This window comes from Triticum aestivum, chromosome 2D, assembly GCF_018294505.1.
Source record: "Triticum aestivum cultivar Chinese Spring chromosome 2D, IWGSC CS RefSeq v2.1, whole genome shotgun sequence".
NCBI lineage: Eukaryota > Viridiplantae > Streptophyta > Magnoliopsida > Poales > Poaceae > Triticum > Triticum aestivum.
Window position 1 is genome coordinate 92,089,814 of NC_057799.1, and position 72,089 is coordinate 92,161,902.

At 43.8% G+C, this 72,089-nt stretch overlaps 1 protein-coding gene and 1 long non-coding RNA gene across 3 annotated transcripts; both read right to left on the reverse strand.

Annotated features, from left to right (window-relative positions):
- Window positions 1-29,262: 29,262 nt before the first annotated feature.
- LOC123051879 (uncharacterized) lies at window positions 29,263-34,384 on the reverse strand. Of its 2 annotated transcripts, XR_006424334.1 has the most exons (4): window positions 33,965-34,384; window positions 31,372-33,845; window positions 30,334-30,959; window positions 29,263-30,035 (listed from the first exon to the last, which is right to left on the reverse strand). It is a non-coding gene; the product is annotated as an uncharacterized lncRNA (long non-coding RNA). The 2 variants fall into 2 exon arrangements; XR_006424333.1 differs by having other exon boundaries at window positions 29,729-30,959; window positions 33,965-34,382.
- Window positions 34,385-40,115: 5,731 nt separating this feature from the next.
- Window positions 40,116-41,795, reverse strand: LOC123048888 (uncharacterized). The gene is made up of 2 exons (XM_044471913.1): window positions 41,646-41,795; window positions 40,116-41,482 (listed from the first exon to the last, which is right to left on the reverse strand). The coding sequence occupies exon 2, from the start codon at window positions 41,409-41,411 to the stop codon at window positions 40,305-40,307; it is 1,107 nt and encodes a 368-aa protein (XP_044327848.1). The 5' UTR covers window positions 41,412-41,482; window positions 41,646-41,795; the 3' UTR covers window positions 40,116-40,304.
- Between the last annotated feature and the right edge of the window lie 30,294 nt (window positions 41,796-72,089).

The following is a 72,089-nucleotide window of genomic DNA, read 5'->3' on the forward strand; positions in this document are numbered from 1 at the left end:
ATACATTGTGCAATGTGGTGCTCAGTTAAAGTTTGATTCATTTGTTGTGGTGTTTAGTTAACTGTTTGGTTCAGTTCTGCAATGCGATGTTCAATTGTTGTGGGTGCATTCTGTTATTGTATACCATGTGATAAATAAATCAAATTCAGCTGTACTAAATACATGTGAAACAAATACAATTGTTATATTTCCAAGTTGTTAAGCATGCTTGGTTAGGTTAACTGTTTGATCTTCTATTAGGAGTATGTTATATTGTGCAATGTGGTGCTCACTTAATGTTTTGTTCATTTGTTGTGGTGTTTAGTTAACTGCTTGGTTCAATTCTGCAATGTGATGTCCAATTGTCGTGGGTCGAATTTTGTATTGTTGTGCATGTGAGGAATAGATCGAATTTGGCTGCACTTAATACATGAGAAACATATACAATTGCTATATTTCCTAGTTCTTATTCATGCTTGGTTTGGATAAATGGGTTTCCATGTGGCTTGAATTTATCTGATGAATCTTGAATGTTCCTATTTTTCATCAACATATTTTACTAATAGCATGTGAACCCTCACTTAACCTGATCACTAACTACCTTATATGTGTTGCAGGGAAACAATGGGAAGCACAGAGGTTTACGATCGAGGTTTGCACATGCATGGTCCTTTGTCTATAGCATATTATTGTGCAATTGTAGGAACCATTCTAATATTTAGGTTTTTAACAATTTGGTCTTGCACATGTAGGTCCTGCTGTCAGAGGTTTTGACCAACTGTTCGACCCTTTTTGCATATGGGGAAATGAGTTGTCCATGAATATCAGTCAAGTCAAGAAACTCGGAAAGATTGTTAGGATAAAGAAATTAGCGACAAAAAACAACAAGATCTTTGTCTGCACAATGAAGAATACATCAGTTCACTACAGGATGGTACTAACTATTATACCTTGCCTTTTTTATTCCTTTGCCCCATTTTCAATATAGAGAAGATATTTATGCACATTCTTGTTTTCAGGCCTTTCCAAAGCAGTTCATTGATGATTACCTCTCAAACCACCTGTATGGTCAGGAGGCGAGGAAGGTATTCATATAACACCCACGGTTCAATATTGAAGTGTTCCTGAAGAGGACGGAGGATGGATGGTCAATCATCCACAGGCACTGGCCTAAAGTTGCAAAGACCCTCAACATCAATGAAGGCTCAATATTCGCCTTCCGCTTCAGCAGTTTTCCAGATGAGATACATCTGTCTATGTATCGTCTAGGATGCTAATTTGAAAGGTTATAGATGTTGCATGTGAAACTTGGTGCTGGTGCAGTTGTGTAATGGGGTAGCTGAGTGCTGAAGCTATATGATGTTGTACTCTGATGTATTTCAATTATGAAATCATGCTTCCTTAATATGAAAATGAAATATATTGTGTGCTTAATATGAAATGTCAATTAGATTAATAAATTGATTATTAATAATAGGCCAATTAGCCTGCTAATTGGGTTTTTCTATTCCAAACAGTTATTGAGTAAACACCGTGCGCGATGACCTCAGGCAACGCACACAGTTTCTAGGAATAAATAGAGTTGGATTAATGAACAATCACACACGACATCCTCTTGAAAACTGTTTGCGTTAGGCCACCTGGCGCAAACGTTTACCACATAAAAATTGTGTGTGATGGACAGCCTTTGCCACACAGTTTCTTCTATGAGCCATGTGTGATGCATTCAATAACGCAAATGATAAAATTGTTAATACCGTGTGGAATGGAAATGCTATCACAAACGATTTAACGGGGGAAATTGTGAGTGATGTACCTGCGAACAGAAACATTTTCCTTGGAGCAACTATGTGGGATGTATATACGAACAAACACGTTTAGCGGGGACTGACTATGTAGGATGTACTTACGCCCGGAAACGATTTCGCCTGTATAATTGTATTTTTAGCACTATTGTACGTATAACCGTATTTGATCGCTCGTCGGTCGCACACGACCTCATTTTGCCAAGCGTGTGTGCCAGGAGGGCATATCCCCGATGGTTTCTGGGTCGTGTGGGAAGGACCCCCCCTATCACAGTTACTCACTAGGCGACGGTTCCAAATCCCGTCGCGGAAAGGGGTTAAAAATCGTTTGTATAGCACCTTGTTGTACTAGTGTAGCTTTGACACTGATCCGGAAGACTCTAAGTCACAAAATGGATACGTATTTATATTCAATGGTGGAGCTGTCAGTTGGTGCAATTCCAAGCAAAGCGTCATGGCAGGATCTACATGTGTAGCAGAGTACATAGCTGCTTCGAAAGCAGCAAATGAAGGAGTCCGGATGAAGGAGTTCATATCCGATCTGGGTGTAATACCTAGTGCATCGGGTCCAATGAAAATCTTTTGTGACAACACTGGAGCAATTGCCTTGGCGAAAGAATCCATGTTTCACAAGAGAACCAAACACATCAAGGGACGCTTCAACTCCATTCATGAACAAGTCAAAGATGGAGACATGGAAGTTTGTAAAATACATACGGATCTGAATGTAGCAGGCCCATTGACTAAGCCTCTTCCACAAGCAAAACATGATCAGCACCAAGACTCCATGGGTGTTGGATTCATTACAATGTAATCTAGATCATTGACTCTAGTGCAAGTGGGAGACTCAAGGAAATGTGCCCTAGAGGCAATAATAAAGTTGTTATTTTATATTTCCTTATTCATGATAAAGATTTCTTATTCATGTAGAACTGTATTGACCGGAAACTTAAATACATGTGTGAATACATAAACAAATACAGTGTCCCTTGTATGCCTCTACTAGACTAGCTCGTTGATCAAAGATGGTTAAGGTTTCCTAACCATAGACATGAGTTGTCATTTGATAACGGGATCACATCATTAGGAGGATGGTGTGATGGACAAGACCCATCTGTTAGCTTAGCATATTGATCGTTAAGTTTATCGCTATTGCTTTCTTCTTGTCAAATACATATTCCTTCGACTATGAGAATATGCAACTCCCGAATATCGGAGGAATGCCTTGTGTGCTATCGAACGTCACAACGTAACTGGGTGATATAAAGATGCTCTACAGGTATCTCCAAAGATGTTTGTTGAGTTGGCCTAGGTCAAGATTAGGATTTGTCACTCCGAGTATCAGAGAGGTATCTTTGGGCCCTCTCGGTAATACACATCATAAGAAGCCTTGCAAGCAAAGTGACTAATGAGTTAGTTGCAAGATGATGTATTACGGAACGAGTAAAGAGACTTGCCCGTTGATACGTCCATTTTGCATCATGTTTTCTTATTGTTATTTATGATGTTTTAATGAATAATAATCCTTTTTGGAGTAATTCTAATGCCTTTTCTCTCATAATTTGCAAGGTGCACACTAAGAGGGAGAATTCCAACAGCTGGAAATATGGACCTGAAAAAGCTACGTCAGGCTACCTATTCTGCACAACTCCAAACAAGCTGAAACTTCACGAAGATATTTTATGGAATATTTCAAGAATATTGGAGCAAATAAGTACCAGAGGGGGCCCACCAGGTGGTCACAACCCACCTGGGCGCGCCAGGGAGCCCAGGCGCGCCCTGGTGGGTTGTGCTCACCCAGGCCCACCTCCGGTGCCCATATTCTGGTATATAAGTCATTTTGACCTAGAAAAAATAAGGAGAGGACTTTTAGGACAGAGCACCGCCGTCTCGAGGCGGAACTTGGGCAGGAGCACTTTTGCCCTCCGGCGGAGGGATTCCGCCGGAGGAACTTCCCTCCCGGAGGGGGAAATCATCGTCATCATCATCACCAACAACTCTCCCATCTTGGGGAGGGCAATCTCCATCAACATCTTCAACAGCACCAACTCCTCTCAAACCCTAGTTCATCTCTTGTGTTCAATCTTGTTACCGGGACTATAGATTGGTGCTTGTGGGTGACTAGTAGTGTTGATTACATCTTGTAGTTGATTACTATATGGTTTATTTGGTGGAAGATTATATGTTTAGATCCATTATGCTATTTAATACCCCTCTGATCTTGAGCATGTTTATCACTTGTGAGTAGTTACTTTTGTTCTTGAGGTCACGGGAGAAATCATGTTGCAAGTAATCATGTGAACTTGATATGTGTTCGATATTTTGATAGTATGTATGTTGTGATTCCCTTAGTGGTGTCATGTGAACGTCGACTACATGACACTTCACCATATTTGGGCCTAAGGGAATGCATTGTGGAGTAGCAATTAGATGATGGGTTGCGAGAGTGACAGAAGCTTAAACCCCAGTTTATGCGCTATTCCGTAAGGGACCGATTGGATCCAAAAGTTTAATGCTATGGTTAGAATTTATTCTTAATAATTTTCTCGTAGTTGCGGATGCTTGCGGGAGGGTTAATCATAAGTAGGAGGTTTGTTCAAGTAAGAACAACACCTAAGCACCGGTCCACCCACATATCAAATTATCAAAGTAGCGAACACAAATCGAACCAACATGATGAAAGTGACTAGATGAAAATCCCGTGTACCCTCAAGAACGCTTTGCTTACTATAAGAGACCATTTTGGCCTGTCCTTTTCCTCAAAAGGATTGGGCTACCTTCTGCACTTTTGTTACTACTATCATTACTCGCTCGTTACAAATTATCTTGCTATCAAACTACTTAGTTACTTACAATTTCAGCACTTGCAGACATTACCTTACTGAAAACTACTTGTCATTTCCTTCTGCTCCTCGTTGGGTTCAACACTTTACTTATCGAAAAGAGTTACAATTGATCCCCTATACTTGTGGGTCATCAAGGCTATTTTCTGGCGCCGTTGCCGGGAGTGAAGCGCCTTTGGTAAGTGGAATTTGGTAAGGAAACATTTATATAGTGTGCTGAAATTTATTGTCACTTGTTACTATGGAAAACAATCCTTTGAGGGGTTTGTTCGGGGTATCTTGACCTCGACCGGAACCACAATTAGCTACCCCTCAACCTACTGCACCTACTGAAAATATTGAATATGAAATTCCTTCGGGTATGATAGAACAACTGCTAGCTAATCCTTATGCAGGAGATGGAACCAAACATCCTCATATGCACTTGATATATGTAGAACAAATTTGTGAATTGTTCAAGCTTGCAGGTTTACCCGGGAATGAAGTTATGAAAAAGGTTTTCCCTTTATCTTTGAAGGGAAAAGCATTGGCATGTTATAGTCTATGCGATGATATTGGATCTTGGAATTGGAATCGTTTGAAATTGGAGTTCCACCGAAAAAATATCCGATGCATCTAGTTCATCGTGATCGGAATTATATATATATAATTTTTGGCCTCGTGAAGGAGAAAGTATCGCTCTAGCTTGGGGGAGGCTTAAGACAATGTTATATTCATGCCCCAATCATGAGCTCTCAAAAGAAATTATTATCCAGAACTTTTATGCTCGGCTTTCTCGTAATGATCAAACCATGCTCTTGTATGAAGAAGACTATTGAATTCCGATGGGATCTTTTGGAAAGAATTAAACGCAACTCTGAAGATTGGGAACTCGATGAAGGTAAAGAGTCAGGTATTAAGCTTAAGTATGATTGTCTTAAATCTTTTATGAATACCGATGCTTTTCAAAAGTTTAGCACTAAATATGGACTTGACTCTGAGATAGTAGCTTCCTTCTGTGAATCATTTGCTACTCATGTTGATCTCCCTAAAGAGAAGTGGTTTAAATATCACCAACCTATTAGAGAAGAAATCAAAGAACCGGTACCAGTTAAAGAAGAAACTATAATTTATAATGTTGATCCAGTTGTTCCTTCTGCTTATATTGAGAAACCACCTTTCCCTGTGAGGATAAAGGAACATGCTAAAGTTTCAACTGTGGTTAACAAAAGCTATATTAGAACACCTAAACCTGATGAACAAATCAAAGTAGAACCTAGTATTGTTATGGTTAAAGATCTCTTGGAAGAAGATATGGATGGGCATGTTATTTACTTCTGCGAAGAAGCTGCTAGAATTGCCAAACCTGATAAAAAGATAAACATAGACCTGTTGTTGGCATGCCCGTTGTCTCACTTAAAATAGGAGATCACTGTTATCATGGTTTATGTGAAATAGGTGCTAGTGTGAGTGTTATTCCTTACACGTTATGTCAAGAAATTATGAATGACATAGCACCTACAGAGATAGAAGACATAGATGTTACTATTAAACTTGCTAATAGAGACACTATATCACCAATTGGGATTGTTAGAGATGTTGAAGTCTTGTGTGGGAAAATAAAATACCATACTGATTTTCTTGTTCTTGGTTCCCCACAAGATGACTTTTGTCCCATTATCTTTGGTAGACCTTTCTTGAACACCGTTAATGCTAGAATAGACTGTGAGAAACAAATGTCGGTGTTAGTTTTGGTGATGAGTCTCATGAGTTTAATTTTTCCAAGTTTAGTAGAAAGCTTCATGAAAAAGAATTGCCTAGTAAAGATGAATTAATTGGTCTTGCTTCTATTGATGTGCCTCCTACTGATCCACTAGAACAATATTTGTTAGACCATGAAAATGATTTACATATGCATGAAAGAAATGAAATAGATAAAATTTTCTTTGAATAACGTCCTCTACTTAAACACAACTTGCCTATTGAAACTCTAGGAGGTCCTCCTCCACCTAAAGGTGATCCTGTGTTTGAATTAAAAAATTGCCAGACACTTTGAAATATGCTTATCTTGATGAAAAGAAGATATATCATGTTATTATTAGTGCTAACCTTTCAGAACATGAAGAAGAAAGATTATTGAAAGTTCTGAGGAAGCACCGAGCTGCTATTGGATATACTTTTGATGATTTAAAGGGCATTAGTCCCACTCTATGTCAGCACATAATTAATATGGAACCTGATGCTAAACCCGTTATTGATCACCAACGTCGGCTAAATCCAAAGATGAAAGAAGTGGTAAGAACGGAAATATTAAAACTTCTGGAAGCAGGTATAATCTATCCTATAGCTGATAGTAGATGGGTAAGTCCTGTTCATTGTGTCCCTAAGAAAGGAGGTATAACTGTTGTTCCTAATGATAAGAATGAACTTATTCCACAAAGAATTGTTACAGGATATAGAATGGTAATTGATTTTAGAAAATTACACAAAGCAACTAGAAAAGATCATTACCCTCTGCCTTTTATTGATCAAATGCTTGAAAGATTATCTAAGCACACACATTTTTTCTTCCTTGATGGATATTCTGGTTTCTCACAAATACTTGTTTCTCAACCTAATCAAGAAAAGACCACATTTACTTGTCCCTTTGGAACCTATGCTTATAGATGTATGCCTTTCGGTTTATGCAATGCACCTGCTACCTTTCAAAGATGTATGACTGTTATATTCTCTGACTTTTGTGAAAAGATTGTTGAGGTTTTCATGGATGACTTCTCTGTTTATGGTAAGTCTTTTGATGATTGTTTAAGCAATCTTGATCGAGTTTTGCAGAGATGTGAACAAACAAATCTTGTCTTGAATTGGGAGAAGTGTCACTTTATGGTTAATGAAGGTATTGTCTTGGGTCATAAAATTTCTGAAAAGGGCATTGAAGTGGACAAAGCTAAGGTTGATGCAATTGAGAAAATTTCATGTCCTCAAGACATCAAAGGTATTTGTAGTTTCTTAGGTCATGCTGGTTTCTATAGGAGATTTATCGAAGACTTTTCTAAAATTTCTAGGCCTCTCAGAATCTTTTGCAAAAGGATATTCCTTTTGTTTTTTATGATGATTGTTTAGAATCCTTTGGAACACCCAAGAAACCTTAATTTCTGCACCTATTGTTCAACCACCTGATTGGAACTTGCCTTTTGAAATTATGTGTGATGCTAGTGATTATGTTGTTGGTGTTGTTCTAGGACAAAGAGTTGATAAGAAATTGAATGTTATTCATTATGCTAGTAAAACTCTAGACAGTGCTCAACGAAACTATGCTACTACTGAAAAAGAATTCTTAGTAGTAGTGTTTGCATGTGATAAATTTAGACCTTACATTGTTGATTCCAAAGTAATTGTTCAGACTGATCATGCTGCTATTAAATATCTAATGGAAAAGAAAGATGCTAAACCTAGGCTTATCGATGGGTTCTCTTGTTACAAGAATTTGATTTACATATCATTGATAGAAAAGGAGCTGAGAACCCCGTATCTGATAATTTATCTAGGCTTGAAAATGTGCCTGATGACCCACTACCTATTGATGATAGCTTTCTGATGAGCAGTTAGCTGCAATAAATGTTGCTCATAGTACTCCTTGGTATGCTGATTATGCTAATTACATTGTTGCTAAATGTTTACCACCTATCTTTACATACCAACAAAAGAGAAAAATTCTTCTATGATTTAAGACATTACTTTTGGGATGACCCACATATTTACAAAGAAGGAGTAGATGGCATTGTTAGACGTTGTGTACCTAAGCATGAACAGGGACAAATCCTACGGAAATGTCACTCTGAAGCCTATTGAGGGCATCATGCTGGAGATAGAACTGCTCATAAGGTATTGCAACAACAAGCGCCGCAAAAAAGCTTCAAACGAAGCACAGACGACCCCTCCGGCAGCTTGAGTGTAGCTCCGGCGGTGCTCCATTGCAGCCCCAGACGGCGCTCCATTGCAACTCCGTCGGCGGCGAGCAGCGCTTCATGCAGCTCCGTGTGCTGCACTGCATCACCGGCAACGAGTGGCGCTCCATTGCAACTCCGTCTGCGGCGAGCGGCGCTTCAGTGCAGCTCCGCGTGTTGCACGGCATCACCGGCGACGAGCGGCACTCAACTGCACTCCGGCCTCCTTGCTGCCTTGCAACACCGGCGGTGAGCAGCCCAACCTCTCATGCGTGCTGCATTGCAGCACCGGCGCCGATGAGCGCCGCGTTGCAACAACGGCAGCACCATCAAGTCGTCGGGTCACAGCACCTGCAGCATCCGAGTCAACGATGAGGGCTGCGCTACTGCGTCACAACGTCGGTGTTTGGATCTTGAGGAGCAGCAGGTAAAGATTGGGAAGCAGGCCATGGCGGTCGCGACTTGGACGGGAGGCCATGGGAAAGGGGATCGAGCTCGTTAGATTTTGACGGGTTCGTGTTCCAGCTAAAGAGATAAGGCCGGACAGGTGGTGCGCGGGCCCCCACCAGGACGTGTGGCGTCTGTAGCGCGCGGCTTAAGGGAGAGAAAAATCATCCGGTAGAAAATAAATGGTTCCCTATTTTGTATCATATGTGAATCCAGTTGAGGGACCGGATTTGGGGTACATTAAAATTAGGGAAACTGTTTAAATTGCCCGACTGATTTCTCGCACCCTTAAACCGCATGGCTTGTGTGACGCGTGTCCCCTATGGGGACCACCCACCGCTTCCCCTCCTTGCATTATCTTCACGCGACGGCCCTCGTCCACACGTTTACTCCAGGATGCCTTCTTCTTCCTCGACCGCATGTATGTTTCTCAGTCGTTGCTAGTCCCAGCGCGGTGTGCTACCTCTCCCGACCCACCGGCGCCACCAGACACAATTGCTGACCACCACCGCCGTTGCTGCACAGCCCCGCCCCAACATTGGCGGTGCTGCTTTGCGGGAGCGGCGGCGTTTGCTGTAAAGCAACATCCATGGAGATCCAACGGCTAATTGAGCGTGGGGTAGCTTTGTCCTGCGATGGAGCCTCGACGCGTGCCTGTCGGCGCTGCAGTAGAGCATCGCATGCGGCAGCCAGTGCTGCGATGAAGCTTCGCCGGCTCTGGACAACATCATGCTCCGATGACGACTAGGACGGCGGACATGGCATTGCAACTCCGGTGATGTTGAATGACCACCGGCGCTGCAGGGCAGCGAGGGGTGCTGGCCGCAGTGCTACAACGCCGTGCTAAACTCAATGGCACAGTTGCTGCCACGCCACTAATATGCGAGGGGCGACGGCCGCGCGATGGTGCGGTGCTTCAGGCAAGTCGCGGATGCTGCAGACGGGCGCTCGCCGATGTTGTGATGAAGCATCGTCGGGGCCGCTGGAGCTGCAATGAGCGCAGCGGTGTCGTTGAAGCACCGCCAGAGCTGCAATGAAGCTCCGTTGGGGGTGCAATGGCGCCGCCGGCACTGCAGCAGATTGCCGCTAGACACCGTCAGTGCTGCACGGCGCTGCCATGGGACTAGGAGCTGCAAGCGGTAAACGGGTGTGGCACTGAAGAGATGACGGGTCAATTCCCAATTTTCTGTTTGCTTGTGCAGGTGGTCCAGCTGGCACAACGGACGGCTGCACGAGGACTTTTCACTGTTCTGGCCCATGTCTTGAAGTTTAGCACGATTTGACCTATGTTTGAAACTTTTTCGGATCTGACCCAAACCGAGACGCCAACATCCCTGGCGTCCTGCTTGCACTAAAGACGCCGTGAACCGTGGCGTTTAGGCCTGGCCCACCTCCCTGGTCAGCGATTTGGCCGTCCGACGTGGCAATTGTTGACCCCGACCCTAGACGTCGGGAACCTTGGCGTCTACCCCCCTGGTAGATAAGTGGGCACAGGGAAAGTCTGTGGGGCCCACCCCACACACTCTCCCCAATCCTAATCTTCCATCCCGCGAAAGAAGAACAAAGGAGAGCTACCCCTCTCTCTCCCACCTCAAGGCTCACTCAAATCCCGCTCCAAATTTGATTTTCCTCCGTGGATCTTTCTCTCCCTTGTTGTTTGAGGTAATCTCCCCCGGATCCCTAAATTTTGTTGGTAATTTCTTGTTATTTTAGTGGCATTATGTAACCCTATGTGGCACCTTAGTTTCTAGATTTATTGAAATTCTTTGGTATTGGATGGCTTTTAATTAATATGTTGTGGTGATAGTAGTAATGGGATATGCATTTTGTGGGTACAAATGATGGATTTGATAAATATGATGGTTAGGGTTAGGTTATGTGTTAAGCAAATGACATGATTTATTTAGTACATAAATTTTAATTTGTTTTTTATACAACTCATTAGGAATACATAGTTGTCATTGATTCATTAGAGTTGCATAGTTTTTGCAACTATGCATTATAATTATCATTTATTCATCTTGTTTGTTGTCCCTTTTAGATGGATGGTAAAGTTGCGGCCTCGGAAGACATGTCACTTGAATTGTTTGCCACGAAGGGGCAAGGTCCGCGGCTTGATATTGACTTGAACCGCCAAGTGTCCTCCCCGTGTCATGATATGAGCCCTAGTAGAAGTGTGACTCGTGTTGTGGATAGTGCCGAGGTCTATGGCTCCAATACTTCTAGCCAACCGCCACCTAGCCAAGAAAATGAAGTTGTTGGGCATGCTCTTGAAAAAGTTAATGAACAATATGTTGATGGTAATGGTGATGTCCAATGTGGTCATGGTGATGATGATGATGATGACAGGCACAAGGATGAGACTCATGCAAATGAGAAGGAGAAGAGGGAATGACGAAAGCGTGAGGCGGACATGGCATGCAAAAACAAGAAGATGGCTGAAGAGGAGGAGAGAGTTAGGAAGCTTGAAAGGGCTCGCCTTGCACTAGAGGATGATGCAATGTTGATGATGAGCAAGAGGATGAGATTCATGGCAATGACATCGGTGACTTGGAAGCGTTTGTCAGGCAGCAAGACATGGACCGTGAGATCCCCTATGGTCGTGCATATGCGTATGACTCAGATGATGAGGTCTGGAGGAAGAACTGGACGTGGATGGATTCACGGAGAGAGAGAACCGTATACACAAAGAGGTGACCAGTTTGGAAATAAGAACTCCATTGTTTCGTGATCTCAGGCTAGCCCACAAGGCGGTAGTTGATGGTGGCATGAGTAAGGTGATAGAGCCGAGACCTTGCCCGGAACCGGGTGAACCAAGGGACGAGGATGAAGACGAGAATGCTTACTTGAAGAAAGGGTTGAAGTTTGTGAGTTTGCAGGCCTTCAAAGTATGGCTAAGTGACTATGCTATTAGGAACCATAGACCATATCTTGTTGGGCACTCGGACCAAAAAGTGCATTACTCCATCCATTGTGACAAAGAAGGATGCCCATGGGCGGTCCATGGAATAAGAATTAAAACTAGGCCATGGTTGTTAACAAGTTGTGTGTGTACTCACACGTGCAGGCCACCGTCAAAAAAGAAGCCTAAGACACACCGTCAACTCACGTCTGAGTTTCTCGGGTTTAAATTAATGAAAGAAGTATCAAGTGATCCAACCGTGAAGGTGAAGCTCCTCATGACGACGGTGAAAAAAATGTTTGGATACAAAGTCAACTATGGGAAGACATGGAAGGCCAAGTCAAATGCTTTAAGGATGTTGTATGGTAGTTGGGAAGAAGCATACAATCGCCTCCCGCAGTTGTTGGGAGCGATTGCCCATAGGAACCCCGGCATGTATCATGTGGTCGAGGATGATGGTCATGGGGTGTTTCACCGTGCCTTCTGAGTTTTGGACAATGCATCACGGCCTTTAAGCATTGCCATCTGGTTTTGTCTATTGATGGCACATTCTTGACCGGTCGATACAAGGGCACAATCATGGTAGCAATGGCACACTCCTCCAATGATAGTGTGTTGCCGGTGGCATTTGGTTTGGTGCCCTTCGAGCACCAGGACAACTGGGAGTGGTTCATGCGTCATGTTAAGGAAAATGTCATTGGTGATAGAGAAGTGTGCATTATACCAGACCGGCACCAGGGCATACTGAAAGCCATGGACATTATTATTCCAGGACTTCCAAAGCTTCACCATCGATGGTGCATGAGGCATTTCGTGGAAAACTTTTATAGGGCATGTAAGAGCGAGGAGTTGAGCAAGGATCTAACCCATGTTTGTGTGGCCTTCGGCACCGGTGCGTTCACCATTCGCTTTGACAAGCTCTACGAAGTTGCGAACAAAGGAGGGAAAGATTTCTTAACACGAAATTTTCCAGAGAAACACAAGTGGGCACGCGCTCATGACGAAGGAGGTTGGAGATATGGCGACATGACCAGTAACATGGTCGAATGTTTTAACAATGTGCTCAGAGGTTCCCGCCCATTGCCGGTGACTGCAATAGTGGAATATACATTCTTCAAGATTAATGAGTATTTTCTGATGCATTCAGCGGAAACCGTGACGTGGATTGGTGAAAAAATGGAATATCCACCAAAGGTTGAAGAGTAGATGATGTTATAGCAAAGCAAGTCCTCGGCATAGAAAGTTAGGCTATTCAACACCTATGATATGACCTATCAAATCGACGAGCCTCGTGGGACAACAAGAGATGGTATGTCATATGGTGGTCGTGCATTCGAGGTGCACCTTAAGAGACAGTGGTGTCAGTGCGAGAGGCCTAGTAAGTATCATTGGTCGTGCTCTCATCTTTTGATGGTGGCGTCATCAAGAAATATACATGTGTCTGATGGGACAATCATGAGGATGCATGAGTTCAATCTTGAAGCTACTAGGTTGACATGGGCGCCTCGATTCCATCCGTTCCTGGACCCATCACAGTGGCCTGACTATAATGGCCTGGAGCTTAGGCCCGATCCTTTGCTCAAGGTTGAGCCCAAGGGTAGAATCAGATAGAAACGGTTGAGATGCGATATGGACAACCTAGCTGGATACACTGGCATGAACCAATTTGGTAGCGGGCACTTTATGGAGCCTCCGGACACTATCAACTGTGGTAAATGTGATAATTCGGGACACAATGTGAGAACATGCTCTAAGAAAAGGAAAACATAAAAGAAGGGCAATCCAACCACGAGTCAGTCAGGTGGTGGCAGAGGGGGTTCAGGTGGTCATAGAGGGGGTACCGATGGTCGTAGAGGTGGTTCGTGTGCTGGTAGAGGCCCTAGAGGAGGTGCTAGGAGTGGACAACGTGGTAGAGGTGGCGCTAATGGAGTCCCTAGAGGGGGTAGTAGTGGTGGTCGTAGAGGTGGTTCCGGTGGTGGTAGAAGAGGACGGAGGACTGATAACGGGTCGGTGTTTGATTACTTGCATAATCCAAATGGTTGACAAATTATGAATGGTAAATATTTGTTCATTCTGTTTTTTGTTTTATTATATTGTGTTTTTTGCATTTCGTGTGTTTTTTGCATTCGTGCATTTTTGCAATCTAACAATTCATCTTCTCGTAGGCATGCCTTCATCAAGTTCCACGACAAGGCCGCGGTGCGCTGACCAAGAGGACATGCCGAACAAGTGGCAAGAGGCAAGGTTGGACAAGACGAAGGAGAAGGAAGTGAAAACCCCATCATGTTGGTGTGGATATGAGTGCAAGGTGAAGGTCTCCACTGACCGGAAGAAGTCATGGACGGAAAGAACAAGATATTTTGTGTGTCCCAACTATGCACATGATCGCGCACGTCCCACTAACGCCTATGACAACCCACCGGTATGTTAGAAAAGTAGGCTATTCTCCATTATGATTCACTTTATATTACAAACAAAAACTTGTTTTGTGTGTAGTCACCTCCTCCTCTTTGCAAGTACTTCACATGGATAGATCATGAAGTGCCAAAAGATGTCCAAAAAGACCAACTTCAAGATTGTCTTAGGAGACAGCGACTGTTTGAAGAATCCTTACAAAGAGCCGAGGATGAAGAACGTCGTGAGAGGGAGAGGAAGGAGCGGAAGAAGTGTGAGGAGGAGAGGGCGCGAAAAGAGAAGGCAACTCATGAAGAGGAGAGGGCAAGAAAGCTTGCGAGGGCTTGCGATGCACAAGAGGAGGATGAGGCACGCGATAAGAAGGGGAAATGGCCGCATGTCACCCAATAGAGATTTGAATGTGCTACTATTTGAGGATTGTATCAAGAATTTGTGATGAACTATGTCATGGACCTATTGTGCTATTTGATGGGAACTATGTAATGAACCTAAGTTATGCTATTTGATGGGAACTATGTAATGAACCTAAGTTATGCTATTTGATGGGAAGTATGTAATGAACCTAACTTTCTCATTAGTTGTCCATTGTGGTGAATTGTGCTACAAAATTGTCATATCCAGAGAGGTAAACTTCCCCCCGATGAAACCAAGACGCCAGGAACCGCGGCGTCTAGCCCTCTGCTCTTCATCCCAGGCGCCAGGGACTGAGGCGTCTAGGTCTCTGCTCCAGAGACCAGGAATGAGGTAAAGCTTCTGTAAACCCGAGACGCTGGGAGTCACGGCGTCTGCTCCTCTGCACACCTAGACGCCAAGGTTGCTGGCGTTTTGGCCCTATGCAGATTATAAGTTGTTGTGGGCCTAGTCCATAACTCATTCTTCAACCTCACACCCCCGAGCTTCTGCCCCCCCCCCCACTCTCTCTTCCCCAACCAAACTCCCCTCAAATCTCTCACAAATCGGTCCCATTCGACCGTTGGATCAGAGTCATTTACAACCACTGAGGTAATTCTAGTACACCCCCATGATTTGTTTGGTTGAATCCATCACAGTTAGTGGATTATTTGAAACCCTTGCTTTTCCTTTTTTTCAAATCCTTTGCAAACAAAGGGAAGAATATAGTGTGTTATATGGTGTTGTTACCTTTAGCCTAATGAATTTAGTTGGTGTAGTATGCATGCTCCTAGTGTTATGCTTACGATTAGGGTTAGGATTAGGATTAGGATTACCCTAGTTGTTATGCTTATGATTAGCGATAGAGTTACATACTTCTTTATAATGTTGCATTTAATAATGGTAGGTCACTCTTGTAGGAATGGCACTTAATAATGACGCAAAGATGGTTTTCATTGAGAAATATATGGATGTGGCGGATGAAAAGAACCTCGAACTCATTAAAGAAAAGATGACTCTATGGGTGAACAGTGCGATGCAAGGAATGAAGCTGCGAGGAACTCTGCACGGTTATATTTTTCTGATTACTCAGATAATGTCATCGTTGAAACGGAAAAGAATCTTACCGAGATGAAAAGGCCTGAACTTGATTGTAGAAGTGATCTAGGTAGGCAAATCGCATTTTATGCAACTATGCGAGAATATCGTCAGATGGACTTAAATAGGCCTCAACAGATCATTAACTGGGCAATCAATGAAGGTACGTCCCCAATACCAACCCAGACTGCTCATTGGGATTGGGTTCTCAAAGTACCGGGTGTCATCTATTGCAACCCTGGACCAAACAAAGACATTTGATTGAAACCTATCCCACTAGATTACGAGCCAGACTTGCCGCTGCTATATACCGACCCAAGCTCCTCGGTGCTAGATCGGGACAATGGAAGCAAGAAAAAAATGATTCACACAAGAAACAAAAGAAAGAGAATTCACGCAAGAAAAATTCGAGGGGTTGAACTATGTGATGTTGTATGTCATTTGGACTATGTCGGTTGAAGTTTGTACTGCGTATGTCAGTTGAGCTCATTTGAACTATGTGATGTTGTATGTCATTTGAACTATGTAATGCTATGTTTATGAACTTGAGACCATCTATTTGAACTATGTGATGGGGACAATGCAAGCAAGATTCTACTAATTTGTCATTTGTTTGTTGCTGTCCCTGCTATGTAGAAACCTTGGCGTATAGGCCTCTCTCTAGGCCAAAATGCCAGGGACCGTGGCGTCTGCACCTTTTAAAGAACACCCAAAATCAGTCTCCAGGCCAAAACGCCAGGGATCGTGGTGTCTACCACTTTTACAGAACACCTGAAATCAGTGTCTCGGGCCAAAACGCCAGGGACTGTGGCGTCTACCCCTTTTATAGAAGACCTAAAATCAGTGTCTCAGGCCAAAACGTCAGGGACCGTGCCGTCTACCCCTTTTACAGAACACCCAAAATCATTAGTTACATGCAACATCAAGGGGTTCCAGGTCTCAAGTAGCAAATTTAACACAAGTCTCAGTTAGCAAATTTAACATAGAGTTCACGCCACTTCTAAAGTTCGCGAGAATCTAATATAAACTAATTCACTTCTTCATCCTTCCTATTTTGCTGCGCGGTGTGCATTGTGTGGGCTGCGATGGCTGCGGCGCATCATCCATTTCAGACATCCCAAGCACCTCCTCCTCTTCACATTGATTGTACTCCTCTTCCTCTTCCTCTTGCTCATCTTGCACTTCCTCTTGCTCCTCTTACACTTCCTCTTGCTCTTCCTGATGCAACACAAGACGACGACGCCGTCTATTGTCTCGGCTACTAGAAGCTCCATCCGTGAGGACGGCTTTACCTCCGTAGCAAGAGAGCATAGCTGCCATCTTGTGGAACCGACTCACGAAACTCTGCAACATAACGAAGATGCAATACTAGACTAAGTAAATAGTGTGCAAAGATGGAGGTTTTTGAATAGAGATAACATATACCTTCATTGTTTTCCTAAGAGATTTCTTCGTTAATTCACTTCCATCATCTTCACCAAGTGCTACACCAGCCTCGTTAACACAATGCAATAACTCCATGCCCTGCAAAATGAAGAACACGAAAATTATCTTTGAAGTACATGTAAATGCACTCGAAATAGGTTCTAATTGTGTGGAGCATACCACTCGGTCGTGTAATTGTGCGTAGTCAAGTTGTGTCCCTTCGTTGTATCTCGTTTGTACATTGAAGTCTATGTACCCGCCCTCACGATTCAACTCTTCCAATTACGAACGCTTCCAACCGGGCTTTAGCTTCAACCGGTAATGTCCCGCAAGCCACTTCAGATGCTCTTCATATAATGAATCAGTATGGAGTCTTCTTTCCTTCTCCACTAGGTCCGCTCTTTGATTCCACAAAGCTATCCACTCGGAGTGCTTGATGGCCCAAGTCGAAGTTTCCGGGTTATTCTTTCAACTAATGCTGCAAATTATGTACAAGATGAAAGCATTAGCAAGATATGTCTTTGATAATGCTCTACTATATATCCAAAGCTACAACTATCTCACCGATGCAGATATTGGTTTGTCTCATAACTCTCATCCCTTGGTGTCCCTTGCCTTCTCCCAAATTGTCTTGCGACACGGTCTGGGTAGTGCCACTCGACAACATAGAAGCATATCAGTGGGCATCTCGCCCGCCAAATATTCCTGTCACGCGTGCACATCTTGTTCATCCTGAAATCACACTCGCCATCATATGGCATCCAATCGACCTACAACACAAGATGATACTAGTTAAGTACACGGTTCCATCACAATTGATGTGCTCTTACGTAAGTTATCATTACCTGCTTATGAGTCAACATATCCAGATCGTTCATGTAGCATTTGTATCGCGCAACCGAGCTGCCTGTGTACACATTCGTGAACTCCCAACAGTAGGCGATGGTCGGAAACCGCCAAGGATCAACTCCATGCCTCCCGTCATGTGGGAGCCATCCTTCAGGTGGTATCTTGTTTCTGTCGGGACGTCCAACGGGCATCCGCTTCCACATCCAAAGCTAAAGGCACCAAACAAAGCCACCCATACCAGATGTCGCCTTCTTCCTACGACATGCCTCGTCGAGCTGCAAATTCAGAAATTATTGATAAGGTCGGTGAAATTACAAATGCAAACAAATTAACAATTTGGTTACTAATTACCTAACGATATAAGTATGCTAGTGCTCCTGAACCCCAACTGTACTTACGGTCCCAGTCACTTAGTAGGTCCAAGAATATCCACTGGGCTTTATTACCGGTAGAATATGGGAACACTACCCTCGTTAACAGATACCATAGATAAGCTCAGGTGTGCTGCTGCACAACAACCTCATTGGCGTCCGAAGGGCATACTACTCCTCTCTCCTCTCGGAGCCAATGATGCAACACTTTCTCACTGTCACGCTCGCCTTCTTCAGGAGGCACGGGGAAAACACCTGTCAATTGGCCAACACGATCTCGCCAATCCGCAGTTATGGTGGTGCCGGTCAAAGCTTCTCCATTGATTGGAAGGCCACTAATCATCACCATGTCCTCCAAAGTCACGGTCATCTCTTCACATGACAAGTGGAACGTGCGTGTCTCTGGCCTCCAACGGTCAATAAGTGCGGTCATCGCCCCGTGGTTGATCGACGGAGCGTGTCGCTTGAACTGGAGCACAAACGGGAGAAGGCCCAATCTCTCGAAGTATGGCTCATACCGCTCGTCGCACGGCCAGTCGTGGGCACTATGACCCCTCATGCGCATAGGTTTTAGTTCCTGCAAAATAGCATTGCATTATGGTTAGTGACTATCAAAAATGAGAAGTAATAACCAAGTATTCAAATAGATTGAGTCTTACCCGGCGATTCTCAATGTCCCGCGCACGATGCTCTTTGTCATACCCTTTATGAAGATCGTCGTACCAACGTTCATCCACCATCCTACAAATCAAGCATGAACAAATGAAACATACATAACACTATATAACATCCTACATATCATATATTTGGCATAACAACATCAACATTAATGCATATCTCAATGGCAACATAACAAAACATGCTTATCTATATATGACAAAATGTCAATGCACGGGGCAACATATCTCAATGTCAAGATAACAAGATCAATTATCTATATATGACAAAATATCAATGGCAACATATTTCAATGGCAACACAACATAACAAAATCTCAATATAACATCCTAATTATATGACCATATCTCAATGAGAATGAAGCATACAAAATACACAAAAATGTTACAATTCTATTTCAAGCAATCATCTATCTAAATCCATATACATAGCAACTAAAATTAAAATGGCCAACCCTACCACAAATGCCTTCTCTTCCCAATCCTACCATATAAACACATGCCTTCTCTTCTAAAGTATACAACATACCTACATGACCAAGACATGGGCTCCCCTTTCTCAAAAAAGTGCAAAGAAAACGAATCCTAGGGTTCCAACAAGTATGAATTAATGCTGCCAAAATACAAGTTTTGAACCCAAAATAATCGGAGGATCCGGTGGAGAATACCTCAAGAAAGATGTGGGGGCTCAGATCCACACTTTTGATGAAGAGAATAAGCGATTTGGGGTTGATTTGGGTGAGGGGAGGAGAGAAGCGGAGCTTCTGTAGCGCGCCACGCCTCCTGCGTCTTGGGTGGGTTGGGCTGCACCCGAGCCGGCTCTGGCCGGTTTTCTACTCTCCGGGGTTAAACGCCAAGGGTCATGGCGTTTACCCCTTTGCCACGTCGGACGGTCAAACTGGCTGACTAGGGAGGTGGGCCAGGCCTAAACGACATGGTTCGTGGCATCTTCAGTGCAAGCAGAACGCCGCGGATGTTGACGTCTCGGTTTGGGTCAGATCCGGAAAATGTTTCAAACATGGGTCAAATCGTGTTAAACTTAGAGAGATGGGTCAGAACAGTGAAGAAAACCCCGCACGACACCTCATCTAACGGCTCTTGAGGCGGTTTAAAATGAACTTGCGTCAGCCGGATGATTTGTAGCAAGCGCAGCACCGGCTCACCGTGAGTGAATTTTTCTCGTGAGGTAATCAGGCTCCGCGCTTGATTGAAACTTGGTTGAAACTTTTGAAGCGACTAGCTTCTGGGCTGAGACCACGCGCGGTGCCGGAGGCTCCCGTCGATGCTCTTCTCACCGTCACGCACGGTCTCAAACCGAGGCCACGGTTCCCTCCTCCTCCTTTGCCAGCTAAGGCTCCCGCTTCCCCTTCCGTCGCACATCGTCGCGGCTCTCATGTAGACGCCTTGCCCATTTCACACGCGTCGCTACTCCTCCGGCTGCGGTCGGGCCCCGCCCTCGCCGAGGCCCGGCGGCTGCACGCCGCTGTGCTCGTCGGCGACCACCGCCACGGCGCGGTCCTCTCCGCTCAGCTGGTGCACGTGTATGCTAGGCTCGGTGTCACGCCCCCACCTTGACTGCGTCTGTGGTGGTGACGGACAGCGTGGAGCTAAGGGTGGGGTCCTTGGTCAGTCAGTTGTTGGCTGGCTATGGGCGGTGTAGTGTGCGCGTGTGCTGAGCTGTATGGGGACGATATAACCCCAGCGTGTGAGTCATGTACAGGTATCGGAAATGAAAGGAAACGTCCGAATCTCTCTCTCCGTTCTCTGAACTCTCTCTTGTTCTCTGAACTCTCTTGTTCTCTCTTCCTCAGCCCCTCTTCTCCTACCAATCCACCATGAATCCTGTGAGATCCATCTCAGAGGCCTCACAAATGGTATTCAGAGCCTAGATCGCGACCGTCTGCGCTCATAATCTCTCGATCGGGCTGTAAAATTCCACCGCGAAGGGTGTGGAAATTTGTTTCACAAATTTTCGCCCAAAATCCCAAGCGGGGTTAGCCTGATTTGGAGCGAGCCGCAACGGCGCCGTCGAAGCCACCGCTGCCGTCGGCGCAGACCAAGCGGAATTGGTGCTGTGTTGTCCCAAAACAATCATCCTATTGCGTTCTTGAGTAGAGCTCTGGGTATAGCTAATCAAAAGATGTCGGTCTATGAAAAGGAGTTCTTTGCAGTCATCATGGCAATTGATAAGTGGCGAATCTATCTACAGCGTGGTCCCTTCACCATTGTTACGGATCATCGCAGCTTGTGCCATTTACAAGAACAACAACTGATTACAGATTTGCAACGCAAAGCTATGGCTAAAATGGTGGGACTTCAGTTTCAGTTCAAATATCGCAAGGGCAGTGAAAAGAGACGTGCTTTTTAGGTCCCGGGGGTAGGGACTCCCGGTTATCCTGTACGTCCAGGCAGAACACATTACCTAGAGATTTGTGCCATTTCCTGTGATGGTGTTTTGTTTAGCAGGCCTACTGGACAGTAATACGGCGGGGCACGTGGAGTACTGCGGCTGATTCATGCTCTCTTTCCGGTCCCCACAAAGAAGAGGTAGATGGCAGAACTTGATACTGGTCAATTTCTCTGACACATCCACTTCGTACACACACAGAACGATTACCCATGACCCATATTCCTTGAACCATTTTAAATTTCTCTTGACTCATCCACTTCTTGAACAATTTTAAATTGAAGAGATAGACTCTCTTTTCCAGAGAAGTGGGAGAGAGAAAGCTTTTTCAAATGAAGTGAGAGAGAACCGTGTGCTAGTGTGCATGCAGGTGAGACGAAAGTGTGTGAGAGAGACAGCTAAGAGAAAGTAGAGAGACAGCTAGAAGAGAGAGAGATTGTGCATGCATGTCAAACAGAGAGAAAGCGACAGTTTTTAAACAGTGACATGATCACATGAGTGTCGGCCTCTGCTGCCTACAACCAGGTCCTACAGCCTACATCTGTGAATCATTGCATGCCTCGTGTGACAGGCCAATGGGTTGGATAAGTATGATGCTGCTACTGTAAATGGTCTGTGACCGGACACGCTAAAGTGCGAATCTTAGCGGGGGCTCAACGGTGCGATAAGCGGGGGTCGGGACTCCCGGGTGCTATTGCACCTTTCCGCAGTGAAAATCATGACGCAGATGCTCTTTCACGAGTGGGCCGGTTATACACCATCACTGCTATGTCTGTCTGTCAACCAGCTTGGGTCCAGGAGGTTGTGAATTCTTACCAGACTGATACTCAAGCCCTGGAACTGATGGCTCAGTTGGCCGTGCATAGTCCTGATAAAAAGGCTATTCACTTGACAACGGCCTGATTCGTCACAATGGAAGGCTTTGGATTGGAAAAAATTCGGCAATTCAAACTAAGCTCATTCATGCTTTGCACTCTAGTTCTGTAGGAGGGCATTCTGGTGTTCGAGCCACCTATCATCGACTCTCCAAGTTGTTTTACTGGCAGGGTATGAAATGCCACATTGATGAATTTATCAAGCAATGTCAGGTGTGCCAACAAGCTAAACACGAACGCACCTTGCCCGCGGGTCTGCTACAGCCACTGCCTGTACCTTCTCGTCCGTGGAAAGATATCACTATGGATTTTATTGATGGGCTTCCTAAGTCAGAAGGATTTGAGGTAATTCTGGTAGTGGTCGATCGCCTGACGAAATATGCTCATTTCTTCCCTCTGAAACATCCATACACAGCACACTCTGTTGCTACTGTTTTCGTTGACAACATCGTCAGATTACATGGAGTGCCAGCGTCCATTGTTTCGGACAGAGATCGAGTGTTCACCAGGCACTTCTGGCGCAGGCTCTTCAAGGAAATTGGTACCAAACTGTGTTATTCAACGGCGTATCATCCGCAAACGGACGGCCAATCCGAGAGGGTCAATCAGTGTTTGGAATAGTATCTTCGTTGTACTGTTCATGACAGTCCCACCAAATGGAAGCGTTGGTTGTCTATGGCAGAATTTTGGTACAACTCATCATATCATACCTCACTTGGTTGCACACCCTTTAAAGCCTTGTATGGAATCGAGCCAAATTTCGGCACCAATGCCTATGGATACAGGCGAACTTCCCACTTCCCTGGCAGATTTGGCGGCGGACCGGGAGGATTTCTTCACCATGCTCAGAGAACACTTAAGGCGAGCTCAAGAGCGGATCAAGGCTCAAGCAGACAAGCGCCGACAGGATCGACATTTTGTTGTGGGTGAAGCAGTGTTGTTGAAGTTGCAACCCTATGCACAGACTTCTCTGGTCAACCGTCCTTGTGCCAAATTGGCCCTGAAATTCTATGGACCCTTCAAGGTGACAGAGAAGATTGGCGCAGCAGCTTATCGCCTAGATCTTCCTCTAGACTGCTTAATTCATCCGGTGTTCCACGTTTCACAGTTGAAGCCCTTCACTGCTGACTATTCCCCAGTATTTGCTGAACTACCAGCACCACCTGACCTATCTACAATTTCTCTTCATCCTGAGGCGATCCTGGAGCGTCGTTTGGTTAAGAAAGGAAATGAAGCGACTCCACAGATCAGGTTCAAGTGGCAAGGACTGGCAGAGGATCACGCTACCTGGGAAGATTACAACGTTTTTCGAGCATGTTTTCCACTTAGTTCTCTTTGGGATGGGGCTTCGTCTTCAGGTGGGGATAGTGTCACGCCCCCACCTTGACTGCGTCTGTGGTGGTGACGGACAGCGTGGAGCTAAGGGTGGGGTCCTTGGTCAGTCAGTTGTTGGCTGGCTATGGGCGGTGTAGTGTGTGCGTGTGCTGAGCTGTATGGGGACGATATAACCCCAGCGTGTGAGTCATGTACAGGTATCGGAAATGAAAGGAAACGTCTGAATCTCTCTCTCCGTTCTTTGAACTCTCTCTTGTTCTCTGAACTCTCTTGTTCTCTCTTCCTCAGCCCCTCTTCTCCTACCAATCCACCATGAATCCTGTGAGATCTATCTCAGGGGCCTCACACTCGGGCAGATCGAGCACACGCAGGCATGCTCGATGGAATGCCCAGGAGGAACTCCTTCGCGTGGAACGCCGTGATCAAGGGCCTCGTCTACCCAGGCCGGTTCTCCGAGGCGCTGGAGACGTGCCGGGCGATGGTCGAAGATGATTCGGCTGCGGCGGATTGTTTCACGTCCCCACCCGGCGGGCATCAAGGCGCTCAGAGCGGTTGAGCAGGGCCGGATGATAAGAGAGCATGTGGAGGCAGGCCGGCGTTGCCCGTGGCTATGCGACGCCCAATCTGTTTGTGCAGTGCACGCTCGTGGACATGTTTGCCAAGTGTGGGTGCTTGGGCGAGGCGAGGAGTGTGTTCGAGAGCATGCAGGAAAGGGATGTGGCAGCGTGGACCGCCATGATCGGAGGAACCGTGCATGCAAGAGATTGGCTCGATGCGATGAGTTTGTTCGACAGGATGTGATCGGTAGGATTCTTGGCTGATTCCGTGATCATTGCCACTATCGCATTTGGCAGGGTGAAAGAGTTACGAGCTGGAACGGCGTTGCATGGATGCGCAGTAAGATGTGGAGTTGCTGATGATCAATGTGTTTCCAATGCCGAAATTGTTGTGCATACGATGAACAGTGCGTACAATTTTCGTACGACATGATCTCGCTCGTCCATCCAACTGATCGACCGGCTGCTGACCATTGTCGTACGTACATCTAGAAAGAACTCAAAAAGAGTTCTCACCACGGCCAACTAGCTTGCGTCATGTGGCATAGCTGATTGGCTGCCCTTCCCGCGTAGCTTAACTTCATCTAAAAAGAACTCAAAAAGAGTTCTCACCGCGGCCAACTAGCTTGCGCCATGTGGCATAGCTGATTGGCCGCCCTTCCCGCGTAGCTTAATGGGTTTAATTGATTGCTTCAAGGTTACTGAAATGTATCATGTGAGTGTCAGTTTGTTTACTGAAATGGTTGCTTCAAGGTTAAAACCAAATTCTAATACCATGACAAGTATACTTTCGAGTCTTTCTGGCCTGAAATTATCCGGGCATGCAAAAGAGGTTCATGGCTTCTCCTAAGACATGGACTTGACAAGAGCAAGTTTCTGGGGAGCGCATTTATTGACTTCTACAGTAGACACGGATTCATAAGAGAGGCATGAACTGTATTTGATGAGCAGATAATGTTGAGCTTGGGGGAGAGTATGTCAGATAAACATCTACTGTCTTCAGCAAGCTCTTAGAAGATTTTCTTCATAGGAAACAATTCCATATCTGTGCATACAGGCGAGTAAAAGGTGAACTGGATAATAGTTTTTTTAAGTTAAAACGAAACTTTATTCATTAGAAATAAATAGTACATCGTTTGTCAGGATCATTACAATTTCATTTGGAGGCTCCTCAAACCAATCCGAAGTTGAAGAAAATCTAGCTAATCTAGCAAGTTGATGTGCTACTTTATTTGGTTCTCTATTACAGTGTTCGAATCTAGTCATGATAAAATCACATCCATAGTGAAAGCAGTCATCAAAAATTGCCGCCGCCGCACCCGTTGATTGTCATCCATCGTGCATGGTCTCAATCACATCCAGATTATCTGAGTTGATGATTAATCGGTTGCACGCCGCCCTTTGCGCTAATGTTAGTCCAAATTTGAGACCTAATGCTTCTGCAATCAGAACATCCGCGCAATGGTCGATCTTTCCATTTCCTCCTACAATAAACCTACCTTTGTCGTCTCGCAGGACTGCCCCCGTCGTACCCTTCAGCATGTCATGATCAAAAGAGGCGTCAACATTGAGTTTCACGAAACCCCTAGGAGGACAAAGTCAACCCCCCTTTTTATGGACGCCTTTAAAGATGATGCATTTACAAAATTGTATGTAAGGGCTATGATCCCCATTGATATCTGAGTTGCATTCTGAGTTACTTCCATGTGCACTAATTTCCGTCTCTCCCACCATAGATACCAAGCTGAAATATCCATCATTTCTCGTACTTTTGGTACCCCATAATATGCAAATCTTGCTCTGGAAGAAGTAAAAGGTATTCAATATCGCCTCTCTAGCACGATCAACCTCACAAGCTCTATCAATAATGTCATCCATCCCTAGTCTCTTTCAGACCTCCTTTGCTTTAGTACATAGAAAAAGCATGTGTTTCGTGTCTTCTACACCCTGAGAGCAAGTAGGGCACAAGGGCCAAACCTTCATGTGTCTGTTAGCTAGTGTTGCCCGACATGGGAGAGTGCCATGTAACGTACGCCATATAAAAAATTTGACTTTTCCCGGACATGATAACTTCCATATTTGACACCATATAGGGTTAGGTGTGGTTCGCCCCATCCCATTAGAGTGTTTTAGTTGACTCCCATACTGATAGTTCCACTCCACGGATTAAGCAGACCGTACCGAGAACGTACCATTTTTTGTATAACTCCGGGCAATGAAATATGTCATATTATGTTGCGAAATTGGGATTGAAAGAATCCGTTGTGCATCAATGGGCCACATAGCTTGTCTATTCAGGTCCTCATCCCAATTATTCGAGATGGGGTCAATCAAATCCACCACTTTTGATAACAATTGTCCCCCCTTAGGAGTCACAATCTTCCTAGTGGCACAATTTGGGATCCAGGCATCTTCCCAGATATTGATATTATGTTCATTCCCCACTCGCCAAATATAGCCACGTTTCAGAGTAGTTATGCCTGCCATGATGCTTTGCCAGGTGAAGGAAGCACCATGCTTTGGCTTGGAATTCAGCAAGTCGCCATCAGGATAGTACTTGGCCCTTAGAATGGTGGCACAGAAGGAACAGGATTATCAAGGAGACGCCATGCCTGTTTGGCAAGCAGAGCCAGGTTGAAACAATGGATATCACGGAAACCCATTCGTCCTTGGACTTTTGGTACACACATTTTTCACCAGGCCATCCAGTGCATCCTCCTCTGGTTCTCCTCGTCTCCCCACCAAAAATGCGCAATCGCGTCGATGATTCCTTTACAAAAATTTTTAGGAATTTTAAAGACTGACATTGCATAGGTAGGTATGGCTTGGATCACAGCCTTGAGCAGGATCTCCTTCCCTCCGGCAGATAGTAATTTTTCCTTCCAACCACTAATTTTCTTAACAATACGTTCAATCAAAAATTTAAAGCAATATGTTTTATCAACACCCACGTTTGCTGGCAAGCCCAAGTATTTGTCATTCAGGGCCTCGGTCATTATATTTAGCATTGTACACATTTGTTCTCTGATCTCAACCTTTGTATTAGGGCTAAAGAAAATACTGGACTTTTCCACGCTTACCAGTTGTACCGACGCCGCACAATATAAATCTAGTACTGATTTCAGGGCCGACGCATTCTGTTGGTTGGCTTTCATCAAAATCAATGAATCATCCGCAAAGAGAAGATTTGTAACTGGTGGGGCGTCTCTACAAACTTTAACTCCTGATATTTTCCCGTTCTCCTCAGCATGCAAGAGCAAAGCATTCAACCCTTCCGTGCATAGTAGAAAGAGGTATGGTGATAGCGGGTCCCCCTGCCTCAGCCCTCTAGTAAGCTGAAAACTCTCACTTTCCTCTGCGTTAATCCTTACTTTGTATTCTACAGTTGTGAGTCATTGCATAACCAAATTAACCCACTCTCGACGAAAACCCAACTTCAACATAATCTCCTTTGAAAAAACCCACTCGACTCTATCGTAAGCTTTGTGCATGTCAAGTTTTATAGCACACAAACCCTCTCTACCCTCTCTTTTATTCTTGATTGTGTGAAAACATTCGTAGGCCACTAAAATATTGTTCGTTATCAATCTACCCGGTACGAATGCACTTTGTGTTGGGCTAATGATTTCTGTAGAAAAGTCTTCAGTCGAGAAGCCACCAATTTTGCAATTATTTTGTATACCACATTACATAAGCTGATCGGCCTAAATTGAGTTACCTTTTCTGGTGTATTAATCTTAGGAATCATCACAATTGCCGTATCATTCCATCCATTCGGGATAGTACATGTATTGATTGCTTTCAAAACCTCCTCGATTAGGTCTTCCCCCATCATGGGCCAGAACCTTTTGTAGAAAATGGCATGGAGTCCATCTGGCCCTGGAGCTTTCAGGTCCCCAATATCAAATAAAGCCTTGCGAGCATCTTCCGCGGTATAAGGAGCAAGTAGAGCATTATTCATTTCGTTTGACACTCTCCTACGGACTAGTGATAAGACTTCTTGATTCGGATGGTGAACTTCCGATGTAAAGAGCTTTGTGAAATATTCAGTGATGTGATTCGTCAACTCCTTTCATGTTATCCAATTTCCAGACTCGTTTAATAGTTTCTTTATATTTTTTTTTCCTGGCCGTGGCTGCGTTATGAAAGAAAGAGGTATTACGATGCACGTGCATCAACCAGTTTGCCCGTCCTCTCTGTAACCAAAAAATTTCCTCTTGATCCAAGATATTTTCAATTAGCACAATAATTTTCTTCTGAAGACATCGAGACTCCATATTCAATGGGCCACGCCTTATTCTCTCCAATTCTTCTTTTTTATTTCCTAATTCTGACCTTTGGTCCCTTCAGAGTTTCCCGGTCCCAGTTATGCAGATCGGCATGCACTGCTCTTGTACAATCAACAAGTGAGGGTCCAATACCTGCAAGTTTTGCTTTCTCCCACGGTGCCTTAACAATTTCAGTGACCGTTTCTTCCTTCAACCACCTCGCCTCAAACTGTTTAACACGCCCCTCTGGTTGTTTAAAGATTTTTCATCTAAGTAATCTGTATCCAGTACAATTGGGCGATGATCAGAATGAACATGTTCTTCATTGATCACTGCCGCTCGTGGGAATTTTTTTGCCCACGCTATATTACAGACCGCTCGATCAAGACGTTCACGTATTTCGCCTCTCCTCCAAGTGAACAGGTCACCCTTATAGCCTAGGTCCTCTAGCCCGCAATCCATTAGACATTCACGGAATTCTCTCATCATACCAAGTGGTCTAGCCATACCACCCTCTTTTTCCGATGGGTATAAAATTTCATTAAAATCCCCCAAAACCACCAAGGGGTGGTTACCCTTACTATGGCGCCTCTTGAGAGGAAGTTTGTGCGGTGCCAAATTGATAAGCGACCCGCTCACCCCTTTTTTCTCTAATTGCTGACGAACATGTGAACTTGCAATAGAATTTCTAACTGATAACAGAACAAACAACCTTTGAACAAACAATAATATTTCGGAGATCTTGATCCCCTTAGGTAGTGGATTATTCCCAACCAGGTTAAACACATTCAACAATTAAATATGATTGCCCAATAAGTTTTATAGTAACACTAAGAGGAAGTCGCCCGCACTTGCTGCGTTTTTTTCTCCACGGTAAAAATCTGACTCGCCCGCACAGTGCAGGCTACCGACGTGGACACGGAGGCACACCCCTGATGCGTCGCCTGAGCGGAAGCTTTGCGGTGCCAGGTAGGTGGCGTCCCTTCCACTGTCCTTTTTATGCTAATGACCGTGATTAGTGAAGAAAGTGACATTTGTAATAGAACAAAACAGGAGAGATGGAGCACATGTAGCTAGATAATCATGTTATAGACATGAAAGCTGATCAGTGGCAATCTTTGAGGCGAAAGTAGTAGTTACAGGACCAACAGAAATGCATTGGTGGAAGTGTACATTATTAAAATAAATCAGAGATATTATCACTAGACTTATATGAACAGCTCATGGACGGTACGTCGACGATGGACAGTGAGACAAAAATTTCTAAACTCAAGCATACACAAAATGAAATCATCTGTTGATGATGATGAATGAGATTTTACTACAGAGACCCCACAAGAAGCCAAGATTCTTGCACTAAAATTTTGAATCGCAAAAGAGAGTCATAGCAAGCCTATGATCTGAACTACAACCGAGTGCCTTGCTCCTTATTCTAAATTAGAAACTTTAGCAGTCAGAAGCGCTTGCATCTGCAAATTACCAAACAAAGACAATGTTCTAATTTATAATGTCAACAGCTGCAACAATACCAGTACCACCTTTTGGCAACCTGGCATATAATTTTGCTGCATAGGACTTGAGTATTCTATGAAATACCTAAAATGTATTTGATCAGTAATTAATCTATTTAAATTTATCTTATGGGATAACTTATCGAATCGGAAAACATAACTTAGTTACTGAATTAATAAACATGTGTTCAGTTGAACCATATGGTTGATTATTCAAGATTATTTCATGGTACATTCAGTTCTGTAGGTATGATACCTGTCCTATACTCTTTTGAACTGAACGATGCATAGAATCAATAGTAGACACTGCAAGCACACTTATATGGCTCTCCATTGCATGCAACATTTTCAGCAATTGAATTGCCAAATCACCTAATCTTCTTCAGCTATCTGTTGAAAAATAACCAAATTCATCAAGTAATTATACTGACAAACTCCACACAATAAAGAATTGCTTACAGCAGGACAAAAAACGAAGCCATTATACTCAGGATCAATGAACATAAAGTTATCTAACTGAAACTAAGACCAGCTAGATAGACACATTTCACAATATATGCATCGCTTTGATACCTTCTACTATGCAAATTCTACATCTGATTACGGAAAACAAAACCAATTGCTTTCCCAAATTAGTTGAAAACCACTCAATAATACCAAAGGTTACCTCTATAAAAAGTCCCACCCAAATTATGAGAAGCACAGTATATAAGAACTATCATGAACATGAAAAAACATGACTCAAACAAAAATGCAGTACAGTTTGAATACAAGCGAATAAGTCAAACTGATAATTATTTAATAAATATGATTCCACATCAACAGTTAGTTCTTGGCACCAGCTCTCCGCAGCGCTGAACGACCTCTCCCCATCGCCAAGTCCTGCACCAATCCAGCAGAAATGAAACACATAATTCAGTGCAATGAAAAGTAACCGGCACTGTAAAAATTCTGAGAGATTGGTTTCGAAACGACAGCAATGTTACAAGCATCTAAGCTCTCGAAGTGCCACATGTACATTGAAATTACAGAGACTATAATTCTGTTCTACTCGGTGTTGAACCACCTCTCCCCAACGGAAACTAAACACACAATTATGTAGTGTAAAATTATAGCTTGGTGTGCTCAAAGTGGCATTGTTACAAGCATATGGATGCTCAAAGTGCCACACATACATTGAAATAAAAAGGCCACCTTTCATGCATTTTAATTTTTTATTGATGTGAGATGGAACCAGTGGCATGAGAGAGAGAGAGAGAGAGAGAGAGCAGAGCAGAGGAGAGGAGAGGAATACCTATGCCGGAGTCACTAGTGAGGAGGATCGATCCAGTCGTCGACAGCATGGTGTGCCACTCATGATCACCACCAGGGGCGGCGTGCCGGCCCTGTCGGGCGCAATCAAGGAGATCCCCCGGGAGTAACAAATGGTGTCTGTTAGGATGAACCTGGACAACCAGCCGTCAAGGGCTTCGATGCATGCCTTCTGAGCGCTGACGTAGCTCACGAAGGAGAACCTCTGGTGAAGGAATTCATCTCAGACTTGAGAGTGGTGTGCCGCTGGGCATCATTGCAGAATTTCCCATAAGCAGGGCAGGTGAAGGAATTCACCTCAAACATTATCTGTCTCTCTTCTTCATGAGATTCCACCAATACTTTCCTAGCTCTCGCAAAGCTGTCAAGGAGAAGGGAAAAGGCATCAGTATTTTGATTCAGTGAAACTACATCAATCATCAATTCTACACACGAAAAAGGAGAAGGGAAGGTTGTGCCGTTTATAAGTAAAATTAAATTAACAGATTGGAAGCATAGAAGATGCTGAAATATCATAGATGAAAATCTGTATGTAGGTTCCCAGGTCGAATACAATGGTGACCTGTAACAAGCGAGAAAAAATTGGACAAAGATCAGGTGACTGAAAAACTGTTGTGCTGCTGTTTGTTAACTGATTGAAAAACTGCTGCTTATCTCTGTAGCTTATCTAAAAAAGCTTCTGAAGTGTTGCTATTTGTTCACTAACTGAAAAACTGTTTGTTAACCGACTGAAAAAATGCCAATGACTCGCATTCAGTAAGTAATAGGCTGAAAAATGCTACCATATTTGTATTGTTAGCTGACTGTTCATACTGTTAACTGATTGAAAAAAATGCTATTTGTATTTTCTGATGACAGAAAACGGGCTGAAAAACAAGTTTTAAGTATTAGGAATTTCCGAAATGTACATTAGAGAAAAACTTTGGTCAGCAATTCCACTATGTAAACTTGCAGCTACATATTTTACTAACCAATCGTTTCTCTCTCTCTTCTCTTAATTTCTAATCTGGAACACGACATATGTATATTGACTTATCCCCTGCTTCAGTTTACACAGAAAACTGAAACCAACCTGTGCATGTATGTTCAACGCCCAACCCTAAATTCTGAGAAGAATAAGAATGAGAGGAACAAGGCAACCCATATCAAGTTCTATGAGGTAGAGAGGCCTAGCAGGATCCTCTAATCGAGTGTTCGTACTGCCTTTTCAACACGAAGATCACAACAACAAGGGAGCCGACAAAACAATATTAAATATTACAATATTAATCAATATAGCATGAAGAAACCAACAAATTTAGAAAGAGCAAGCAAATTACCTCCTTCCATTCAGCAACACTGCCATGTTACACATCATATAACTCAGCAGATTTAGACACAAAATATGTCCTCATAAAGTTATCACATTGCCTTGATCTTTCTGCTAATGGTGGAATCCCCACAGAGGGAGAATTGATTTTAACCCCCCCAGTTCCCTCGCCTTTGATGATAGAACCCTTTCTTGGTTTGCCTCCCTCTGAAGCCCCTCAGTACCATCTCCTTCTTGCTGATTGCCCCCCTTGGCGTTGTTATCTGTTCAATTAGCTAATAATGAACGAAATCTGGACTAATACGTCCTCGTGCAGTTTCCTCAACACGCGAGACAGAGGAGGGTTGGCCCGTTCGTTTCACTTCTCGCCTCTCTCCCTCTCTCGTCTTGTTCGATCTAGCAAGGCGACCAGCCGCCATAGCCGCTGTGCCCCGCCGTCCGTCGCCCCTGCTCCGCCGCGTCGCCCCCGCCGCCTCTCCCAATCCGCCGTCCATCTCCCCTGCTGCTCCGCCGCGTCCCGCCACCCCCACCCCCACCCCCAATCCGCCGCCCTCCATTGCTGCCCCAAGGTAAGGCAAGCTTTCCCCCTTCCGTTTTCCGTGGACTTTGTGTGGTCCTGTGGTACGATTGTCTAAATTGTAGAAACCCTAGGTGCTGAGGGAGATTGATATACTGACAAATTTGTTAAACATGCCAAAGGGGGCAATCAGCAAGAAGTAGACAGAACTGAGGGGGTTCAGAGGCAAGCAAGCAAAGAAAGGGGTATATGATCAAAGGCGAGCGAACAGGGGGGGTTAAAATCAATTCTCCCGAATCCCATAGAGCGACCAATTCTAATAGGGAACAAAATAGCAACATCAACCCTCTCTCTTTGTATATGCATTAGCAGCAAAATTTTCTCTTCTACCCTCTGACTTTTCAGTCGCATACACATTAGCAGCAGGAACATCACCTAAATCTTTGCTGACTTATCTCCTCTAATCTTTTGAATTAATCCCCATCGCAACAGCTAGTCCAGCACTTCCTTTCTCACCTCTCTTTTCACAAACAGTGTAAAAAAAACGGAATCTCGGAGGAATGGTCAGAGAAAAACCTCAACCGGTTGCAAGAAAATTTTCAGGAACTGCCGGCTCGTAGCACTCGTCCACCTGTAGAGGAAAAGAGGAGCAATCAATCAGTATAGGCATACCGTCGAACAGATGGTATGCACCTCCCTCGTGCTCCTGCCAGATCTCGCCACTGCCGAAGAGGACATAACACCACTGACCTGCGGAGGAGGTGGTTGCAGCATAGTGAGGAAGCCAACATCCAGAAGGTCGACTGGATCGCTACCCCGGCCATCACCAGGTGCATCAGGAGTCGCCGGCTCCGCCTCCGGGAAGATGCTCCCGGATCTGGAGCTGTTGGCCCTTGATGGCGCAGACGAAGAGGCCGTGTCGATGGCGACTTGCCTCCGCGTGACGGTGGTTCTTGTCGAGCTGCTTCTGGCGCCATCGGCAGCGCCCTCCTCCACGTCCTCGTCCTCCCTGCCGGCCACCTCCATGGAGCCGGATTGAGAAGAGAAAGGGTTAGGAGTGGCATAGAGGCGGCAGGGGTGAGGGAAGGATGCGATGTGCCTGGGTCGAGAGGAGGCGTGGGCGATTGGATGTGGAGTCTGCTTGGCCGGTGCCGGAGGACGAAGCAAATATTTTCATAATGCCTCCATATGGACAGCCTCTGCTAATTCTCCTAAGTCGGCCTTTTGGGCTTCTATTCTTAAAATTCTACCAAAACTCAAAGCCCATTCTTTTTATCAATTATCTCAAGGCAATATCTCAATTTAGAGCACTCCTTGGTGCTCTCTTTGGAGATCAGTTCATGATTGTCTTATTCATCAACGACATGGTTTTCAATATCCATTTTAGTTAAAGATCTTTGGTTTCCGGACCAAAAACTTGGAATCAGGACTTGGTTTGCTCTCTTTTTCAAGAACCTTTGGCCTCTCTTATTGTGCAAACAGATATTATTGATGATGATAGTCCGGATACGCTTTGTTGGGATCTCACTCATAATGATATTTGTTCTTCAAAATCTGCCTATAAACTTTGTTTGCAGGAAATTCAGGCCATTCCCCGAAATGCACCTTCTATTGTTCCTTTGGATCTCTCAAATCTTCTTAAACTCATTTGGAAACAAAAGGATATGCTCCCAAAAGTTAAAACTTTTGCGTGGAGACTGCTTAGGAGGGCTCTTCCTACGGGGTTGAGGGCTGGTAGATTTTCCATTCATATTTCAAAAAATTGTTGCCGATGTGGTCAACAAGAGGATGAGGTCCATCTGTTTTTCATGTGCTCTTTTTCTCGTGCAGCTTGGTTTTCCTCTCCTTGGTTTGTTCGTTCGGATGCTTTAGTCCAGGGGCATTCCACCTTGCATTCTGTTATTGATGTTCTTTGCATGAGGCATCCATATGGTTCTCTTTCTAACATTTTTCCGCTTCTTTGGTGTCTCTGGAAAGCAAGGAATGATTTTCTATTTGATAGGGCAAAATCTCTTCCTCATCAAGTTCACATTGCTGCTCTTGCGTTAACCTCTAATGTGTATGACAATGCCCTTCTCTTGAATCAGGCTCCAACTCCAACTCAGTTGTCTTCTAATCAAATTCCTTTGCCTGGCAAAACCCTTAGGTCTGATTTGTTGGCTGATGGGGCTAAAATCTATTCGGATGCAGCTTTTAGGACCAAGAAAATTCCAGGTTTGTTGCAAGGACAGGTTGGCACAGGTGTGGGAATCTTTATTTCCTTACCCTCTAACCGAGGAGAGATCAATGTGCAAGTGCAAGCTTCAGCTCCTCCAACTTCTACTCCTCTGCAAGCGGAGGCTCTTGCACTAAATTTTGCTGCTTATCTTGCATCTCAACTCAACATTGCTCAGCCTACTTTTCTGACGGACTGCTTGGTTTTAGCGGGGGCTGCTGCTCTAGGTAATGTCTCCACTTCTGAAACTCCATGGAGTATCAGGAAATCTTTGGCTAGTTTTTTTAAGACTACTTATCAGCTTCAGCCAAAGGTGTTTCACATTTCTAGGGAGATCAATGGTATTGCTCATAATCTTGCTCAACAAGTTTTCCATGCTATTGGCAACACTCGGCTTTCTGGTTTTGCTGCAAGACACAATCATGGTCTTTGCCCAATACTGCCTCTTCTTGAAAGTTTTCAGATTCAGGGCTTTAGAATTCATACAGTTCACTGTTATTAATTTTCTCCCTGTAGGTTTTGGTGTGGCAAGTTTTTATCTCAGTTATAGATGGTAGTCTGGGCTTGTTCTTTGTTTCTTCTTGAGCTCTGCCTTCTCTCTGTACTTTGTGCTGTGCTTGGTTTTTATTCATTTGCAGATCTCTGGTGTTTGATGCTATATCGCGAAGCTGGAGTACATCAGTTTCTTATTTTGCAGGGTTTTCATCTTGGTTGCAGATGTATTTTGCTGTTTCTACAGGACCTTGACATGCTTGCTTCAAGAAAGATGGCAGTGAAGCAAAAGACAACAGCAATTCATAGTTTCATATTCAGAGTGTTCATGTGCTAGTTCTGACCATGTTGATCATGGTGTAGTGGCATTCCCACTTTGCCTCATTTAGGGTCTTTCTTCAGCTCTCTTTTCTAAATACTGCCGCTACTCCTCTCTACATCTTCGGTAGATCTATATAATTCTCTTTGTACTTTCTCTACGAGCTGAATGAATTTGGCACTTCGGTGCCTTTGCTTGTTCAAAAAAAAAACGGGCCGATGGGGCGAGGCGGTGGCGGCGGCAACGAGACAGATATTTTGAGAGAGGCCGCGTGAGTCGAGGCAAAAGGGCTGGAGCGATTTCCTGTTTCTCTCCCTCTTTCTTTTCTTCTAGACGAAGCAAACGACGGCGTGGGGCAGCGAAGGACAAACTGCTACTCCATTTTGTCTTTACCTAATCCGACGTGGCATGTGCGAGCGACCGCCCTTGATGCGCAGCTGAATGTTTTGGATTGCGAATATCGTTCCAAGAGATATAGTGTTCATTCCATTTCGGGTGACCATAAAAACCCGTGAACCGCCACTGAACCACATCCTCGTACATAAAAACAATATCAATAAAATGGGATGACACATAGTTCAACTCGGCTTTATTCGACTTATGATAAAACAAAGCGAGGCCACGGGCCTTACCATCACTTTCCACTACAAACATAGAATCAAAACCTAAAGTACGACGAAGCTCATCGGCTTTACAATTATTCAAATGGGATTCAAAAAGGAAAATTAAGTCTGCCCTTGTACGCTCCTGTAGGTCCAGAAGCTCACGAACTGTCGTGTTGGAGAGCATACCACGGCAGTTCCATCCTAGGATTTTCATTTTGCCCGGCGGTCCTCCTCCTCGGAGGCCGCCGATGTGCCAATCTCGTCTTTCTCTTCACCAACCGATTCCACACCTTGCAGAACATACTCTTCCTCCTTCTCGTCTATCTCCTTTGCAATGTGAGTAGCCCCGCCCTCTCGTCCTAGACAACTACAACTCTACCCGTGCACACCCGTTTGGATGAGACGGTTACATCACCATACAACATGCGCTTATAGCTATCCATCTCTTTCTCAAAAGGAACTCTAAGTCACTACCCGTCGGGCAAACCCCAAATGAATGTCCCCTTTTTTTCCTTAGTACTTGCTTGCGGGCAAACTCAACTCTGTTCGCCCCCCTTTCTTTTAATCTTTCTTTTTTGAGTTGCCCTGCATAGGATTTTTGGCTGCATTGAATTTAAATCGCAAGGCGTTATTCTCTGTATCACCACCTGCTGTTGCGATCCTTGCGGCCACAGCGCTGGACAGCGCCTCCAGCACTCCCGGCCGGAAGAGTAGGCTGCCATCATTTGCCCCATGCGCTAGGACCTGACTGGCCATCCCCTGCGTTTCTGTACATATGGCCATATGCTCCGCCAGGGGTGCTTGGACCGGTCATTAGTGCATTACTGCATTTTGCCTACAGTCTTATGCACCTTTTTGCTAGTTATTATGTAGTTATAACTGAATAAACAGAGACTGTGCTAATTTATTTAATGTTAGGACTTCACATATCATTTTCTTTGACTGCAATCAGGCTTTATATGACATGCTGAATGTCTTCATTATGCAGTCCTGTTTTGGTACGGGACATATTTTTTCTGGATTGCTGAGTACCCTTGAATCCTTATTCCTCCGTTAGCAACCTAATCTGTTCTAATGCAGATTTTCTTTGGTAATTACCAGGATTGTTTTCATGACTTCACCAAGTACTCTATTACTGTAATGTACAGCTGTTGGCATGATAAATCATTTATCAAGAAACAAAATGATACTTTTCAACTCAGGTGATTTCCAGAATTCCAGCGCAGACAGACTTCTTACTTCTGTGCTTGTGCCGCGGGCAATTGCAACTCCCAATCTACTAGTCTAAAGTTATTTTATGTGACACCCAAAGTGCTATTTTTTCTTATAGTATTCGGAAGAAACAGCAACACTCCAATCCAAGTTTGACGTCCAGAACTCCAGATGTTGATGTTTGCAAAGAAAATATGGAGCTATGCATATTGGATTTTGAGGGAAAAGTCAGCAGCCCTTCCGGTAACTATCTGAAGTAACAAATGATCCTTTAAAATATCAGTTTTATCATGATTCTGAAGCTTGTTCACCACAGACGCGGCAAGTAGATCAGGTGACACATAGGCCAGGCATCTAAATGTAGTAGTCTCTCGGGGTTTAGCATACTACTCCCTTCGTCCGGAAATACTTGTCATCAAAACGAATAAAAGGAGATGTATCTGGTCGTATTTTAGTTCTAGATACATCCCTTTTTATCCATTTTGATGACAAGTATTTTCGGACGGAGGGAGTACAAAGCATGCTCATGCTTAAATCTCTTCACCGGTTGCTATCATACAGTAGCGACAATGTTTCCATCAAATAGTTCCAAAAGCAGAAAGAATAAAGTGGATTACGTAAAGCATTCAGATTTCTCTTCTGATTCAAGGTCCGAGTACATGCACAAGGATAATCAACCAGTGGAATTGTTGAGCCTAGGCAAAAGAGTGTGTCACTGCATGTCTACATCAGTTAGTGGATGCCTATCTGATTGTTGCTGCTGTCTGAAGTATGTGCAGAGGACAAGTTGGTCTGCTATTACAGCTTTTGTTATATCCATTCTGTTTCCAGAAATCGGTGGGAGAAGAGGCTGCTAACTTACCGACTTTTATGCCCATGGCATACGTACTTCCCATCGTTACTTTCTTCTCAAAGCAAGAAATGTTGCTGTTTGATCATATTACTTTCTGGAGAGCTGTATCTTGTATGACGCCACTGTCGAAGAAGAGCTGCTGTGACTTTTCATCTCTTGAAAACCTTTCATGGATCAACTAGTGATGTCTCCCAGGACTAAGTAGACTAAAGCACTATGTTTTTCCACTGTTGTTGTTTTTATTGCCCTTTCCTAATGAGTAGTTCCTTATGGTGTATCGAAGAGAGAAATGAAAGCGAATGGGCATCGTTATCCTATCCAGGTCACATCTGCACACCAACTCCGAAAGTTCCAATGGCCGTTATTGATTTGGGCCGCCTGCCCTTCCTGCAACGGTAAACATCTCCCACCACAGAATCTGGTATTCTCAGTTTTATATACATAGCCGAAATTAATTATGATCAACCCTAGACTAGCACCTGCCAAAAAACACACTAGACTAGAGGTCTACAACTACAATTTTTATCCTCTGAGGTTGATCATATATTGCTCTTTGTAATAGGGAAGCCAATATGGTTGCGCACGATGTTAGGTTGCCTATATTTTCTTCTTCTGCTGATTGGTTTGAGGAGCCTATGATTGAAATTGTACTATTCCTCACGAACGATGTATCCATTATTTCGATTGAATAAAGTCCATATGTTATTTCAAAAATAAAATAAAAAAGAGGACGACCAAATTGACCTCGTGCGTCCGCCTCAGCCATGATCGCGTTGGGCATGTACCTGTCCACGGTTGCGTCCCAGTCAAGTCCATCCATGGCACGGGAGCAAGAGGGGACTATCGGGGGCGAGTGGCGACAGCGAGGCAGAAGCGGTGGCTGTGCCGTGACCACCGGCAAGCCGCCAACGAGGCTGGGCGAGTTCTACATCGAGCGGCAGCACAACTACGACCGCGCTCTGTGAGTATAAAACACATCACTGTGCAGTATTGTCACGACGTTCGTGAAACGCGTGTGCTGATCAGATAGCAAAATGACGGTGCAACAAACAGATTAAATGCATTTCTATGCCAGGGTCAGGTGACAGGCTGAATGACGGTGCAACAAAAACAGATTAAATGCATATCTATGCCAGGGTCAGGTGACAGGCTGAAAGACGGTGCAACAAAAACAGATTAAATGTTTGCAACTGAAGCTACTTACAGGAAAAAAAGTGTCATTTCATAATCTTATTTCTTGTTGCAAACTCACAGATGAAAACAAAAGGGAATACATTTACCAAATCAGACATGCACACATTATTAAAACATAGTAATACAAGGCAATAGAGTTATAGTAATTCAGTGAAAATATAAACATAGGAGGTGACTCATGACAGACACAATTTAGCATTTTACATCCAAAATGCCACCGGATCTTGAAGGAACGGCTTAGTGGCTTCTTTAGGCACTTTGTAGTACTGCAGCCGACGGTTATTGCCCGTTGTCAGTTCTTTATCCTTGTTGAAGCTGAGAGAGGATGTGGTCAGACAATAGAAGCGACGACCGGGTAGCTGCACACCATGAGCAACGTCCTCCTCATCCATTCGGTCCTGATCAGGGCTGACACACTGTACGAGGCAGAATTCGCTCTTGCCTCCCATGTAGACAAGGGTAGCACCAACATGCATATCAATTGGGCACTCACTTAACAGATTCTCCTTGCAGAGCTTCACTACAGGGCAAGGGCACAGACCATCATCAGTGTCATAGATGGGCACTTCGCAGCTGTAAAGTTGGCCAAGGGTGTCCGGTTCTTTGGAGAGCCCGACAAAGCAGTTGAGGCCCAGGTCAAAGTGACCGCAGCCAGCAAAGGGCAGCTTCCAATAGCCAAGGAGTTTCCATGAACGTTTCTCGGTGTCAAAGGTGTAGGTGGCCTCAGTGGCGCCAGTCTTGGTGCTGAAGAGGAAGGTCCGTTCTTGAGGATGCAAAGAGTAGGAGGTGACGTTATCAACATAGAATGGCGGTTTCTCAGAGAGCTGTTTCCATGACCAACCCATGCCGCAAGACTGATCCTGCAACCGGGGGGAGAGCTCCTCCGAGCAGAGCATCTCGAAGGAGCAGAAGCTCAGACTGAATAACTCGTTGCCGACAGGTAGGTAGTAGATGGGAGGAATAGGACATCCCTGCCCAGGGGCAAAGGTGACGCACCGCGAGCGAACGTCCAACATTGGGAAGTAGCTCTCAGAGTCAGCTTCGGGATCTCTGGAAAACACCGCCAAAATCTTAGAGCCAAAGGCTGACGTGAAGTACGACACGAGAGGCGCCATTATGCGGCAGAAAGGCTCGGAAAAATGCACCGGGGCTGGATGGCCTGAGCCAGCAGTATGCTGCAACAAGTTTACCATGCGGATGCTGTATCCATGGCACCAGTCATCAAAGACAAGGTAAAGTCGCTCACGGCCACGCTTTGGCATCCTTTTTCCCCTTTGCTCGTCGCATTCTTGTAACCGGGCGGACATGGTCTGACTTTTTCCTGGATTAATCGTAGATCTGATTCCTTAGATTCGGCGTTGCCGTTGGCCCTTGATCCCTGTAATATGAATTCGAACCCGAATCGACTGTCAGATGCAAATCAATCAAGCACAACCAACATCATACAGCAAATCAACCCGACAAATCCAAGTATCCAGATCTGAATCGAGGGCGACAAAGGGCAGCATATATATAGGAAAAAAGAAATCGCAGGTACGCACCTACAAGTCGATGATGGTGCAGCGTCAAAACTTGGCGACTCACCAACGGAGCGGTTTCGGCAATTGATTGTGTTGGGAGACAATGGTAGGACGCGGGCGGCGGCGGTGGGACACAAAGTAGCGAAGGGATCGTTGGCTTATAAATGGACGAAACCCTAGCAAGTTCCCGGTCACCGGTGGTCCTCGTGGGCTGTCCACTAAGATTTTTTTCTCGGCCCCAGCCCATTAACGAACGAAACGAAACCAGTCCAGCCGAGGAAGCGCAGAACGAGAACGGGGGAGCCCCTAGTCGGCGCCTTCAGCGCCGATTAGGAAACTTTTTAAGAATTATAGCCACGCTATTTACAGCATATATAAATTAGAAAAACGTGATTTCTGAAAACAAATGTGCAGAAAATTTGAAAGTTCGTGGATTTCAAAACAAACCACTAATTCAAAGAATTTCCATGAATTTGGAAAAGGTTCATCAATTTTGAAAAATAGTTCATTGATTTTGAAAAAAATTCGTCGTTTTTGAAAAATATATATTCGATGTTGAAAAAAGTTCATCAGTTTTGAAAAAAGTTCATCAATTTTATAGATTTTTTTTTAAAGTTCATTGATTTAGAAAAAAATTCATCAATGTTGGAAAAATGTTCATCGAATTGAAAAAAAGTTCATCAATTTCAAAAAAAGTTCATCGTATTTGAAAAAAGTTCACTGATTTTCTAAGAAAGTTCATGGGTTTTCAAAAAAGTTCATAGATTTTGGAAAAAGTTCATCGATATAAAAAAGTTCATCGAAAAATGAAAAGAAGTTCATAATTTTATTTAGAAAATCATCAATTTGAAAAATCAAGTTCACAAAAAATATTCATCAATTTGAAAAATAAGTTCAGAACATTTAATTGTTTTCATCGATTTGAAAAATAAGGAAGAAGAAAAAATGAAAAAAGGAACGGAAATGTAGAAAGTAATAAAAGAATGCGGAAGCTGATAAATATTAGATTGGTTTGTGTGGTCGGGTGGTTAGTGTGTAGTGCGTTAGTACAGGAGGTCACGGGATCGATTCATCTTGCACGCAATAATTTTTGAAAAATCCTACTTGCCGCTCGTTGCGGCAAGCTGTCGATGCTTCGCACAGGGGAGGTGCGAGCGAGCGAACAGAGTGGGAAGGCCCGTTTTAGCGCAGACACCGGTTTTGGGAACCTTCTATGATGTTTCCAGCCGCTTTTTTTTCCAGTTTGAGAACCTTCTAGAAGGTTTTTGAACCGCCTTTTTCTGTTTCAGTTTCTTTTTCGTTTTTCTTTTTTCTATTTCTATTTTCTGTTTCTTTATTTCTGTTTCTTCGCTTTTTTCTTTTTTCTGTTTCTTCGCTTTTTTCTTTTTTCTGTTTCTTTTTTTTCTTTTCCTTTGTTTCTTTTCAAGTTTATTTTCAAAAAATATTCCGAATTTCAAAAAAGTTCATGTTTTTCAGATTTTGTTCACAAATTCAAGAAATGTTTCCATTTTACAAAATTTGTTCATAAATTCAAAGAATGTTTCTGGTTTCAAAATTTTTGTTTCAGATTTTCAGAAAATGTTCCTGTTTTTTCAAAAACTGTTCAAATTACTTTTGTTCATTTGTTGAGAAATTTGAAAATAATGACATGGATTTCAAAAAATGCCTGTTTTTAAAAAATTCACAAATTTCAAAAATGTTCTTATTTTTCAAAATTTTTTTCACGTATTAAAAATTGTTCACATTTCAAATTTGTTTGGGATTTTCAAAATTGTTGTCCATTTTACAATTTGTTCTAAAAATTCAGAATTTGTTTGTTATTTTAAAAATAGTTCCCATTTCAAAATTTTGTTCGCAAATTCTAAAAATGTTCATGTTTACAAAAAATATTCATGTTTACAGATTTTGTTTGTTCACAATTCAAAATTTGTTCTCCTTTAAAAAATATTCATGTTTTTCAAAAAATCACTATCAAAATACTTGTTCAGATTTCGAAAATCTTTTTTGTGTTTATTGAAAATTAATCATAATTAGAAAAAGGTTCCTGTTTTTCAATATTCATCCACAACTTCATAATTGTTCCTGTTTTTCAAATGTGCTTGCAAATTCGAAAAATTTAGATCTGTCACCGCTCACGTTCTTATAAGCCACGCTGCAGTTTTTAGACACTAAGATAATGTATTCCACTTGTTATGTACCACTGCGTACTACCAAGAGGTGCGTAGCTTGAATCATCGTGTATCCATCTTTTTTAGGAATTTTATGCGACTTTGACTACTTAAACAATTGCGCTGTACATCTTTCAGAAAAGGTGTCTAGGTCAAGTGGCTCTTTAGACGAAATTAGAGTCACCCGGGTCGAGTTCGAACACAACGTAGCGCGCATCCTTTTTTCCTGATTTTTTTCCCGCATTGCGGGGTTCGCTACCTGGGCCGGCCCGATTAGTTCGGCGCCTGTGCGAAGCGCCGCCAGTCTACCGCATAAAGCGGCAGATAGGAGCTCCCTACTTGTCTGGCGGCTCGGTTAAAGCGATAAATAGCGGAATTCACTATTCGCCGCTCTCTGCGGCAAACAGACGCTGTTTCCCACAGGCGATCAGGCGATCGTTCGGTTTTGGGCCGGCCCGTCTGCGCGTTTTCAGCGTTCCAGGTTTTGGGAACCTTCTGAAGGTTCTCAGCTGGTTTATTACGGTTTTGGGAACCTTTTAGAAGGCTGAACCGGATTTCTTTCATTTCTGTTTTTTTCTATTTCTTTTTTCCGTTTCTCTCCTTATTTCCTTTTTTCTCTGAAGCTTCTAGTTCTTTACTTATTTCTTTTTTGATTCTTTTTTCTCCGATTTTTTTTCTTTTCATTTTTATTTTTGTTTCTCAGATTTATTTTTCTTTTTCAAAAAATGTTCGCATTTTACAAATTTTGTTCAGTTTTACGAAAAATGTTCCTGTTTCCAATTTTGTTCATAACTTGCAAACTCTGTTCGCTTTGTTTCAAAAAATGTTCATAATTTCATGAAATGTTCCGTTTTCAAATATTTGTTCAAAAATTCAAAAAATATTCATGGTTTATTTTTTTTCAGAATTTCATAATTTTTTTGCAACTTCAAAAAAGTTTCATGTTTTTCAAAAACATTTTCGGCAGTTTCAAATTTTTTGTCCGCATAGGCAAAAAAATGTTCTTGTCTATGAAAGTGTTCAGAAAATTCAAAATATGTACGCACTTTTTCGAAATATAGACAATTTTTCTGAATTTTTGAACAAATTTCAGATTCGAGAATATTTTTTTTGAATGTTTCAATAAAAATTCATGTTTCAAAAATTGTTTGCAATTTTGAAGAAATGATCGTTTTTCAAATTTTGTTTGGTACGTTTTTCTTTAAAAAAATCACATCTTTAAAATATTGTTCATCATTCTAAAAAAGTGTTCCCGTTTTAGAAAAAATAACAAATTAAAAAATGTTCCCGTTCTCCAAATTTGTTCACAAATTAAAAATGCTCCTCTTTTTAAAAAGTGTTCAGAAATTCAAAAAATGTTCACATTTTGTCAAAACTTGTTCATGATTGTGAAATTTTGTTTAGAATTTAACAAAATGTTCATTTTTTTCAGGATTTGTTCACAAATTCAAAATATGTTCCTGTTTTTAGTTTTTTTTCAACAATTCAGAATATTGTTCACATTTTTAAAAAACTTGTTTGTTTTTATCAAAACTGATCGTAATATTAAAAAATGTTCCTGTTTTTCAATATTTGTCGACAACTTCAAAATTGTTCCTTTTCTAAAATTTGATTAGATATCGTAAAAAATGCTAAAAAAAATTGAAACTCGTGTGTGTTCATAAAAAACGTTCTTACAGTTAAAAAAATTCAGAAATTACAAGAAAAGATCGAAAAAAGAAAAAATAACCGGATTTGGTGATGTGACTAGTTCTATAGTATTCGCATTGCCATATCACCACAAGCGTCAGTCAGGCGTAGTGGTTAGTTACTTCGCTCTACAAGTGCGTTGTCGTGAGATCGATTCCTCACTGAAGCTTTGTGTTTTCTTTCATTTTTACACCGCTTGCTGCCTGTGTGGGCCGGCCCAGTCGGGGGGCGCCCTGTGCGAAGCCCCGACTGGTTGCCGCAGTAAGCGGCACATAGGTGCTCCCATCCTTTTTTGTGTTTTGGGAAACAGAAGGAAAAAAAAACTACAGGTACATGGGCCAGCCCAGTTAACACGGCTGCAGGCGCCAGTTAGGAAAATTGCCCTTTAACCGGCGCCTGCAGCGCCGAATAGGGTTTGCCCGAGAACGGGCGCATGGAGCGCACCCCCTCCGCTGGCGAGCTGAGCCGGCCTATTATGTTTTGTTTATTCTGTAAAAAACGTTCAGAAAAATGATGCGCTGCCAGATCGAACTCGCGATCATTTCCTTCGTCTCCAATGACAATAACCACTACCCCATCTAACATCAAGCAATTCACAACTTATTTTTTATTTCTTCTCTTCAGTCGCGGGAATCCTCTGGTTTTGGGAAGCTTTTTTCCAAACTGGCTTTTTTCCCGGTTCATGGTCATTTCTGGGGTGGTTTTTATTTGGATTTTCTTTTTTCCTTTATTTTCTTTTTGTCCTTTTTAAAAATTCCTTTTCTAAATTGATGATTTCCAACATTTTCATTTTCTTACAAACAAATTGATGAACTCTTCTCAAAATTGATTAACTTTTTAAAAATTGGACGAAGTATTTCCTAATTTGATGAACTATTTTCAAGTTCGATGAAGTTTTTTTTCAAAATCGATGAATATTTTTCAAATGTGTTGAACTTTTTTCAAATCCAACGAACCTTTTCAAATTTGATGAATTTTTTTCAAATATTGGGAACTTCTTTCAAATCCGGTGATTTTTTTTCAAATATGTGATTTTTTTTCAAATTTCATCGAAATTGATAAAAGTTGATCAAATTTAAAAAAAATCATCAAAAAATGAAAAAAGTTCATCGATTTGAAAAGAGTTCACGAATATGAAATCTATATCTATATCTATACCTACTAATGAAGCAAGGTGCGTTTCGCCAACTTTTTCATCCGTTCACCCATATTATTATTTTTTATATTTTTGTTGCTACCCAAGGTGGTACTAAATTTCTATTTTTGTGTTTTTCGCCCGAAACAGAAAACAACCAGTCCACATCTCTTGGGCCTCAAGATTACTCAGGACCTCCTCTCGGAACCAAGAATGAGCTACCAACTGAGCTATCTCTTGCTTGTGCAGAATTTAAAGATATGCCGTCTTACTAATAGTCCCACATCGCTATTTTACACCAATTTCCATTAAATTATATACAGACGGCTGCAATAATCAACGGGCAGAGATGGAAAAGAAAGCAAACAGATGGCTAACACTTGAGGGCCCGACAGCAACACAAGCCATTGATGGACAAACAGCCAGAGGTGAAGGAAGGACAAACAGCAGGAGGACGGCTGAGCTCGGGCGGAGACGATCGGTTGATGGCGGTGCCGGAGGGGCAGTCAAAACAGCCAGAGGTGCCGGAGGGTTGTATGAGACGTTGCGGCTGGTCTCGTCGAGCAAGTAGGAAGCTGATGCCAAGCTAGATGGTCGATGTGTTTCGCCGTGTGGTGTCTACGTCAGACCGATCGTTGGATTACCTAGCTCGCTTTCTGTTCTTGTCATGCAGCCAACGTACTAATTGATCAGAGGTTTTTGCTGGTGCGGCCGGCCGAAAATTACTCGACTAGATCCGAACTACTTTCTTATGACGTATTGGCATGTGATGTCGTCCAACAAATTGTTGTCATACGCTATCCGTTGTGTTTCAATTTTTTTCTCTTGCATCGCCCAAACTGCTTGAGGGAAGCTCCTCCAAGCTAACCTTTCGGCTGTTGTGGCAAGCATGTCGATGTTCGGTGCTTTCAATAGCAAGCAATCTTCTACGGGGTTGGTCTTGTAAGTGGGAGCATAGTAAATAAATATGATTTATCTAATCCATTGTATTTTTTTAGGGTAAATGCTGCCGCTTTTTGTCCGCAAAGCTCGGAATGTCATCCGAGATTACATCCAAAATATAGTCCGGGGGAACCCCCAACCAAACCTTACATAGTTCGTCTGCTACCCCTACTCTAGCCAACTTGTGTGCCGCGACATTCGCCGATCGTCGAACCCAGGTTACCTTCACGCTTTGCTTCGTCTCGAGCATGTGTTTGATGTCTTGGATCCACGGCCCAACAGCCGAGAAGTTCTTGCCTTTCTGGTTAATCATCTGGACAACTTGCAGACTATCCAACTCGATGTGAATCTTTTGGGCACCGATCTCCTCAGCCACCTGTAGACCTCTTCTGCAAGCTAAAACTTCAGCTGCTTCCGGATCCGCTATGCTTGGAAAGTGATGGCACACTCCCACCAAAAACGCTCCGTTATGATCCCTAAGCACAGCACCACCTGCTTCATGCAAAGACTATACTGTTATTAATTTGGATATATATAGTGGAAAAGTCAAAGAATATCCTACTTAAGTAGTTGCCTTATTTGTAATAACAACACTAACCTGAAAGTTAAGCACACCAATTAAGCTTGATTTTTTCTCTAGAGGCAGTTCAAAGAGCTCAAAGGGATATTTTCCTATGTAATCAAACTGTAAAATGTACACTGTCAAATTGTTGTTATCTTTGTCATCTCCTCCTAATTGCACAATATTTCTTTATTATTAATTTCACCACAACAGAATTATTGTACTTTTCTTACTTGAGAATTATTTCACCACAATCGAATTATTGTACTTAGTATGCTAAACAACACGTTATTTCTAATCCTCAAACCAGAGTTCGGGTAATTCCTAAAACTTTACTTCTCACGTGGTCTTGGCCTTTAGTAAGATGTCATCTAGTAGTTTCACAATAAAAGGAAAAGTTATTATCCTGAAATTTATTTTATTTTATTTTTGTTCAGCAGTGTTTATTTTATTTTTGTTCAGGGGTATCTCTCATGTGTCACAAAATGCTTTTTTAAAGGTCTAGGGGCTATTTTTAGTCACCAGTGATCGATCCCCCACCCTTGTCGTTGATCCTTGCCGAGCTTCAAAGATCCTACCACAAAACGCTAGTTCACTAAGGTATTCTATTCTTTTTTCTGCTTTTGTGTCTATATTGTAGTCACATGCCATACAATTCCTCTCAATGAATTACTCCATCCGTTTCTAAATATAAGTCTTTTTAGAGATTCCACTATGAACTACATGCGAAGCAAAAATGAGTGAATCTACACTCTAAAATTTGTCTATATACATCCGTATACAGTTGGTAGTAGAATCTTTAAAAAGACTTATGATTAGGAACGGAGGGAGTAGATAATAACGCACATCTTCTTATTTTTATATATTTTGTTATCTGGTTGCTCTGGTTGATAAAGGGGAATTTGCATAGGTGCACTTAAAATGATTACTGTTATAGCTGACGTATGACTTGCATGGTTTAATTTGTACATTTTTGTTGCACCTAAACATTAGGTATATAAACATGTTCATCGAGGTTGACAAGTCATTATCGAATTTGAAATTATGAGGATCTCAGGCATTGTCAGGTTGTTGTACGTCATAGAGAGCAAGAAGAGTGCCAACCAGGACGTGACAAGATCAAAACATGCATAATCCTTTCATATTTTCTTCCTTGCTCATTTCGCTGCCGCAACAAAAAATTAACATTGTATTCCCGTTGCAACGCACGGGCAATTTTCTTATTGAATTTAAGTACACATCAGTTTTTATTTCCCGTTGCAACGCACGGGCATTTGTGCTAGTAATTTCATCATATAAGTAAGAAGAAAATAGAAAACGAAAAATGGAAAAAAGGAAAAAAGAATCAAGGAAACAAAGGGAAAAGATGTAACCTATCAGATATTCCCAAGGGCGCGTTTGGTTGCCCACATTTGGGCCAACCAGGCCCACGGGGAAGAAACTGGCATGTTTGGTAGCCCGCGTCTCATGTTGCGTCTGCACCGCGAACCAACCTGTGGTTGGATTGTTAGAGGGACTGTGGTATCCCCAGCCGATCAGGGTTCAAGTCCTGGTGCTCGCATTTATTCCTGGATTTATTTCAGAATTTCCGGCGATGCGCATTCAGTGGGAGGAGACGTTCCCGTCGACGATGAGGTGCCTACGGTGACTTCATAAATTTCAAGATGATATGCTGGCTCAGTCTTTCGGAGGTGCTCATAGGGGTAGGGGTGTGCGTGTGTGCGTTCATATGGTGAGTATATGCGCGTGTATATGAGCACTTGCGTCTGTACTGTGTTTAAAAAAAATGTTGCGTCTGCACCGAACGAAGTTTAAAGCGCCTCCGAGCCAGGCCCACGAGCTACACTTAGATCTGCAGTTTCTGGCGAGCCTGGTCGAGCGGAGCCACATCAAGCGCATGTGGGTGGGCCCTTGCACAAGAGGAGACGAGAGGGATGCGAGCTCTGTACATGCTTCTTCTTCCTCCTCCACTAACCTCATGCCTAATCTTCTTTCTTCCTTCTCCTCTCTAATATACACAACGGTGCTTCGATTCGAGATAAGCTCTACATGAAAAAGATGCACATCGATGTTATGGTTCCATTCACGCGATCAGTTTATAGTCTCGTCGGACGTAAATGCTCAATTATGTGTTCATGTTCCAAGTTGTTTTGGACGAATTTTGTTAGATTCGTCGCCTACGATCGATCGTTTGGAATTTCCTTCGATCGGCAGCTTCATCATGCAATTCCACACGATGTTCGTGTTGCAAGTTTTCTGTTTCGATGATCCTACTGCATTGACGCCACTATTACGCGCGCATTGTATTTCTTCTCCTTTGTCCTCTGTCTCACAGCCCTCCTGTTCGTCCCTTTCGACTCTGACATCATTCCTCTTGGCATCCCATCCCGCATCCTACTACACTGGAGTCGTCTCCTGCGTCGGTCATCTCGGCATCCTCTCTCTTGTCATACTGCACCGACGTTGCCATGGCGCAACCACTGAATTTATTCTCCTCTGTCCATTGTCTCCATGCGGACTTTCTGTACGACGACGAGGCTAGCAACTAGTTCTCCGCGCCACCGACGAGGTCGCTTGACTCCATGCACGCCGCGTCGGACGCGGCGCCACGACCACAATCACCCGCAGTCACCATTTCTACTCCCCCGTCCTCTGCATCAACGCTTCTCCGCATGGACTTTCTCTACGGCAGCGACGCTAGAAACCCGTTCGCCACGGTGCCGACAGGATCACTCGCATGAGACTCCGTGCTCATCGTGTCGGACATGGAGCCGCGGTCACCGTCCACCGCAATTTGTGAGGCACGGTGTAACTGTGTGTGTTAAGTGTAAGTGTTAGCACTTAATCATATCCCGCGTATACAACCAAACACTGTGTAGTTGCGTGAGCCGAGGCAATGCATGCAACCAAACACCCTGCCAAAATTACTGCCCTAATGCGAGAGGTCTAGATGCGGGCAACCAAACAATGTGCAAATGTTAGTTTTCGGCCTGCATTTCCTCACCCAGGCTCTCTTGAGCCAGCCTAAGCTAAACCAGCCCCAACTGCTTGTGACGCCCCCGATTTGACCGTACACTAACCATACACGCAAATGTGTACGATCAAGATCAAGGACTCACGGGAAGATATCACAACACAACTCTAGACACACACAAAATAATACAAGCTTTATATTACAAGCCAGGGGCCTCGAGGGCTCGAATACATAAGATCGATCATAGACAAGTCAGCGGAAGCAACAATATCTGAGTACAGACATAAGTTAAACAAGGTGCCATAAGATGGCTAGCACAAACTGGAATACAGATCGAAAGAGGCGCAGGCCTCCTGCCTGGGATCCTCCTAAACTACTCCTGGTCGTCGGCAGCCTGCACGTAGTAGTAGGCACCCTCGGTGTAGTAGGAGTCGTCGAAGGTGGCGTCTAGGTCCGGGGCTCCCGCATCTGGTTGCGACATCCGAGAAGAAAGAAAAGGGGGAGCAAGGCAACCCTGCGTACTCATCTACAGTACTCGCAAGCAAGGATCTACACTATATATGCAATGGTATCAATGAAATGGGTAGTATCTGTGGACTGAACTGCAGAATGCCAGAATAAGAGGGGGATAGCTAACCCTATCGAAGACTACGCTTCTGGCAGCCTCCATCTTGAAGCATGTAGAAGAGAGTAGCTGGTAAGTTCACCAAGTAACAACGTATAGCATAATCCTACCCGGCGATCCTCTCCTCATCGCCCTGTGAGAGAGCGATCACCAGGTTGTATCTGACACTTAAAAGGGTGTGTTTTATTAAGTATCCGGTTCTAGTTGTCATAAGGTCAGAATAAAACTCCGGGTCATCCTTTTACCGAGGGACACAGCTATTCGAATAGATAAACTTCCGTGTAGGGGTGCACCACATTACCCAACACGCTCGATCCCTCTGGCCGGACACACTTTCCTGGGTCATGCCCGGCCTCGGAAGATCAACACGTCGCAGCCCTACCTAGGCACAACAGAGAGGTCAGCACACCGGTCTAAATCCTAAGCGCGCAGGGGTCTCGGCCCATCGTGTTGGGGAACGTAGTAATTTCAAAAAATTTCCTACGCACACGCAAGATCATGGTGATGCATAGCAACGAGAGGGGAGAGTGTTGTCCACGTACCCTTGTAGACCGATAGCGGAAGCGTTATCACAACGCGGTTGATGTAGTCGTACGTCTTCACGATCTGACCGATCAAGTACCGAACGCACGACACCTCCGAGTTCAGCACACGTTCAGCTCAATGATGTCCCTCGAACTCCGATCCAGTCGAGTGTTGAGGGAGAGTTTTGTCAGCACGACGGCGTGGTGACGATGTTGATGTTCCACCGACGCAAGGCTTCGCCTAAGCTCCGCAACGGTATTATCGAGGTGTAATATGGTGGAGGGGGGCACCGCACACGGCTAAAATATCGTATATCAAGTGTGTAGAGAGGTGCCCCCCTGCCCCCGTATATAAAGGACCAAGGGGGAGGCCGGCTGCCCTAGGCGCGCCAAGGAGAGGGGGGGGGAGTCCTCCTCCTAGTAGGAGTAGGACTCCCCTTTCCTAGTCCAACTAGGAAGAGAGAGGGGGGGGGGGGGAAGGAAAGAGAGGGAGAGGGAGAGGGAAAGAGGGGCCGCGCCCCCCTCCCCTAGTCCAATTCGGACTCCTCATGGGAGGGGGCGCGCCACCTCCTGGCTGCTGCCCTCTCTCTCCCCTCAAGGCCCACTTAGGCCCAATACTTCCCCGGGGGGTTCCGGTAACCCCTCCGGCACTCCGGTTTTATCCGTAACTTCTCCGGAACACTTCCGGTGTCCGAATATAGTCGTCCAATATATCAATCTTTATGTCTCAACCATTTCGAGACTCCTCGTCTTGTCCGTGATCACATCCGGGACTCCGAACAACCTTCGGTACATCAAAACATATAAACTCATAATATAACTATCATCGTAACTTTAAGCGTGCGGACCCTACGAGTTCGAGAACTATGTAGACATGACCGAGACACCTCTCCGGTCAATAACCAATAGCGGAACCTGGATGCTCATATTGGTTCCCACATATTCTACAAAGATCTTTATCGGTCAGACCGCATAACAACATACGTTGTTCCCTTTGTCATCGGTATGTTACTTGCCCGAGATTCGATCGTCGGTATCTCGATACCTAGTTCAATCTCGTTACCGGCAAGTCTCTTTACTCGTCCCGTAATACATCATCCCGCAACTAACTCATTAGTCACAATGCTTGCAAGGCTTATAGTGATGTGCATTACCAAGTGGGCCCAGAGATACCTCTCCGACAATCGGAGTGACAAATCCTAATCTCGAAATACGCCAACCCAACAAGTACCTTTGGAGCCACCTGTAGAGCACCTTTATAATCACCCATTTATGTTGTGACTTTTGGTAGCACACAAAGTGTTCCTCCGGTAAACGGGAGTTTCATAATCTCATAGCCATAGGAACATGTATAAGTGATGAAGAAAGCAATAGCAACATACTAAACGATCGGGTGCTAAGCTAACGGAATGGGTCAAGTCAATCACGTCATTATCCTAATGAGGTGATCCCGTTAATCAAATGACAACTCATGTCTATGGCTAGGAAACATAACCATCTTTGATTAATGAGCTAGTCAAGTAGAGGCATACTAGTGACACACTGTTTGTCTATGTATTCACACATGTATTATGTTTCCGGTTAATACAATTCTAGCATGAATAATAAACATTTATCATGATATAAGGAAATAAATAATACTTTTTATTGCCTCTAGGGCATATTTCCTTCAGTCTCCCACTTGCACTAGAGTCAATAATCTAGATTACACAGTAATGATTCTTACACCCATGGAGTCTTGGTGCTGATCATGTTTTGCTCGTGGAAGAGGCTTAGTCAACGGGTCTGCAACATTCAGATCCGTATGTATCTTGCAAATTTCTATGTCTCCCACTTGGACTAAATCCCGGATGGAATTGAAGCGTCTTTTGATGTGCTTGGTTCTCTTGTGAAATCTGGATTCCTTTGCTAAGGCAATTGCACCAGTATTGTCACAAAAGATTTTCATTGGTCCCGATGCACTAGGTATGACACCTAGATCGGATATGAACTCCTTCATCCAGACTACTTCATTTGCTGCTTCCGAAGCAGCTATGTACTCCGCTTCACACGTAGATCCCGCCACGACACTTTCCTTAGAACTGCACCAACTGACAGCTCCACCGTTCAATGTAAATACGTATCCGGTTTGCGATTTAGAATTGTCCGGATCAGTGTCAAAGCTTGCATCAACGTAACCACTTACGATGAGCTCTTTGTCACCTCCATAAACGAGAAACATATCCTTAGTCCTTTTCAGGTATTTCAGGATGTTCTTGACCGCTGTCCAGTGATCCACTCCTGGATTACTTTGGTACCTCCCTGCTAAACTTATAGCAAGGCACACATCAGGTCTGGTACACAGCATTGCATACATGATAGAGCCTATGGCTGAAGCATAGGGAACATCTTTGTGAAGGAAATATGCCCTAGAGGCAATAATAAAGTATTATATATTTCCTTATATCATGATAAATGTTTATTATTCATGCTAGAATTGTATTAACCGGAAACATAATACATGTGTGAATACATAGACAAACAGAGTGTCACTAGTATGCCTCTACTTGACTAGCTCGTTAATCAAAGATGGTTATGTTTCCTAGCCATAGACATGAGTTGTCATTTGATTAACGGGATCACCTCATTAGGAGAATGACGTGATTGACATGACCCATTACGTTAGCTTAGCACCCGATCATTTAGTATGTTGCTATTGCTTTCTTGATGACTTATACATGTTCCTATGACTATGAGATTATGCAACTCCCGTTTACCGGAGGAACACTTTGTGTGCTACCAAACGTCACAACGTAAATGGGTGATTATAAAGGTGCTCTACAGGTGTCTCCAAAGGTACTTGTTGGGTTGGCGTATTTCGAGATTAGGATTTGTAACTCCGATTGTCGGAGAGGTATCTCTGGGCCCACTCGGTAATGCACATCACTATAATCCTTGCAAGCATTGTGACTAATGAGTTAGTTGCGGGATGATGTATTACGGAACGAGTAAAGAGACCTGCCGGTAACGAGATTGAACTAGGTATCGAGATACCGACGATCGAATCTCGGGCAAGTAACATACCGATGACAAAGGGAACAACGTATGTTGTTATGCGGTCTGACCGATAAAGATCTTCGTAGAATATGTGGGAGCCAATTTGAGCATCCAGGTTCCGCTATTGGTTATTGATCGGAGACGTGTCTCGGTCATGTCTACATTGTTCTCGAACCCAAAGGGTCCGCACGCTTAAAGTTACGATAACAGTTTTATTATGAGTTTATGTATGTTGATGTACCGAAGGAGTTCGGAGTCCTGGATGAGATCGGGGACATGACGAGGAGTCTCGAAATGGTCGAGACGTAAAGATCGATATATTGGACGACTATATTCGGACTTCGGAAAGGTTCCGAGTGATTCGGGTATTTTTCGGAGTACCGGAGAGTTACGGGAATACGTATTGAGCCTTATTGGGCCATACGGGAAAGAAGGAAAAGGGCCTCAAGGGTGGCCGCACCCCTCCCCTTGGTCTGGTCCGAATTGGACTAGGGAAGGGGGGCGCCCCCTTCCTTCCTTCTCTTTTTCCCTTCCTCTTTTCCTATTCCATATGGGAGGTGGAATCCTACTAGGACTAGGGAGTCCTAGTAGGACTCCACACTTGGTGCGCCCCCTCCTAGGGCCGGCCTCCTCCCTTGCTCCTTTATATATGGGGCAGGGGGCACCCCATGGACACACTTGATATACGATATTTTAGCCGTGTGCGGTGCCCCCTCCACCAGATTACACCTCGATAATACCGTCGCGGAGCTTAGGCGAAGCCCTGCGTCGGTGGAACATCATCATCGTCACCACGCCGTCGTGCTGACAAAACTCTCCCTCAACACTCGGCTGGATCGGAGTTCGAGGGACGTCATTGAGCTGAACATGTGTAGAACTTCGGAGGTGCCGTGCGTTCGGTACTTGATCGGTCGGATCGTGAAGACGTACGACTACATCAACCGCGTTGTGATAACGCTTCCGCTGTCGGTCTACAAGGGTACGTGGACAACACTCTTCCCTCTCGTTGCTATGCATCACCATGATCTTGCGTGTGCGTAGGAATTTTTTTGAAATTACTACGTTCCCCAACAGTGGCATCCGAGCCTGGTTTTATGCGTTGATGCTATGCACGAGTAGAACACAAGTGAGTTATGGGCAATATAAGTCATACTGCTTACCAGCATGTCATACTTTGGTTCAGCGGTATTGTGAGATGAAGCGACCCGGACCGACATTACGCGTACGCTTACGCGAGACTGGTTTCACCGTTCGGAGCACTCGTTGCTTAAAGGTGACTGGCGGGTGTCTGTCTCTCTCACTTTAGTTGAACCGAGTGTGGCTACGCCCGGTCCTTACGAAGGTTAAAACAGCACCAACTTGACAAACTATCGTTGTGGTTTTGATGCGTAGGTAAGAACAGTTCTTGCTAAGCCCGTAGCAGCCACGTAAAACATGCAACAACAAAGTAGAGGACGTCTAACTTGTTTTTGCAGGGCATGTTGTGATGTGATATGGTCAAGACATGATGTGATATAATGTGTTGTATGAGATGATCATGTTTTGTAACCGAGTTATCGGCAACTGGCAGGAGCCATATGGTTGTCGCTTTATTGTATGAGATGCAATCGCCATGTAATAGTTTTACTTTATCACTAAGCGGTAGCGATAGTCGTAAAAGCAATAAGTTGGCGAGACGACAACGATACTACGATGGAGATTAAGGTGTCGTGCCGGTGACGATGGTGATCATGACGGTGCTTCGGAGATGGAGATCACAAGCACGGTGCTTCGGAGATGGAGATCACAAGCACAAGATGATGATGGCCATATCATATCACTTATATTGATTGCATGTGATGTTAATCCTTTATGCATCTTATCTTGCTTTGATTGACGGTAGCATTATAAGATGATCCCTCACTAAAATTTCAAGATAAAAGTGTTCTCCCTGAGTATGCACCGTTGCAAAAGTTCTTCGTGTTGAGACACCACGTGATGATCGGGTCCACTCGGTAATGCACATCACTATAAGCCTTGCAAGCATTGTGACTAATGAGTTAGTTGCGGGATGATGTATTACGGAACGAGTAAAGAGACCTGCCGGTAACGAGATTGAACTAGGTATCGAGATACCGACGATCGAATCTCTGGGCAAGTAACATACCGATGACAAAGGGAACAACGTATGTTGTTATGCGGTCTGACCGATAAAGATCTTTGTAGAATATGTGGGAACCAATATGAGCATCTAGGTTCCGCTATTGGTTATTGACCGGAGAGGTGTCTCGGTCATGTCTACATAGTTCTCCAACCCGTAGGGTCCGCACGCTTAACGTTACGATGACAGTTATATTATGAGTTTATGTGTTTTGATGTACCGAAGGTTGTTCAGAGTCCCGGATGTGATCACGGACATGACGACGAGTCTCGAAATGGTCGAGACATAAAGATTGATATATTGGAAGCCTATGTTTGGACATCGGAAGTGTTCCGGGTGAAATCGGGATTTTTCCGGAGTACCGGGAGGTTACCGGAACCCCCCGGTAACTTAATGGGCCTTATTGGGCCTAGGTGGAAGAGAGGAGAGGAGGCTAGGGCAGGGCCGCGCCCCCCTTCCCCCCCAGTCCGAATAGGACAAGGAGAGGGGGGCGGCGCCCCCCCTTCCTTCCTCCCCTCCACCTCTTCCCCCTTCCACTCCTAGTCCAACATGGAAAGGGGGGAGTCCTACTCCCGGTAGGAGTAGGACTCCTCCTGGCGCGCCTCTACCTCCTGGGCCGGTGGCCTCCCCCTTGCACCTTTATATACGGGGGCAGGGGGCACCTCTAGACACACAATTGATCAACCATCTTTTAGCCGTGTGCGGTGCCCCCCTCCACCATATTACACCTCGATAATATCATAGCGGAGCTTAGGCGAAGCCCTGCGTCGGTAGAACATCATCATCGTCACCACGCCGTCGTGCTAATGAAACTCTCCCTCAACACTCGGCTGGATCGGAGTTCGAGGGACGTCATCGAGCTGAACGTGTGCTGAACTCGGAGGTGTCGTGCGTTCGGTACTTGATCGGTCGGATCGTGAAGACGTACGACTACATCAACCGCGTTGTGTTAATGCTTCCGCTTTCGGTCTACGAGGGTACGTGGACAACACTCTCCCCTCTCGTTGCTATGCATCACCATGATCTTGCGTGTGCGTAGAATTTTTTTGAAATTACTACGTTCCCCAACAGTGGCATCCGAGCCAGGTTTTATGCGTTGATGTTATGCACGAGTAGAACACAAGTGAGTTGTGGGCGATATAAGTCATACTGCTTAACAGCATGTCATACTTTGGTTCAGCGGTATTGTGAGATGAAGCGGCCCGGACCGACATTACGCGTACGCTTACGCGAGACTGGTTTCACCGTTGCAAGCACTCGTTGCTTAAAGGTGACTGGCGGGTGTCTGTCTCTCTCACTTTAGTTGAACCGAGTGTGGCTACGCCCGGTCCTTGCGAAGGTTAAAACAGCACTAACTTGACAAACTATCGTTGTGGTTTTGATGCGTAGGTAAGAACGGTTCTTGCTAAGCCCGTAGCAGCCACGTAAAACTTGCAACAACAAAGTAGAGGACGTCTAACTTGTTTTTGCAGGGCATGTTGTGATGTGATATGGTCAAGACATGATGCTATATTTTATTGTATGAGATGATCATGTTTTGTAACCGAGTTATCGGCAACTGGCAGGAGCCATATGGTTGTCGCTTTATTGTATGCAATGCAATCGCCAAGTAATTGTTTTACTTTATCACTAATCGGTAGCGATAGTCGTAAAAGCAATAGTTGGCGAGACGACAACGATGCTACGATGGAGATCAAGGTGTCGAGCCGGTGACGATGGTGATCATGACGGTGCTTCGGAGATGGAGATCACAAGCACAAGATGATGATGGCCATATCATATCACTGATATTGATTGCATGTGATGTTTATCTTTTATGCATCTTATCTTGCTTTGATTGACGCTAGCATTATAAGATGATCTCTCACTAAAATTTCAAGATAAAAGTGTTCTCCCTGAGTATGCACCGTTGCGAAAGTTCTTCGTGCTAAGACACCACGTGATGATCGGGTGTGATAGGCTCTACGTTCAAATACAACGGGTGCAAAACAGTTGCACACGCGGAATACTCAGGTTAAACTTGATGAGCCTAGCATATGCAGATATGGCCTCGGAACACGGAGACCGAAAGGTCGAGCGTGAATCATATAGTAGATATGATCAACATAGTGATGTTCACCATTGAAACTACTCCATCTCACGTGATGATCGGACATGGTTTAGTTGATTTGGATCACGTAATCACTTAGATGATTAGAGGGATGTCTATCTAAGTGGGAGTTCTTAAGTAATATGATTAATTGAACTTGAATTTATCATGAAATTAGTACCTGATAGTATCTTGCTTGTCTATGTTAATTGTAGATAAATGGCCCGTGCTGTTGTTCCGTTGAATTTTAATGCGTTCCTTGAGAAAGCAAAGTTGAAAGATGATGGTAGCAATTACACGGACTGGGTCCGTAACTTGTGGATTATCCTCATTGCTGCACAGAAGAATTACGTCATGGAAGCACCGCTAGGTGCCAGGCCTCCTGCAAGAGCAACACCAGAAGTTATGAACGTCTGGCAGAGCAAAGCTGATGACTACTCGATAGTTCAGTGTGCCATGCTTTACGGCTTAGAACCGGGTCTTCAACGACGTTTTGAACGTCATGGAGCATATGAGATGTTCCAGGAGTTGAAGTTAATATTTCAAGCAAATGCCCGGATTGAGAGATACGAAGTCTCCAATAAGTTCTACAGCTGCAAGATGGAAGAGAATAGTTCTGTCAATGAGCATATACTCAAAATGTCTGGGTATAATAATCACTTGATTCAACTGGGAGTTAATCTTTCGGATGATAGCGTCATTGACAGAATTCTTCAATCACTGCCACCAAGCTACAAGAGCTTCGTGATGAACTATAACATGCAAGGGATGAATAAGACAATTCCTGAGCTCTTCGCAATGCTAAAGGCAGCGGAGGTAGAAATCAAAAAGGAGCATCAAGTGTTGATGGTCAGTAAGACCACTAGTTTCAAGAAAAAGGGCAAAGGGAAGAAGAAGGGGAAATTCAAGAAGAACAGCAAGCAAGTTGCTGTTCAGGAGAAGAAACCCAAGTCTGGACCTAAGCCTGAAACTAAGTGCTTTTACTGCAAGCAGACTGGTCACTGGAAGCGGAACTGCCCCAAGTATTTGGCGGATAAGAAGGATGGCAAGGTTAACAAAGGTATATGTGATATACATGTTATTGATGTGTACCTTACTAATGCTCGCAGTAGCACCTGGGTATTTGATACTGGTTCTGTTGCTAATATTTGCAACTCGAAACAGGGGATACGGATTAAGCGAAGATTGGCTAAGGACGAGGTGACGATGCGCGTGGGAAATGGTTCCAAAGTCGATGTGATCGCGGTCGGCACGCTACCTCTACATCTACCTTCGGGATTAGTTTTAGACCTAAATAATTGTTATTTGGTGCCAGCGTTGAGCATGAACATTATATCTGGATCTTGTTTAATGCGAGACATTTATTCATTTAAATCAGAGAATAATGGTTGTTCTATTTATATGAATAATATCTTTTATGGTCATGCACCCTTGAAGAGTGGTCTATTTTTAATGAATCTCGATAGTAGTGACACACATACTCATAATGTCGAAGCCAAAAGATGCAGAGTTGATAATGACAGTGCCCGTTTAGGTCATATCGGTGTAAAGCGCATGAAGAAACTCCATACTGATGGGCTTTTGGAATCACTTGATTATGAATCACTTGGTACTTGCGAACCGTGCCTCATGGGCAAGATGACTAAAACACCGTTCTCCGAAACTGTGGAGAGAGCAACAGATTTATTGGAAATCATACATACAGATGTATGTGGTCCGATGAATATTGAGGCTCGTGGCGGATATCGTTATTTTCTCACCTTCACAGATGATCTGAGCAGATATGGGTATATCTACTTAATGAAACATAAGTCTGAAACATTTGAAAAGTTCAAAGAATTTCAGAGTGAAGTTGAAAATCATCGTAACAAGAAAATAAAATTTCTACGATCTGATCATGGAGGAGAATATTTGAGTTACGAGTTTGGTCTTCATTTGAAACAATGCAGAATAGTTTCGCAACTCACGCCACCCGGAACACCACAGCGTAATGGTGTGTCCGAACGTCGTAATCGTACTTTACTAGATATGGTGTGATCTATGATGTCTCTTACTGATTTACCGCTGTCGTTTTGGGGTTATGCTTTAGAGACGGCTGCATTCACTCTAAATAGGGCACCATCAAAATCCGTTGAAACGACACCTTATGAACTATGGTTTGGCAAGAAACCAAAGTTGTCGTATCTTAAAGTTTGGGGTTGCGATGCTTATGTGAAGAAACTTCAACCTGATAAGCTCGAACCTAAATCGGAGAAATGTGTCTTCATAGGATACCCAAAGGAGACTGTTGGGTACACCTTCTATCACAGATCCGAAGGCAAGACATTCGTTGCTAAGAATGGATCCTTTCTAGAGAAGGAGTTTCTCTCGAAAGAAGTGAGTGGAAGGAAAGTAGAACTTGATGAGGTAACTGTTCCTGCTCCCTTATTGGAAAGTAGATCATCACATAAACCAGTTTCTGCGACACCTACTCCAATTAGTGGGGAAGTTAATGATAATGATCATGAATCTTCAGATCAAGTTATTATTGAACCTCGTAGGTCAACCAGATTAAGATCCGCACCAGAGTGGTACGGTAATCCTGTTTTGGAGGTTATGTTACTAGACCATGACGAACCTACGAACTATGAAGAAGCGATGGTGAGCCCAGATTCCCCAAAATGGCTTGAGGCCATGAAATCCGAGATGGGATCCATGTATGAGAACAAAGTATGGACTTTGGTTGACTTGCCCGATGACCGGCAAGCCATTGAAAATAAATGGATCTTCAAGAAGAAGACTGACGCTGACGGTAATGTTACTGTCTATAAAGCTCGACTTGTTGCAAAAGGTTTTCGACAAGTTCAAGGGATTGACTACGATGAGACCTTCTCACCCGTAGCGATGCTTAAGTCTGTCCGAATCATGTTAGCAATTGCCGCATTTTATGATTATGAAATTTGGCAAATGAATGTCAAAACTGCATTCCTGAATGGATTTCTGGAAGAAGAGTTGTATATGATGCAACCGAAAGGTTTTGTCGATCCAAAGGGAGCTAACAAAGTGTGCAAGCTCCAGCGATCCATTTATGGACTGGTGCAAGCCTCTCGGAGTTGGAATAAACGCATTGATAGTGTGATCAAAGCATTTGGTTTTATACAGACTTTTGGAGAAGCCTGTATTTACAAGAAAGTCAGTGGGAGCTCAGTAGCATTTCTGATATTATATGTGGATGACATATTGCTAATTGGAAATGATATAGAATTTCTGGATAGCATAAAGGGATACTTGAATAAGAGTTTTTCAATGAAAGACCTCGGTGAAGCTGCATATATATTAGGCATCAAGATCTATAGAGATAGATCAAGACGCTTAATTGGACTTTCACAAAGCACATACCTTGACAAAGTTTTGAAGAAATTCAAAATGGATCAAGCAAAGAAAGGGTTCTTGCCTGCACTACAAGGTGTGAGATTGAGTAAGACTCAATGCCTGACCACTGCAGAAGATAGAGAGAAGATGAAAGATGTTCCCTATGCTTCAGCCATAGGCTCTATCATGTATGCAATGTTGTGTACCAGACCTGATGTGTGCCTTGCTATAAGTTTAGCAGGGAGGTACCAAAGTAATCCAGGAGTGGATCACTGGACAGCGGTCAAGAACATCCTGAAATACCTGAAAAGGACTAAGGATGTGTTTCTCGTTAATGGAGGTGACAAAGAGCTCATCGTAAATGGTTACGTTGATGCAAGCTTTGACACTGATCCGGACGATTCTAGATCGCAAACCGGATACATATTTACATTGAACGGTGGAGCTGTCAGTTGGTGCAGTTCTAAGCAAAGTGTCGTGGCGGGATCTACGTGTGAAGCGGAATACATAGCTGCTTCGGAAGCAGCAAATGAAGGAGTCTGGATGAAGGAGTTCATATCCGATCTAGGTGTCATACCTAGTGCATCGGGACCAATGAAAATCTTTTGTGACAATACTGGTGCAATTGCCTTAGCAAAGGAATCCAGATTTCACAAGAGAACCAAGCACATCAAAAGACGCTTCAATTCCATCCGGGATTTAGTCTAGGTGGGAGACATAGAAATTTGCAAGATACATACGGATCTGAATGTTGCAGATCCGTTGACTAAGCCTCTTCCACGAGCAAAACATGATCAGCACCAAGACTCCATGGGTGTAAGAATCATTACTGTGTAATCTAGATTATTGACTCTAGTGCAAGTGGGAGACTGAAGGAAATATGCCCTAGAGGCAATAATAAAGTATTATTTATTTCCTTATATCATGATAAATGTTTGTTATTCATGCTAGAATTGTATTAACCGGAAACATAATACATGTGTGAATACATAGACAAACAGAGTGTCACTAGTATGCCTCTACTTGACTAGCTCGTTGATCAAAGATGGTTATGTTTCCTAGCCATAGACATGAGTTGTCATTTGATTAACGGGATCACATCATTAGGAGAATGATGTGATTGACTTGACCCATTCCGTTAGCTTAGCACTCGATCGTTTAGTATGTTGCTATTGCTTTCTTCATGACTTATACATGTTCCTATGACTATGAGATTATGCAACTCCCGTTTACCGGAGGAACACTTTCTGTGCTACCAAACGTCACAACGTAACTGGGTGATTATAAAGGTGCTCTACAAGTGTCTCCAAAGGTACTTGTTAGGTTGGCGTATTTCGAGATTAGGATTTGTCACTCCGATTGTCGGAGAGGTATCTCTGGGCCCACTCGGTAATGCACATCACTATAAGCCTTGCAAGCATTGTAACTAATGAGTTAGTTGCGGGATGATGTATTACGGAACGAGTAAAGAGACTTGCCGGTAACGAGATTGAACTAGGTATCGAGATACCGATGACCGAATCTCGGGCAAGTAACATACCGATGACAAAGGGAATAACGTATGTTGTTATGCGGTCTGACCGATAAAGATCTTCATAGAATATGTGGGAACCAATATGAGCATCCTGGTTCCGCTATTGGTTATTGACCGGAGAGGTGTCTCGGTCATGTCTACATAGTTCTCCAACCCGTAGGGTCCGCACGCTTAACGTTACGATGACAGTTATATTATGAGTTTATATGTTTTGATGTACCGAAGGTTGTTCGGAGTCCCGAATGTGATCACGGACATGACGAGGAGTCTCGAAATGGTCGAGACATAAAGATTGATATATTGGAAGCCTATGTTTGGACATCGGAAGTGTTTCGGGTGAAATCAGGATTTTTCCGGAGTACCGGGAGGTTACCGGAACCCCCCGGTAACTTAATGGGCCTTCTTGGGACTGGGTGGACGAGAGAGAGGAGGCTAGGGCAGGGCCGCGCCCCCTTCCCCCCCAGTCCGAATAGGACAAGGAGAGGGGGGCGGCGCCCCCCCTTCCTTCCTCCCCTCCACCTCTCCCCCCTTCCACTCCTAGTCCAACATGGAAAGTGGGGAGTCCTACTCCCGGTAGGAGTAGGACTCCTCCTGGCGCGCCTCTACCTCCTAGGCCGGCGGCCTCCCCCTTGCACCTTTATATACGGGGGCAGGGGGGCACCTCTAGACACACAATTGATCAACGATCTTTTGGCCGTGTGCGGTGCCCCCTCCACCATATTACACCTCGATAATATCGTAGCGGAGCTTAGGCGAAACCCTGCGTCGGTAGAACATCATCATCGTCACCACGCCGTCGTGCTGACGAAACTCTCCCTCAACACTCGGCTGGATCAGAGTTCGAGGGACGTCATCGAGCTGAACATGTGCTGAACTCGGAGGTGCCGTGCGTTCGGTACTTGATCGGTAGGATCGTGAAGACGTACGACTACATCAACTGCGTTGTGTTAACGCTTCCGCTTTCGGTCTACGAGGGTACGTGGACAACACTCTCCCCTCTCGTTGCTATGCACCACCATGATCTTGTGTGTGCGTAGAATTTTTTTGAAATTACTACGTTCCCCAATAGTGAGCTCACGGACCGAACCCCTCTCTTCCCACGCTCTTTTGCTCTCTCTAGACCGTGCTACAACCGGAGCCGAGTGCTCCTCGCCGCCGTCCATGTCGCCACCGTGGCCACGGCCGTGCAAGCTTGCACCCGAGCTCACCACTGCACTTAGTACATCCCCACAAGTGGAACACGACCACCCGCTCCTCCTGACGTCGCCTGTAACGCCATTTCGAGCAACGGCCGAACTCCGGCAGCCGCACAGCTCATTGCCGGCGTTGTTTCCGGCGACCCCGAGCTCCACCGCCACCACCAATCAATGCGGCTCACTCCCCGCGTCACGTAGATGACCTCCGCCATCCATTTGGTCGCCGGAGGAGGAAACCCGCACTGCTCCGCCGCGTTTGGCCTCGCCGGCAGCTAAATGCCGGCGAGTTGACCAGTTTGACCGGGTTGACCCCAGTTTGACCCCCTGGGTCTATGACACATGGGGCCAGCCCTGCTAATTAACCTAGGATTAGGACTGACAAAAATTAGTTAGTCTAATGACACTGACACGCGGGACCCACTGGTCAGGTTTGACCTGGACCGTCCCCGTTGACTGCTGACGTCACCCTGACGCGATGCTGACGCAATAAATCATTTACTGGATTTACAGGTGGGGGGAGGAGGAGCAGCCAGGATGACGCCTCAAGTAGGCCGAATCCTACTTGGGGTCCTCCCCAAGTGGCGCCCCCCCTTCCTTACTGGAGTGCCGGAGGAAGGAAGGAGGAGGTGCCCCCCCATTTCCTTTTTCTCCTGAGGAGGGAAAGGCAGGAGGGGCCATCCCTCCCCTCTCCTTCCCCTAGGGTCGGCCAGCCATGTAGAGGGGTGCACCATCCCCCTAGTGGGCTGGTATGTCCCCTCCTATGACCCATAAGGCCCATACACTTGTCGGGGAGTATCCGGAACCCCTTTCGGTGACCCGATGACTACCCGGTTCACTCCGAAACTATTCCGGTGTCCAAATACCATCGTCCTATATATCAATCTTTACCTCTCGACCATTTCGAGACTCCTCGTCATGTCCGTGATCTCATCCGGGACTCCGAATAACATTCGGTCACCAAATGATATAACTCATATAACACTATATCGTCAACGAACGTTAAGCGTGCGGACACTACGGGTTCGAGAACTATGTAGACATGACCGAGACACTTCTCTGGTCAATAACCAATAGCGGAACCTGGATGCCCATATTGGTTCCTACATATTCTACGAAGATCTTTATCGGTCGAGCCGTTATGACAACATACGTAATTCCCTTTGTCCATCGGTATGTTACTTGCCCGAGATTCGATCGTCGGTATCTTCATACCTAGTTCAATCTCGTTACCGGCAAGTCTCTTTACTCGTCCTGTAATACATCATATTGCAACTAACTCATTAGTCACTTTGCTTGCAAGGCTTCTTATGATGTGTATTACCGAGAGGGCCCAGAGATACATCTCCGATACTCGGAGTGACAAATCCTGATCTCGATCTATGCCAACTCAACAAACACCTTCGGAGATACCTGTAGAGCATCTCTATGATCACCCAGTTATGTTGTGACATTTGATAGCACACAAGGTATTCCTCTGGTATCCGGGAATTGCATAATCTCATAGTCGAAGGAATATGTATTTGTCATCAAGAAAGCGATAGCAATAAATTGAACGATCAATATGCTAAGCTAACGGATGGGTCTTGTCCATCACATCATTCTCCTAATGATGTGATCCCGTTATCAAATGACAACACATGTCTATGGTTAGGAAACCATAACTATCTTTGATCAACGAGCTAGTCTAGTAGAGGCTTACTAGGGACATGGTATTTGTTTATGTATTCACACATGTATTTAAGTTTCCGGCCAATACAATTCTAGCATGAATAATAAACATTTATCATGATTAAGGAAATATAATAATAACCATTTTATTATTGCCTCTAGGGCATATTTCCATCAGTCTCCCACTTGCACTAGAGTCAATAATCTAGTTCACATCGCCATGTGATTAACACCCATAGTTCACATCGCCATGTGACTAACATCCAAAGAGTTTACTAGAGTCAATAATCTAGTTCACATCGCCATGTGATTAACACCCAAAGAGTACTAAGTTGTGATCATGTTTTGCTTGTGAGAGAGGTTTAGTCGACGGGTCTGCCACATTCAGATCCGTATGTATTTTGCAAATTTCTTGTCTACAATGCTCTGCATGGAGGTACTCTAGCTAATTGCTCCCACGTTCAATACGTATCCAGATTGAGACACAGAGTCATCTGGATCGGTATAAAAGCTTGCATCGACGTAACCCTTTACGACGAACTCTTTATCACCTCCATAATCGAGAAACATTTCCTTAGTCCTCTTTAAGGTAACTAAGGATAATTTTGACCAATGTCCAGTGATCTACTCCTGGATCACTATTGTACCCCCTTGCCAAACTCATGGCAAGGTACACAATAGGTTTGGTACATAGCATGCATACTTTATAGAACCTATGGCTGAGGCATAGGGAATGACTTTCATTCTCTCTCTATCTTCTGCCGTGGTCAGGTTTTGAGTCTTTACTCAACTTCACACCTTGCAACACAGGCAAGAACTCCTTCTTCGACTGGTCCATTTTTGAACTCCTTCAAAATCTTGTCAAGGTATGTATTCATTGAAAGTCTTATCAAGCGTCTTGATCTATCTCTATAGATCTTGATGTCCAATACGTAAGCAGCTTCACCGAGGTATTTCATTGAAAAATTCTTATTCAAGTATCCTTTTATGCTATCTAGAAATTCTATATCATTTCCAATTAATAATATGTCATCCACATATAATATCAGAAATGCTACCGAGCTCCCACTCACTTTCTTGTAAATACAGGCTTCCTTGTAAGTCTGTATAAAACCATATGCTTTGATCACCTCATCAAAGTGTATATTCCAACTCCGACATGCCTGCACCAGTCCATAGATGGATCGCTAGAGCTTGCACACTTTGTTAGCACCTTTAGGATCGATAAAACCTTCTGGTTGTATCATATACAACTCTTCTTTAAGATATCCATTAAGGAATGCAGTTTTAACATCCATTTTCATGATTTCATAATCATAAAATGCGGCAATTGGTAACATGATTCGGACGGACTTAAACATCGCTACAGGTGAGTAAGTCTCATCGTAGTCAATTGATACGTCCATTTTGCATCATGCTTTTATATTGATATTTATTGCATTATGGGCTGTTATTACACGTTATGTCACAATACTTATGCCTATTCTCTCTTATTTTACAAGGTTTACATGAAGAGGGAGAATGCCGGCAGCTGGAATTCTGGGCTAGAAAAGGAGCAAATATTAGAGACCTATTTTGCACAGCTCCAAAAGTCCTGAAACTTCACGGAAGTCATTTTTGGAATTAATAAAAAAATACTGAGCGGAGAAAATACCAAAGGGGGGCCACACCCCGGCCACGAGGGTGGGAGGCGCGCCCTACCCCCTGGGCGCGCCCTCCTGCCTCGTGGGACCCCTGGCAGGCCTCCGGTGCCCATCTTCTGCTATATGAAGTCTTTCGTCCAAGAAAAAAATCTTAAGCAAGCTTTCGGGAAGAAACTCCGCCGCCACGAGGCGGAACCTTAGCGGAACCAATCTAGGGCTCTGGCAGAGCTGTTCTGTCGGGGAAACTTCCCTCCGGGAGGGGGAAATCATCGCCATCGTCATCACCAACGATCCTCTCATCGAGCGGGGGTCAATCTCCATCAACATCTTCACCACCACCATCTCCTCTCAAACCCTAGTTCATCTCTTGTATCCAATCTTTGTCCCAAAGCCTCATATTGGTACCTGTGGGTTGCTAGTAGTGTTGATTACTCCTTGTAGTTGATGCTAGTTGGTTTATTTGGTGGAAGATCATATGTTCAGATCCTATATGCATATTAATACTCCTCTGATTATGAACATGAATATGATTTGTGAGTAGTTACATTTGTTCCTGAGGACATGGGAGAAGTCTTGCTATAAGTAGTCATGTGAATTTGGTATTCGTTCGATATTTTGATGAGATGTATGTTGTCTTTCCTCTAGTGGTGTTATGTGAACGTCCACTACATGACACTTCACCATTGCTTGGGCCTAGAGGATGGCATTGGGAAGTAATAAGTAGATGATGGGTTGCTAGAGTGACAGAAGCTTAAACCCTAGTTTATAAGTTGCTTCGTAAGGGGCTGATTTGGATCCATATGTTTCATGCTATGGTTAGGTTTACCTTAATACTTCTTTTGTAGTTGCGGATGCTTGCAATAGGAGTTAATCATAATTGGGATGCTTGTCCAAGTAAGGATAGCACCCAAGCACCGGTCCACCCACATATCAAATTATCAAAGTACCGAACGCGAATCATATGAATGTGATGAAAACTAGCTTGACGGTAATTCCCATGTGTCCTCGGAGGCGCTTTTCTCTATATAAGAGTTTGTACAGGCTTGTCCTTTGCTACAAAAAGGATTGGGCCATCTTGCTGCACTTTATTTACACTTGTTACTTGTTACCCGTTACAAATTACCTTATCACAAAACTATCTGTTACCGATAATTTCAGTGCTTGCAGAGAATACCTTGCTGAAAACCGCTTATCATTTCCTTCTGCTCCTCGTTGGGTTCGACACTCTTACTTATCGAAAGGACTACGATAGATCCCCTATACTTGTGGGTCATCAAGACTCTTTTCTGGCGCCGTTGTCGGGGAGTGAAGCGCCTTTGGTAGGTAGAATTTGATAAGGAAAAATTTATATAGTGTGCTGAAATTTACTGTCACTTGTCACTATGGAACATAATCCTTTGAGGGGCTTGTTCGGGGTATCTTCGCCCCGACCAGTAGAGCAAAGAGTTTCTCCTCAACCTACTGAACCTACTGAAAATGTTTACTTTGAAATTCCTTCAGGTATGATAGAGAAATTGCTAGCTAATCCTTTTGCAGGAGATGGAACATTGCATCCCGATTTACACTTAATCTATGTGGATGAAGTTTGTGGATTATTTAAGCTTGCAGGTATTCCTGATGATGTTATCAAGAAGAAGGTCTTCCCTTTATCTTTGAAGGGAGAGGCATTGACATGGTATAGGCTATGTGATGATATGGGATCATGGAACTACAAACGATTGAAATTGGAATTTCATCAGAAGTTTTATCCTATGCATCTTTTTTTTGAACAGTATATCCTATGCACCTTGTTCATCGTGATTGTAATTATATATATATATATATATATATATAAAATTTTTGTCCTCGCGAAGGAGAAAGCATCGCTCAAGCTTGGGGGCGGCTTAATTCAATGTTATATTCATGCCCCAATCATGAGCTCTCAAGAGAAATGATTATTCAAAAAAATTATGCTCGGCTTTCTCTCAATAATCGCTTCATGCTCGATACTTCTTGTATTGGATCCTTTATGATGAAGACTATTGAATTCAAATGGGATTTATTGGAAAGAATTAAACGTAACTCTGAAGATTGGGACCTCGACGAAGGTAAAGAGTCATGTATAACACCTAAGTTTGATGGTGTGAAATCTTTTATGGATACCGATGCTTTCCGTGAATTTAGCACTAAATATGGACTTGACTCTGAGATAGTAGCTTCTTTCTGTGAATTCTTTGCTACTCATGTTGATCTCCCTTAGGAGAAGTGGTTTAAATATAATCCTCCCATTGAAGTAAAAGTAGGTGCACCTATTAAAGTTGAAGAAAAGACTATCACTTATAATGATCCTATTGTTCCTACTGCTTATGTTGAGAAGCCACCTTTCCCTGTTAGAATAAAGATCATGCTAAAGCTTCAACTGTAGTAAAAAAAAGTAATATTAGGACACACAAACCCCCTGAGCAAGTTGAAGTTGAACCTAATATTGCTATGGTTAAAGATCTCTTGGCTGATAATATTGATGGGCATGTTATTTATTTATGTGAGGAAACTGCTAGAATTGCTAAACCTGGTGCTAAAGATAAACATAGACCTATGGTAGGCATGCCTGTTATTTCTGTTAAAATAGGATATCATTGTTATCATGGCTTGTGTGATATGGGTGCTAGTGCTAGTGCAATACCTCATTCTTTATACGAAGAAATTATGCATGATATTGCACCTGCTGAGATAGAAGATATAGATGTTACAATTAAACTTGCCAATAGAGATACTATTTCACCGATTGGGATTGTTAGAGATGTTGAAGTATTGTGTGGGAAAGTTAAATATCCTGCTGATTTTCTTGTTCTTGGTTCCCTACAAGATAGCTTTTGGCCCATTATATTTGGTAGACCCTTCTTGAACACAGTTAATGCTAGGATAGACTGTGAAAAGGATGTTGTTACTATTGGTTTGGGTGATATGTCTCATGAGTTTAATTTTGCTAAATTTAGTAGACAACCCCGTGAGGAGGAATTGCCTAGTAAAGATGAAATTATTGGCCTTGCTAATATTGTCGTGCCTCCTAATGACCCTTTAGAACAATATTTGCTCGACCATGAAAATGATATGTTTATGAATGAAAGAAGAGAAATAGATGAAGTATTCTTTAAACAGGGACCTATTTTGAAACACAACTTGCCTGTTGAAATCCTAGGGGATCCTCCT

Coding starts and splice junctions, on each gene's coding strand:
- LOC123048888 (XM_044471913.1), bottom strand. CDS start 41,411: ATGTCCGCCCGGTTACAAGAATGCGACGAGCAAAGGGGAAAAAGGATG.